Source organism: Anomaloglossus baeobatrachus, chromosome 9 (assembly GCF_048569485.1).
Source record: "Anomaloglossus baeobatrachus isolate aAnoBae1 chromosome 9, aAnoBae1.hap1, whole genome shotgun sequence".
In the NCBI taxonomy this organism is placed as follows: Eukaryota; Metazoa; Chordata; class Amphibia; order Anura; family Aromobatidae; genus Anomaloglossus; species Anomaloglossus baeobatrachus.
This window is the reverse complement of record NC_134361.1, coordinates 173,854,476-173,926,564: the sequence shown is the minus strand read 5'-3', so window position 1 is coordinate 173,926,564 and position 72,089 is coordinate 173,854,476. Positions and strand designations below refer to the sequence as shown.

The 72,089-nt window shown below is 46.9% G+C and overlaps 2 protein-coding genes across 3 annotated transcripts in view; both read left to right on the top strand.

The window, feature by feature from the left end:
- Positions 1–11,750, top strand: part of PIN4 (peptidylprolyl cis/trans isomerase, NIMA-interacting 4) — a 22,317-nt gene extending 10,567 nt beyond the window's left edge. The window contains exons 3-4 of the mRNA XM_075322802.1: positions 5,080–5,199; positions 11,573–11,750. Of these exons, the coding sequence (XP_075178917.1) occupies positions 5,080–5,199; positions 11,573–11,731 (279 nt within the window). The 3' untranslated portion in view covers positions 11,732–11,750. The remainder of the gene's footprint in view (positions 1–5,079; positions 5,200–11,572) is intronic.
- An 8,947-nt stretch (positions 11,751–20,697) lies between these two features.
- LOC142250616 (death domain-containing protein CRADD-like) lies at positions 20,698–43,161 on the top strand. 2 transcript variants are annotated; one of them, XM_075322800.1, is made up of 2 exons: positions 20,698–20,755; positions 42,226–43,161. In XM_075322800.1, exon 2 carries the CDS (start codon positions 42,227–42,229, stop codon positions 42,815–42,817), a length of 591 nt encoding a protein of 196 aa, XP_075178915.1. In that variant the 5' UTR covers positions 20,698–20,755; position 42,226; the 3' UTR covers positions 42,818–43,161. The 2 variants fall into 2 exon arrangements, with proteins under 2 accessions (XP_075178915.1, XP_075178916.1); XM_075322801.1 differs by lacking the exon at positions 20,698–20,755 and adding an exon at positions 20,775–20,853.
- The last annotated feature ends 28,928 nt before the right edge of the window (positions 43,162–72,089 follow it).

Here is a 72,089-nt window from a genome sequence, read left to right as displayed (position 1 = left end):
ACAGGATTGATGAGTGGCTGAGAGTGGTCGACCCCACAGAGACAGGATTGATGAGTGGCTGAGAGTGGTCGGCCCCACAGAGACAGGATTGATGAGTGGCTGAGAGTGGTTGGCCCCACAGATATAGAATTGATGAGTGGGTTAGAGTGGTCGACCCCACAGAGACAGGATTGATGAGTGGGTTAGAGTGGTCGACCCCACAGAGACAGGATTGATGAGTGGGTTAGAGTGGTCGACCCCACAGAGACAGGATTGATGAGTGGGTTAGAGTGATCGGCCCCACAGAGACAGGATTGTTGAGCTATCAATCGGCTCATTGGAGCCGGGAAAGCATAATTCACACAATTTTAACTTTGACAGAGTAGCTTTTTAATGATTAAATGAGAGTAATGAATCCAATCATGGAGAGCTAACGATAATCCCAAATCCCCTTTTGTTCAATGGTGCTCTCATCCACAGTGGACAAGACTGAGCCCCTTTAACATACTGTTAATGTGTAACAAGGAAGAGGTGACTAGGAAATCTGACACTCCCAAATGGCAGTGGTTAAGTATGGGGGGAATCAATCATGCTTTGAGGTTGTGTTGCAGCCAATGGCACGGGCAATATTTCATGAGTAGAGTAGTGGAGGGAAGAATGGATTCAATGAAATTTTAACAAATTCTTGATGCAAACCTACACCATCTGTAAAAAAAAAAAAAAAAAAGCTAAACAGGAAGCTTCTATAAATGGGTAATGATTATAGCTCAGTGGACTCATAGAAAACCGGGACTAGCGGGTCCCTGCTCTTTTTAAAAGAAAACCCGGATCCGGTCTGGAATCTGTCCCAATATAAGTCTATGGGGATCAGAATCGGGAGATTAATAATGGTGGTAGAAAGGGTAGAGGAATGTGAGTGCAAGCGGTGGGCCTACCAAGGCTCCGATATAGCTGTACACTGCTCCCAGGCCTCGCATTTACTTCCTGGCCGCTAATTACAGTCATAGGCGTAGTCAGACACACCCCCACCATGAGTGACAGCGTGTCAGCTGACTGCAGCCAATCACAGGCGCCAGGACAGCCAGTGGGCGGGGAAAGCAGTATAACTGAAGGATCCCATACACTCTAGCATCTACCATAAGCCTAGAATGTACGGGCTCATTCCAGGTTAGTGGGCGTGACTGGCTTGGTTAGTGGGCGTGGTGATGTTTCCTCCCGTCCACTGTAATCATGCAACAGGGGCTTCATTTACCCCCCTGCGCTCCCCTTATCTATGTGTCTCACCCCCACTTCTATTATAAACAACTCCATTCCCACGTGGAGTTAAAAAAAGAATGTTTAGTCTGGCTGGAAACATATCAAACGGCATTTTGAACACACCCTTATCATGTAATAGGGGGGGTGTTGAAATGACATCATATCTTGAAGGAGCCCATACACTTTAACATCTACCGTCGGTATCGTGGTATAAAATTAAATAAAAACATTGGTGCAGGGTCGGTATTCTGATATCAGCACAGATAACGGCTACAGGCCCAGCCCTGCGCTTATGTTGGCCGTGTATCAAAAGAAGAGGAACCGCATGCGGCTTTTTTTTTTTATTCTATTTAAATAAATAATTTTAAAAAATGACATGCTGTTCCCCCCCAATTTTGATACCCAGCCAAGATAAAGCCCAACAGCTGGGGGCTGGGATTCTCAGGCTGGGGAGACCCAGCCTAAAAATATCAGCGTCCAGCCGCCCGGAATTGTCGCATCCATTAGATGCAACAAGCCTGGTGCCTTTCCTGGCTCATCCTGATTGCCCTGGTGAGGTAGCAGTCGGGGTAATAAGAGGTTAATAACAACGCACAGCTGCTACTAAGCCCTAGATTTGTGATGGCAGTGTCTTTGAGACCCTCTTTAGTAATCTGTAAGTGAAAGCAAACAAACACAGAAAATATCCTTTATTTGGAATAAAATACAACAAAAACACCCTCTTTCACCACTTTATTAACCCCAACACAGCCCTAAGGTCCGACGTAATCCACACGAGGTTCCACGGTGATTCCAGCTCTATTACATCTAAATATCACAGCAAGTGGCCATAGAGCAGCATGACTGCCCGCTGTGAGTGCAGAATGAATGAGCTGCACAATGAGCATTGACGTTACTCATGTCATTTGCAATCACAGCTGGAGATTCTCACGGTCCTTCCACCTGTGATCGCAGGTAACCTGACCTCAGGTGAGGTCACTGAGTTCACAGACCTGCATTTCCTGGCAGACAACAGAAAAAAAAATTTCCCCAAGAGATGCAGATTTGGTGATGAAATTTTTACACCATATTCCTGCACCCAATCTACATCTTCTGGCAAAAAACAGGGTTTTTTAAGCATTTTTTTACATGGTTTTTGCCACAGTTTTCTGCCAGGAGGTGCACGTTTGGTGCTGAAATTGTCTGCACCAAATTTGCACCTCCTGGCAGAAAATAAAAATTTTTTTTTGAGTTTTTGGGGCAAGGGATGCAAATTTAGTGATGAAATTTGTACGCCATATTCCTGCACCCAATCTACACCTCCTCCTGGCAGAAAAAAAACTAGCAATGTGATGCGGTTTCAGCACCAAATTTGCATACCTTGGCCAAAAAAACGTTTTTTTTTTTTCTGCCAGGATGTGCAAATTTGGTGCTGAAGTCTGGTGCAGTTGACTTCAGCATGAAATGTGCACCTCCTGGCAGGATACTGCAGCACAAAAATGTGTAAAAAAAAAAAAGTTTTTGCCGGGAGGTATAGATTGGATGCAGGAATATGGTGTAAAATTTTCAGCACCACATCTACATCTCTTGGCAAAAAAAACCCAAACCCACCCCGTGGTCTTCTGCCAGGAGATGAAGGTGTCACCTGAGGTGAGGTAGCTGATTTTACTGAGGTCAGGTTACCTGCTGTTACTAATGGGGGCCCATGAGAATCTCCAGCTGTGACCGCAAGTAACCTGAGTGACATCATTGCGGTTGTTATGGTCTGTCTGCACTCGCAGCAGGTAGTCATGTTCTATTGCACTCGCTGTGAGATTCAGATGTTGTAGAGTTGAATCACCGTGGAGTCGTGTGGATTACTTCGGACCTGTAGGTGAGTTTGAGGGTGAATAAAGGGGTGAAAGAAGGTGTTTTTTGTCTTTTTATTCCAAATAAAGGATTTTTTCGGGGTCTGTGTTTATTTACTTTCACTTACAGATTAGTGATGCGGGTGTCATAGACACATCAGGGCAACGGGAAGAGCCGGTAAAATGCCGGGCGCCTGGGGCCTGATATTTTTAGGCTGGGTCTCCCAGGCTGAGAATACCAGCTCCCAGCTGGCTGTATCATGGCTGGGTATGAAAATTGGGGGTGAATGTCCCTCAGAGTCCTCTGATCTGAACATCATTACAAATTTGTGGCTAGACCTCAAAAGAGCAGTGAATGCAAGAGGAGCCAGGTATCTCACAGAACTGGAAGACTTTCCCAAGGAAGAATGGATAAACAGCTTCTTCTGTCCTGCACAGATCAGTATGGACAGAGAAGCAGGCACGTTTTAGCAAGCTATTCACTTGATAAAAATTGAATGTTTTAGTCTACAAATGTGGTATGTAATTCTCTTAGGGTATGTTCACATATCTTGTTTTTGCTGTGCGGCACAATCCGGCGATTTGCGGGAAAAACGCATCCGTTTTTTTTTTTTTTTTGCCGCCAGGTGAAGTTTTTCCTCCTAAACTTTTATTAGTGACGGATTGTGCCGCATGTACTCGCGTTTGATCCGTGTTTTTGCCGGATGCGGGAAAAAAATCGTCAGTCCGGTGGCTGCACAGGACGCAGAGAGGAACGTTTTTTTGCCAGCGGCAAAAAACTGCATAGCGCCGGGTGCGGCATGGTGCATAATGAAAGTCTATGCGCACCAGATACGGTGGCATGCGTCAAACGCCGGAAGCATGTACCGGACCTGGTTTTTACTTCTGAGCCATCCCAAAAGTGATATAAATTCATTGCTTGTCAGAAAATCAATCAATCACTCACTCACGCTCTCTCACTCACTGAATCACTCACTCACTCTCACCAATCACCGGCGCGGCGCTGCACGGCTGTCACAAAGCTCTGGCGGCTTCTGATTTGAAAATGCCAACCGTCCATTATTCAATCTCGTATTCACTGCTTCCCCCGCCCACCGGCGCCTATGATTGGTTGCAGTCAGACACGCCCCCACGCTGAGTGACAGCTGTTTTACTGCAACCAATCACAGCCGCGGGTGGGAGGGTCTATATTTGCAGTAAAATAAATCATTTAAAAAAACGGCGTGCGGTCCCCCCCCCAATTTTGATACCAGCCAAGATAAAGCCACACGGCTGAAGGCTGGTATTCTCATAATGGGGAGCTACACGTTATGGGGAGCCCCCCAGCCTAAAAATATCAGCCAGCAGCCGCCCGGAATTGCCACATCCATTAGATACGACAGTCCCGGGACTCTACCCGGCTCATCCCGAATTGCCCTGGTGCGGTGGCAATCGGGATAATAAGGGGTTAATCATGGCGGGCGTCTATGAGACACCCCCAATGATTAACCTGTAAGTGAAAGTAAATAAACACATACACCCAAAAAAAGACTTTATTTGGAATAAAAGACAAAAAAACACCCTCTTTCACCATTTTATTAAAATCTCCAAATACTCCTCCAGGTCCGACGTAATCCACAGAGGTCCCACGATGATTTCAGCTCTGCTACATGAAGCTGACAGGAGTGGCAGTAGAACACCGCCGCTCTCTATCAACTCCACGCAGCAACTGAAGTGAATCACGCTGTCAATGGTGACGTCACTGAGGTAGTGCCGGAGCGTGTGCGGTGATGATGGGGTCTCTCTCTTTCTCTCAGCATAAAAAAATAAATAAATAAAAACGGATCCGTTTTTTTACCGGATTCGTCGCATCAGTTTTTACACAATCTGAGACTGATCCGTTGCATCAGGCACAAACCGGATTGTGCCTGATTGGAAAAAATGGATGTGTGAACCTAGCCTTACCATTAATAGTGATACACTTTACAGAGATATGATCATGTTGAGCCAGGTAGAATAATGTGGTGGTGTTTTTCAGGTGAGACACATCCTGTGTGAGAAACACGGAAAAGTTATGGAGGCCATGGAGAAGCTGAAATCTGGAGTGCGATTTAGTGAGGTGGCTACCCAGTACAGCGAGGACAAAGCTAGACAAGGGGTAACCTGAATATATTACATTGATTATTTTTATCAAAATTTGTGCCTCTCTTAGTGATTTTCCTGCTTTTGTATTCCCCATAATCAGCACTAATTGTAGTGTATGAGGAGTAGAATGGCCATGGGGTGTGAGATTCTCAGTACCAGCTGTTAGTATGGCTGACAATAGAAGCTTGGGACTAGCTGTTGTGTCTACACACCAATGAGCTACGTGTATGGCATTACTGATGATGTACAGTACTGTGGAAATAGAAGGGTTTATAGTTTATTTTTCTTACTTAATAAAATGCAAATTGAATTTACAAAATTGAAATCTAAATCAACTCAATATTTGGTGTGACCGCCCCTTTTCCTTCAAAACACATCAAACCGACCAATGTGAACAAGATCCCGCAACAGCACTAGGACTGGACTTGCACTGCAGTTAGAGTGATTGCAAAGAATCGGCCCGAAAAGAGCCATGAAACAAGACCTGACCACGAACCAACCACTGTGACAAAGACGAGTGATGAAGCTGGTCGATTTTAATATCAGGCTCTGAGAGCCCACACGGACACAATCGTTAACGGAGCTACCAAACAAGATCTAACCAGGAACCAACCACTGTGACAAAGCCAAGTTATGAAGCTTGTCCACTTAATGACCCGCTTCTGTAACATTCACTGTATTTGACTCCGTGGGTGGTTTCTCAAAGACAAAATCATCATTACACCCATAGATGACTTCTCAGAGGCGTGTAATTTCCAAAGTGTGGTCACTTCAGGTGGTTACTGCTGTTCTGGCACTCAGAGGATATGTAAATGGAGTCCACAAACTATTTTATGAAAATCTTTGCTCCAAAAGTCAAATGGCGCTCCTTCCCTCCCGAGCCCTGCAGTGTGGCCAAACAGTACTGTACAATCACATGTGGGGTATTGCCACTTTCAAGAGAAATTGTGTAACGCATTATGGAGCATTTTTTACTTATCCACTTATGAACATTGGAAATCTGATGAGGGGTACAGTTTGTAAAATGAGGTCACTTGTGGGGGGTTTCTGCTGTTCTGGCACCTCAGGGGCTCTGCCAATGAACATGGCACACACAAACCATCCAGCAAAATCTGAAGTCCAATATGGCGCTCCTTCCATTCTCAGCTTTGTACTGTACCTCAAAAGTAGTTCTTGATTCTATGAAGGGTACTGACGCACTCAGGAAGAATTGCATGAAAAACTGTGTGGTCTATTTTTTTTCTAATTAGCCATTATAAAATTCATTGTCCAATGGTATAAACTTCAGTAACACACCTGTGGTGTCAATATGCTCGCTGCACCCCTAAATGAGTTCACTTAGGAATGTAGTTTGTAAAATGGGGTCACTTGTAGGGGATCTGTTTTTCCAGAATAGGGCTTTTCCAGTGCAACGTGGCACCCCAAACCATTCCAACTAAATCTGAACTTTAATATGGCACTCCTTCCCTTCTGAGCCCTGCCATGTGCCTAAACAGTTGATTTCCAACACATATGAGGTATAGGCATATTCAGGAGAAAAAGCACCATACAATTTGAATTTGATGTGTCTCCTGTTACTTTTGTGAAAATGCAAAATTTGTGGCTAAAGTAAGTTTGTGAAAAAAATTAAAATTTTATTTTTTTTTCCTTCCACATTGCTTTAGTTCCTGTCAAGCAGTTGAAGGGTTAATAAACTTTGATGTGGATTTGAGCACTTTAAGGGGTGCAGTTTTTAGAATGGGGTCACTTTTTGCTATTTTCTGTCACCTAGGCCTCTCAAAGTCACTTCAAATGTGATGTGGTCCCTAAAAAAAAATGGTTTTGTAAATTTTGTTCAAAAATGAAAAATTGCTTGTAAATATTAACTCTTCAAACTTCCTAACGAAAAAAAAAATGTTTAAAAAATTGTGCTGATGTAAAGTAGATATAAAAGCAGTAGCTAAATGTTATTTATTAACTATTTTGTGTGACATAATTTTCTGGTTTAAGTGCATAAAAATTCTAAGTGTTCCAGCGTTAACGTCATAAAGTGACACTGGTAAGAGTTGGAAAAAACAGGCTCGGGTCTGAAGGGGTTAAGCCCATAATAATTATCAGGGCTGTGTAGTTGGTAAGCCAAACCGCCAACTCCGACTCCCTCATACAGTTGAAACAAGAAGTTTCCACCCACTCTCTAAAAGACACCATAAGCATGTTTTAATGACACAATCTTACCAGCTTCCTCCAGCACCTTCACAAGGTCTTTTGCTTTTGTTCTTGGGTTGATATGCACATGTCTGGTCAAAGAACGTTCCTCTCTGGTACACAAGTGAAAAGTAAAAACCGGTCTTTTGAGCGCTAGTAATAGATCTATTATTCTTTCGTTTTCTTGGAATTAATAGAGCTTTATTTGTAACAGAATAATAAAATAAAGCTCTTGTTTTTACAACGCGTTTCAGCAAGATCCACTTGCTATCCTCAGGTGTCAAATCTTGCTGAAACGCGTTGTGAAAACAAGAGCTTTATTTTATTATTCTGTTACAAATAAAGCTCTATTAATTCCAAGAAAACGAATAATAGATCTATTACTAGCGCTCAAAAGACCGGCTTTTACTTTTCACATATGCTCACTCCCTAAAGGGATTCCGGTATAGAGCTGCAGAAAGCAATAGATCCCATTCATTCACTCTGATAACTCCAGCGGGAGGACACAGAGCCGCAAGAAGTTCCAGGAACCTCCAGCGGTCATCTCTCCAGGTCCACCCAGCCTAACATCAGATAACGCCAGCCGAGACAGCCCCTCATTCCCCAGAGGATTTACACATCCATCACCGAGGTTGTGCGAGGGCGCACAACCTGACAAGGTGAGTAGTTCTGTTAAACAAACATAAATTTCCTATCTCACGGGTGCTTCTCATATGCGCTATCATATATTTTACAGTCTCTGGTGCACAAAACCTACCGTATCTGCATCCTGAGCGGTATGATGGCTGGATATTCCCATCTTATTTGTACTTGCGTATAATTGTTTGTACAGATGAACGAGGCACTTTCAGGTATCTGAAATTTGCACCCAAGGATGAACCAGACTTGTGCAGGTACACAATTCTCTTCCTGAGGGCTTGGCTGATTCTCTTTTTCTCATGATGCTCCACAAATAAGCAGTGTGTTTCAGATGTGCATTAAAATACATCCACAGGGGTGTGTCTAATTAACTCAGATGTTGCCAATAAACCTATCAGAAGCTTCCAAAGACATGACATCATCATATGAGCTGTCGCATATGGTTTAAAGGCATAGTACTCTTAGTGTATGTAAACTTTTCACTTTCTATAATTTGATCACTATAATAGACCTAACTATTCAGTATGAGGAACCACCCAAATTATTCTATAACATCTCAACAGAAAAAAAGTGGTACTTGAATTTTTTTTTATTAAAGTATTACAATCAGATTAAACAAGCAAGAAGTCCATAAGGATGGCTTCACCGCACATAATTATAGTATAATAAGCAAACAAATAATGCCAATTCACTAACTGAGTCACATACAACTGAAAACGATAAGAGGGGGGGGTGGTTTTTTTTTTTTTATAATGAAAATATATATATTTTTTTTTAGAGTAAACTACACCGTGCATAGAGGGTAACTTAATTGCCAGTGCTGATCAGTGTATACAAGTACAATATACTACCGTATTTTTCGGACTATAAGACGCACCGGACCATAAGACGCACCCTGGTTTTAGAGAAGGAAAATAAAATTTTAAGCAAAAAATGTGGTCATGACACACTTATGGGGCGAGGATCTGCTGCTGACACACTATTATGGGGGTAATGTCCCCAAATTCTCTAGTAAGGTACCCCATCCTGGTAATGATTCTCCTGCCTTGTATATAATCCCCATCCTTATATTTATTTTTATATATATATATATATATATATATATATATATATATATATATATATATATATATGTGTGTATGTATGTGTGAGTGTGTGTCCCTCATCCTGCTATATGTGCCTCATCCTGCTATAGGTCTCTCATCCTGCTATAGGTCCCCCATCATCCTGCTATATGTCCCCCATCATCCTGCTATATGTCCCCCATCCTGCTCATATGTCCCCCATCATCCTCCTCATATGTCCCCCATCATCCTGCTCATATGTGCCCCATCATCCTGCTCATATGTGCCCCATCATCCTGCTCATATGTGCCCCATCATCCTGCTCATATGTGCCCCATTATCCTGCTCATATGTGCCCCATTATCCTGCTCATGTGCCCCATTATCCTGCTCATATTTGCCCCATCATCCTGCTCACATGTGCCCCATCATCCTGCTCACATGTGCCCCATCATCCTGCTCACATGTGCCCCATCATCCTGCTCACATGTTCCCCATCATCCTGCTCACATGTTCCCCATCATCCTGCTCACATGTTCCCCATCATCCTGCTCACATGTGCCCCATCATCCTGCTCACATGTGCCCCATCATCCTGCTCACATGTGCCCCATCATCCTGCTCACATGTGCCCCATCATCCTGCTCATATTTGCCCCATCATCCTGCTCACATGTGCCCCATCATCCTGCTCACATGTGCCCCATCATCCTGCTCACATTTGCCCCATCATCCTGCTCATATGTTCCCCATCATCCTGCTCACATGTTCCCCATCATCCTGCTCACATGTGCCCCATCATCCTGCTCACATGTGCCCCATCATCCTGCTCACATGTGCCCCATCATCCTGCTCACATGTGCCCCATCATCCTGCTCACATGTGCCCCATCATCCTGCTCACATGTGCCCCATCATCCTGCTCACATGTGCCCCATCATCCTGCTCACATGTGCCCGATCATCCTGCTCACATGTGCCCCATCATCCTGCTCACATGTGCCCCATCATCCTGCTCACATGTGCCCCATCATCCTGCTCACATTTGCCCCATCATCCTGCTCATATGTGCCCCATCATCCTGCGGAACACACACAAAAAAATAAAATAAACATTTATATTCACCTTTCCTCGCTCCACGCAGCGTCGCTCCTCCTCCGTCTGTGCCGGCAGCGCTGTGTGGAGCCGGCCACGCTCCCTACTGCACCGCGATCTCCTTCTGTCTGTGCCGGCGATGCTGTGTGGACACGTGCGCACAGCGATGACGTCATCGCTGTGAGCCCCATTAGTCTCTACACAGAGCGGCCGGCAATCAGGAGGACATCGCGGTGCTGCGGGGAACGGTGAGTAATGTGCACTGATTCACTGCACCCCGCGCTGATGATGATGCGCGGGGAGCAGTGAATACAGCCGCACATGATCACTCCTGGCTGTAGTTGCCAGGGGTGATCACGGCTGGCTGTTTACTTCGCGCGCGTCCCCGCTCATCACCCCACCCATCACCCCGCCCACCTGTCAGCGCTGAGAGATGGGCGGGAGGATGGGCGTGCATATGTAATGAGCGGGCCCACGTGGTCACGGCAGGCGCTGCTGCTGCCTGCTCGTGCCCCGATGACCCGCTCCACCGCAGCACCCTCATTCCCCGCAGCCATGCCCTACATTCAGACCATTAGACGCACCCCCCACTTTCCCCCAACATTTGGGGGAAAAAAAGTGCGTCTTATGGTCCGAAACATACGGTAAGTGCCTCTCAACTAGGATGAAAAACCCTGAACAATATCCACCCATGTATCCCCTCAGTTTAGCAGGTAACCAGGATGATACTACTGACCCATTAATTGTTAATGTGAAGCCACCCAGGTCCCAACGCACATTTCACCTCTTCATCTGCGGACTTATGACTTTTGACTTTGCAGAAAATAATAAAATGCCTTAAAACATTCTCTCATTATTCTGGCATTTGGCAAATATAAATAATTTTGGTTCCTAATTGACTTTAAAGGGAAAGGTGTATTCTGATTTCATGTCAAATAGTGAGAAAAACCTGCAGATGTGTGTATTTAGATAGTGGATGTAAAATTCTGGTTTCAACTGTACATGACTGATGCTTGTGATAAATTTCCTGTAGTAAAATGGTAACATCACTACTTATATCATGTAGCTGACGTGCAGCACAGATTCATCTCAACTAAAAGCCGAGATTCTTTGATCAGGAATAGAACAGACATTTATAGGACGTTTCATAACTTTCCCAAATTCTTATGAACCTATTTATCACATCCTGCATTGAACGGCTGTACCCAATTTATTATATATTTTAGGAGTCGGCCCATTTTATACTGACTCCTCCAATATGGACACTGACTGCAACTCCAATTCCGACTCCACAGCCCTGATGATTATATAACTATATCTTCACTATGTTTTGGTACACAGCAAAAATGCAAAAACTTGTGACACTGTCCAAATATTTCTGGGCCTAACTGTATCTTCATGCTTTACAGGGAGATTTGGGCTGGATGACAAGAGGCTCAATGGTTGGACCTTTCCAAGAAGCTGCTTTTGCTCTCCCTGTTAGCACTATGGACAAACCTGTTTACACTGATCCCCCTGTGAAGACCAAATTTGGATATCACATTATTTTGGTGGAAGGAAGGAAATAAAGACTATTAAAATAAATAAGCTTTGATGTTATTTTTCATACTTTAAGAATGCTTGTCGTCATTTATTAAATATGAAGTAAGTTATTACACAAGGAGTTTTTAACACTGCGGTTCCTATAAGAGTTCAAGGTAAGTTTCAGAAAATCCCTGTACAGTATTGAATGTCGGAAAATAAAAACCTTGAAGTGTTTGCATTTAGCTTACTTGTACCTGTTCTGTATATTCGCACCCGACACATGTATGTGAATTAATCAAGGCACGGGGCTGGAATGTCTTTTTTTTTTTTTTTTTAAGATTGGGTAAATATAGAAGATCTTTATTTTTTGACAAACACAATAACGAGGGTTTCTGATATTAACCCAAATTTCTAAGCCCAAAATGTTAAAGGGAACCTGTCGCCATATTTGTCCCCTATAAGCTGCGGCCACCACCAGTAAGCCCTTATATACAGCATTCTAGAATAGTGTATATTAGTGGCCGTTCGGTATAATATAAATAAGAGCTTTTATTATAGTCACCGGCAGGACGGTCCGATAGGCGTCGCTGGTCTTGTTCTGATGCCGCTTCTCTGTTTGAGATCGCCGAGATCGTCCTTCTTGCTTATAGAATCATAGAATGGTAGAGTTGGAAGGGACCTCAAGGGCCATCGGGTCCAACCCCCTGCGAGTGCAGGTTTTCCTAAATCATCGCAGCTATATGTTTATCCAGTTTCCGCTTGAAGATTTCCATTGATAGAGAGCGCACCACCTCCCGTGGTCGCCTGTTCCACTCCCTAACTGACCTCACTGTCAGAACGTTTTTCCTAATGTCTAATCTGAATCTCCTCCTTTTAAGTTTCATCCCGTTGCTTCTTGTACTTCCTTGTGCTAATGAGAATAGGGTAGTTCCCTCTGCAATGTGACGACCTTTCAAATATTTGTAGACCGCTATTAAGTCTCCTCTCAGCTTTCTCTTTTTCAAACTAAACATCCCTAGTTCTTTTAGCCAGTCTTCATATGACATGGTTAGCAGACCTTCTACCATCTTGGTTGCTCTTCTCTAGACTTGCTCCAGTATACCGATGTCTTTCTTGAATTGGAGCGCCCAGAGCTATACACAGTATTCCAGGTGGGGTCTGACCAGGGCAGAGTATAGGGGAATAATTACCTTGCTTGATCTAGATTCAATGCTTGTCTTGATACATTCCAGAATTCTGTTGGTCTTTTTAGCCGCAGCTCCGTATTGTTGGCTCATGTTGAATCTGGGATCCATTATTCTGCCCAAGTCCTTTTCCCAGCTGCTATCACCTTGTTTTATTCCTCCCATACTATATATGCTTTTAACATTTTTTACCCAGATGTAGGATTTGTCCCTGTTAAAAACCATCCTGTTCTCTTCAGCCCATTGTTGAAGTGCGTCTAGATCCTTTTGAATACGCTCTCTTTTTCCTCTCTTGCTTTGTGTGGATGACACCTCCTACGTCATTCTTACAGTGTCCACCATTATTCTCTTGTGCACTTGCACTTCTCTTTGCCCTGCTGTGGGCACATCAATGTAATGCATGGATATTTTTTGACCATTCCCCGCGCCTTCGCTTTACAGTTATTTGCTTTGCCCGCTACAGGGCAGAGATAAGTGCGCATGCGGAAGAGTGTGATAGAGGACCCTGTGTGGATGACTTGGGATGAGTCATTCACATGAAGCAGGGAAATAGGACAGCGATCACAAGAAGAGAGGAGCTGCCGGACCGAGACAAACGACGAACATTGGACCGGACTGCCCTGTAGGTGAGTATAATAAAAGGTCTATGTTATACAGCTTAGGCATTTATATACTGTATTCTAGAATGCCATAAATAAGGGCTTTCATGGTGGCTGCAGTTTATATGGGACAAATCTCTTGAATGGGTAGGAATGTATTTTTAAACCTTTACATCATCATGTACATCCAGCTCAATTAATTATATAAAAAGTATAATGGTGCACATTAAGCGTATCGGACAAATACCATGAGAGTAAGTTTATGTAGTGAGAAATAAATACATAACCCATAAATATAAAGTAGAAAAACACAAGTCAAATGTAGATACCCATCAAAGTTAATATTGGGATAAGGGGGGGGGGGGGGTGCCACCACTAATGAGCATACAAAAGCCTCAATTTAGTTTCATATTTTTCTTTCAGATTATGATGTCCAGCTCTTCATCGGGGGAATAGGAATGGCTAATGCACCCTATGTGTCGGGGTTTTATGTCCCTCAGGAACTAATTGCATTTTACAATTAGTTACGCCGGTCGCATCTGTGGTCAGCGCACGCACCACAGCCTCCTTGGGCGGCCAGGCACCAAAACATAACTGCCAAGTAACATTATAAACAATGCTTTCAAGCTTATGTAGTCCATCATCTTTCCTTAAAGAGGTGGTTCACCCAATTTCATTATTGGCCACATCGATACTTTGTTGAGAAACAAGGTTTCTCTCAAATACCTTGTGTTGCCAATAGTGCCTCTGAGCGGCGCTATTGTGCTCCATTCACCTCCTTCGCGTGACCCCCGGGCTCTGTGACCTTTGATGTCTGGTGATGTCACGTCAACTGAGGCGGGCCGCAGTCTTTCTTAGTGATTGGGTTGTGAGCGGCGTTTCACCGCTCGTCACAGCCCAGCATCTCCCTGCTCTGTCCTCCTTCACTGCAGAGCCCCGCAAGCAGGAGTGATGCTGGGCTGTGATGAGCGGTGAAACTCCGCTCACAGCCCAGTCACTCAGGAAGACTGGGGCCGGCTGCGGTGATGTCAGGTCAACAGGAAGTTGACGTGACATGACTGGATTCCAGAGGTCACGCGAAGGGGGTTACCTGCCATGGCACAAAGAAGGTAACCATATTAAGTGTACACAAAATTAAGAGAAATATTAAAGAAAAAATTAAAAACGAGATGAGAGTAGTGAGAATTATACAAATTTGGAATAAAACTTAATGCTTCGTTGAGTTCTCTTGGGACTAGTGTGTGTGGCAATCCATTTGGCCTCACATTGCGCCAATCTTCTCTTGAGATTGCCACCCCTGATACCGCCAAGTATGACAATTCCACGGATTTTTATTAATGAGGCATCACACCCATGGTGTAGCTTGAAATTACGTGGCAGGGTTTTCACCAAGGTTATATCGTCCACTGCCCAGGCCGCACCAATGTTCCTGATGTGCTCCCTGACTCTTGCATGGAGCTCACGGGAGGTGAGACCCACGTATATAAGGGGGCAGAGGTACGTCGCACAATAAGCCACATGTATTGCCACATGTAATGTGGTGTCTGATGTCATCAATTTTGCAGGCGAGGCAGTGGCTGCATGGGAAAAACCCATGAGTGGGTCTTCTGGATCCAAAGGGACTGCTTATATAAGGCACGTAATGACTCAGTGAGAATGTCTCAGATTCCTGGCACGCTTAGCTGTCATAAGGGGATTGCATGTTAACACCTTGGCAAGGGTCAACTCTGGCATATGTATCGGCCAATGTTTATTTAAAGGGAACCTATCACCACTTTTTTGGCGTGTAAGCTGTGGCCACCACCAACGGGCTCTTATATACAGCATTCTAACATGCTGTATATAAGAGTCCAGGCCGCTGTGAGAACATAAAAAACACTTTATAATACTTACCTAACGGTCGCTCGGTTGGCCAGATGGGTGCCTCTGTTCTCCGGTGCCGCCTCTTTCGGCCATCTTCGTCCTCCTCCTTCTCCAGCCGTGGCGTATGACGCGTCCAACGTCATCCACACTCGCCGGCATTCAGGTCCTGAGCAGGCGCACTTTGATCTGCCCTGAGCAGGGCAGATAAAAGTATTGTAGTGTGCCTGCGCAGGATCGGCGAGTGTGTAGGACGTAGACGCGTCATGCACCCAGGCTTCAGAAAGAGGACGAAGATGGGCATCGGACAACGGAGACGCCCATCTGGCTAACCGAGCAACCGTTAGGTGAGTATTTATAAAGTATTTTTTATGTTCTCACAGTGGCCTGGGCTGTTATATACAGCATGTTAGAAAGCTGTATATAAGAGCCCGGTGGTGGTGACAGCAGCTTATACACAAAAAAAGTGGTGACAGGTTCCCTTTAAAATTCACCTCATGATTTCCCACTCATAGTTGTACATGCCTAAAAATCATACATTGGGGTCGAGTCTCTCTCTTTTTGGTATATACCTCAATAGTTGTGTCATTGGGTGTTTTTAGCCCTCAGGTACCCTCACTTAATGGAATAATTACTATAGCCACGTTCTTGAAAGTGTTGCCTTAAATCTGCAGATTGTGTTGACCGGTCAGAATGGCGCGGATTGTAGAGGGGTTATGGGCAGATGAGGCATGCAGCAAGGCGTTGACAGATGTATCCTTTCAGAATACATCCATCAGAATGAATCAATCAGTATACACGGTGATATTGATATCTAATAAAATCTATTTTGCTGCTACTGTACTTATGTCAAATTGATATTGAATGTGTTGGAGTTTAGTTACCTCATAAAAGTATCGAGCTGCTCCACAGTGCCCTGCCAAAAAATTAGATCATCTATATAACGAAGCCAGCATAGCGCATGGGCGCTGGCCCCGTCACCAAAGACCAGCCTATCCCAGTAGCCCAGGAAAAGGTTGGTGTACCAGGACGCACAGGCCGTGCCCATCGCAGTGCCGCACCTCTGCAGGTAGAACACATCCTTAAAAACAAAAAAATTGTGGGTTAGGGCAAAGTGGAGCAGCTTTAAAATCAAATTACCCATCTCGCCACCCCAATCACATCTGCCTCTAGTCCATCTTCATGTTTGGTGCAAGTATATAGGCGCTCCACATCTGCTTTGACGACGAGCATATTGTCTTCCATAAAGATGCCATCAATCCTATTGAGGACATCCATCGTGTCCTTGACATATGAGGGCAAAGTTTCTACCAAAGGTTTCAAATAATGACCTATTAATTTACACCGGTTCACAAAGACCCTCAAGCCAAATACGATCGGACACCCTGGGGGATTGACAGCATCCTTATGGATCTTAGGAAGTAAATAAAGCATGGGCACCTGGGGGAATTTGAGGGACAGACCTTCCAGCATCTTTTTGTCAGGGTATGTACACACATCAGGTTTTTGCTATGCAGCACAATCTGGTGCTTTCTGAAAAACCGGATGCGGTGATAGCTGTCGCTGCATCCGTTTTTTTTTCCCCATAGACTTTCATTAGCGCTGTATTGTGCCGCATGGCCGTGCGTTCTCTCCGTTTTTTGCCGGATCCGGCGTAATGGTCTGATCCGGCGGCCGAAAAAATGCAGACCTAGACATTTTTTGTGTCATGAGAAAAATCGCATGCTGCCGGATCCAACGCGATGCAGTGTAATGTATAATGGCTGTCTATGGACGACGGGATACGGCAAAAACCGGATTACATGAACGGATCCGTTTTTTTAAACTGAGCATGCTCAAACTGGCACAACACAGCTATATAAAGCTATGTAGCTCCTCCATTGCAGAAAAAAAGATTAAAAATAGAAATATTAAACTTGTTCCAAAACCTTTGTATTTGGTGTGTCATTTTAAGGTAACTTTACATGATTGGGTTATTTCACAAAGGAAAGCCCCTATGGTACACTTTGGGGGTCTTTGTTTATAAAAACATGGTGTATACAAATGGGGAAAATCATTTTTTTATTTTAAATTAAGGTTTTTTTAAACCTTACATATGTGTTATATATGTAATAAAAGGGGCGATTGAGGGATTTAATCCCTTCACGACCAGCCGATTTTTCGCCATTCTTCTTCTGAGAGACATGACTTTTTTATTTTTCAGTCAATATGGTCATGTGAGGGCTCATTTTTTGCGGAACAAGCTGTACTTTTAAATGAAACCATAAGTTTTAACATATAGTGTACTGGAAAACGGCAAAAAAATTCCAAATGCAGAAAAATTGCAAAAAAAGGGCGATAGCACTATTGTTTTTGAGATTTTATTCACTGTGTTCACTATATAGTAAAACTGATGTGTACGTATGATGCCTCAGGTCAGTGTGAGTTCGTAGACACCAAACATGTATAAATTTAAAGTTAAAAAAAATCACCAAGAAAACGGATGCGGCAAAAAACGAACAGAAATCCGGATGCGCCGGATGAAAAAAACGGATGCACCTGATTTGTTTTTGCCGGATCCGGAAAAAAAAGGGTCCGACGCATCTGGTTTTTCACAAATTTTGCCGAATCCGTTGCGGGACACAAACGCCAGATTCTGCCTGACGGAAAAAAAACTGACGTGTGAACTTAGCCGTAATGACACTGAACCTATAAATTTGCTTGGAGAACCCAGGTTGGGATAATTTGGTCGCCTGGTTATAAAACTTGCTGTGCTCAGTCATTTTCCTAAGTTTGCTGCCATCTCCTCTCCGTGGGTGCCTGCTAAAAGTGGGGTGCTGCTGGCCGAGATAGTTGGCCCTGGAAGCTTCGAAGTCACAAAGATTCTAGTTCCTGGCAAACCAGAGGAAGGCAGGCATATAAGGTTAGGGTCCTAACAAAGGGGTTATACCTTGTCGTTGGCTGTTGGGCTCTCATAAATTGGCCAATTAGAGAGCCATGTACCTCATTTTTAATATAGTTTCTACAGTCGTAGTGCAGTTCCAATTTCATATATTCAATGTGTACATACTGTATTATAGCACTTTAAAGTGTTGCTGTATTGTTTTTTGTCACTGAGAAAAGGAGCAGAACGCTGGATAATGGGCTAGGCGGTGGTAGGTTAGTACATTTTCACCACACTGAGTATACCTATACTCACAAATTTAGTATAAACAAAAAATTTCACATGGATGTTAAACTAATCCCATAGACTTGTATTAGTAATCTGGATCTGTGACTCTGGTCGAAAATGGACGTCGACGTGGCATTTTTGTGGACACAGTGTGGAGAAAGGAAGGTCAGTGGGTGCTCTCGTCTGCGCAGAGATCTGGGCTGATCCCACTAAGGCTGGACTCACATGAGTGTGTGGCATCGGATGCGATATGCTAATGTCCCCCGGCTCAGGCTCTGCTGCGAGCGTGAGCCGAGTGTCATGCGACTGTAACCCGATCTTGCGATCGGGTCACAGCTGTGAAGCTGAGTGCGGGCGCTGCGGAGGAGAGGGAGGGGTTAATCCTCCCAACTGCTCGCACTCATAGAATAACATTGGTTCGAGTGTAATGTGAGAATTTCTCGCATTGCTCTCGTCCGTATTTGTCGCTCGTGTGAGCGTACCCTAAAGCTCACACTCCTTCCCCGTGGGCAGAACATTACTCAGACACCACATGGTGAAGGAACCACACATTGGTAAGACTTTATTGGGTCACCAACAGGCAAAATCATATTGTACATTTCCAGCAAGAACACAAGATGCTACAAGCAACAGAGCCTCACCCCTCCACTGGGGATTAGAACTTTCAGGACTTCCAGGGCCAACTATGCCAGACAGAAGCACCCCACTTTCGGCATGCACCCACTGAGAGGAGATTGCGGCAAGCATAGGAAGCCAACCGAGCACAGCAAAATGTGGAGCCAGGTGACTAAGTTGTCCGAACGTGAGTTCAACAAGCAAATTTGTGGGCTCAGCGTTGATCAGTGAAGCAGTTCTGTGATCCTCCAGCTGGAACTGTGGAGATCCTACAGTGAAGTTCTGTAAAGTGAATGTGCTCTTTTTATACCACACAGTTCTCATTTCAGAGTATTGTATCAGGATTGGAGGGCGATGGCTGTTCTATCATTGGTCACATGTTCAATTGACTGCATGATTTTCCTCTGATTGATGTAGTCAAAGGGGCTGAGGAAATCCACATTTGACAATATGGCTTCGGTCAGTCTGACATGAAACAATGGCAAACGTCTCTTGATTTACCAAAGGGAGTCAGGACAATAGGTCAGGCCAATTTAAGAACAGTTCAGCCCTCACAAAAGTGGCCAGACACAGATAAGGCTAGTTTCACACTTGCGTTGTACGGTATCCGTTGCATTGCGTTGTGTAACGGATGCAACGGATGTGTTGCATATAGTGGCACAACGGATGCAACGGATGCTGCAAAACGCAATTCGTTTTGATTTTTTTTTTTTTTACAGTTTTACCAGCCGCAGACTATTGTGAACGATCAGCTGATCGCTCCCAGTAGCCAGCCGCCGGGTGATCAGCTGATCGCTCCCTGCAGCTGGCCGCCGGGTGATCAGCTGATCGCTCCCAGTAGCCGGCCGCCGGGTGATCAGCTGATCGCTCCCTGCAGCCGGCCGCCGGGTGATCAGCTGAGCGCTGTCACTTGCCGGCGCCCGGGCATGCCGGCGGGCGGGCGCTCAGCTGAGCGCTGTCACTTGCCGGCGGCCGGGCATGCCAGCGGGCGGGCGCTCAGCTGAGCGCTGTCACTTGCCGGCGCCCGGGCATGCCGGCGCTCAGCTGAGCGCTGTGACTTGCCGGGGCATGCTGGCGGCCGGTCGCTCAGCTGAACGTTCGTCCACTGCGAGCCAAAATAAAGTTTCATTGAAAAAAAAAAAAGAGCATGCGCAGTGAAATCCAGAGGATTCCGCTGCTCAAAATTACGTTACATGCTGCGTTCCTCCCGCTGGGCGGAAGCAACGGAGCGTCGCCCAGTGGAAGCAACGCAGGTCCTTTTGGTACAATCCGTCACCCATACAAGTCTATGGGAAACAGCGGAATCCGTTAACGGATTCCGCTGTTTTCCAAAAGGGCGGATTGTAATGGAAGGAAATAAACGCAAGTGTGAAAGTACCCTAACTATGACATGTGAACAGCCCCATAGACTAAAATCAGTACGTGTTCTATCCGTTAAAATCGCGGATATAAAATATTTGCAGACAGTCAAGCTGGGCTGTGTCTGCGCTGCAGGCTGTGTGATCGGACGTGCTGGCGCTCAGGGAATCGGCTCGGCCGGTAATGACTGGCAGCTTTCTGCAGTCCGTCCTTCCAGCCCACAGTCCGCCCTCCGCCGCATACCACGTGACTACCGCCACAGACCAGGAACCCGAGGAAGAGAGCGGCCGCCAATCACAGGTGTGTCCGGGTGTAGGGCGGCGGGCTCAGCGCCGGTACAGTGCGGGGTCACAGCGCCCCCCGCCGGATAGCTGCAAGAGCCGTCCTCACTCCTGCTCGTAAGTTGTCGGTAATAGCGTGCACCAAACAGCCGGGCATTGTAGGCGCCGTTCCCAGCACGCTTCACCCCGGAATAATGCCAGGGCGGCGTCTGGGAACCGGTGCCTCAGAGCCAGGAAATCTCCCGGAAACTGCCGCGTCAGCTTCCCCAGGAGGGCTCTGGTTTGGGGGGATTTGGCAAGTGTGCTAGTCCGGATGTAGTGCACTTTTTGCCTTCTATCTAACTATATCAGTATAGCGGCTTATCTTATTACCCATAAAATAAAGAAAGGAGCAGCGTAAGTATGGAGCGAGTCTGCAGTTTTCGCCTACAGCCCTGATGACTGACGCACCTGACCTCTCCTCTGCAGCCTCCCCTGGATGACTGACACACCTGACCTCTCCTCTCTGCAGCCTCCCCTGGATGACTGACACACCTGACCTCTCCTCTGCAGCCTCCCCTGGATGACTGACACAGCTGACCTCTCCTTTCTGCAGCCTCCCCTGGATGACTGACACACCTGACCTCTCCTCTGCAGCCTCCCCTGGATGACTGACACAGCTGACCTCTCCTTTCTGCAGCCTCCCCTGGATGACTGACACACCTGACCTCTCCGCTGCAGCCTCCCCTGGATGACTGACACCCCTGACCTCTCCTCTGCAGCCTCCCCTGGATGACTGACACACCTGACCTCCTCTGCAGCCTCCCCTGGATACCTGACCTCTCTGCAGCCTCCCCTGGATGACTGACACACCTGATCTCTCCTCTGCAGCCTCCCCTGGATGACTGACACACCTGACCTCTCCTCTCTGCAGCCTCCCCTGGATGACTGACACACCTGACCTCTCCTCTGCAGCCTCCCCTGGATGACTGACACACCTGACCTCCTCTGCAGCCTCCCCTGGATGACTGACACAGCTGACCTCTCCTTTCTGCAGCCTCCCCTGGATGACTGACACACCTGATCTCTCCTCTGCAGCCTCCCCTGGATGACTGACACACCTGACCTCTCCTCTGCTGCCTCCCCTGGATGACTGACACACCTGACCTCTCCTCTCTGCAGCCTCCCCTGGATGACTGACACACCTGATCTCTCCTCTCCAGCCTCCCCTGGATGACTGACACATCTGACCTCTCCTCTTTGCAGCCTCCCCTGGATGACTGACACATCTGACCTCTTCTGTCTGCAGCCTCCCCTGGATGACTGACACATCTGACCTCTCCTCTCTGCAGCCTCCCCTGGATGACTGACACATCTGACCTCTCCTCTCTGCAGCCTCCCCTGGATGACTGACGCATCTGACCTCTCCTCTGCAGCCTCCCCTGGATGACTGACACATCTGACCTATCCTCTATAGCAAACCTGTCTCTTTGCCCGTCTGTCTCTTTGCCCGTGTGTCTCTTTGCCCGTCTGTCTCTTTACCCGTCTCTTTTTCTGTCTCTTTCCCTGTCTGTCTTTGTCCATCTCTTTGTCTCTTTCCCTGTCTGCCTGTCTCTGTCTCTTTCCTTGTCTGTCTCTATTTCTCTGTCAGTTTCCCCGTCTGTCTTTATCAAGGTCTGTCTTTTTCCCCCATCTGTCTTTGTCTGTCTCTTTCCCCATCTGTCTCTTTCCCAGTCTGTCTCTATCCAGGTCTGTCTCTTTCCCTGTCTGCCTCTCTCTTTCTTTGTCTCTGTCTCTTTCCCAGGTCTGTCTCTTTTCCCATCTGTCTCTTTTCTGTCTCTTTTCCCATCTGTCTCTTTTCTGTCTCTTTTCCCATCTGTCTCTTTTCTGTCTCTTTTCCCATCTGTCTCTTTTCTGTCTCTTTTCCCATCTGTCTCTTTTCTGTCTCTTTTCCCATCTGTCTCTTTTCTGTCTCTTTTCCCGTCTGTCTCTTGTCTGTCTCTTTCCCCGTCTGTCTCTTGTCTGTCTCTTTCCCCGTCTATCTCTTGTCTGTCTCTTTCCCCGTCTGTCTCTTGTCTGTCTCTTTCCCCGTCTGTCTCTTGTCTGTCTCTTTCCCCGTCTGTCTCTTGTCTGTCTCTTTCACAGTCTGTCTCTTGTCTGTCACTTTCACAGTCTGTCTCTTGTCTGTCTCTTTCACAGTCTGTCTCTTGTGTGTGTCTCTATCTCTGTCTCTTTCCCTGTCTGTCTCTCTGTCTGTCTGTCTTTCTCTATCTGTCTCCCCACCAACATCTCATTACCTCACACATAAGCGTCTTATACTAACAATGTCCTTTGTTCCTATAGATACCAATCATAGCTCCTATTAATAACCTGTAGTACCAGGCTCCATTCACTTTAATGGAGGCAGGTTCTTTGGAGAGTAACTGTAAAGTGCGGGGTTATATTTTCTTGTCAAAACTTATTCTATGACATTCCCTGAGTCACATGAGGCGTCTGTACAAAGTTTTGTAATTTTAAATGCGACGGTGCAGATACACACACACACACACACACACACACCTTTATATATTAGATCCGCTATTGGCTGATACCCTGGTAAGAATGAACATTATGCTATAGTCCAAAAGCAGTCAGCAGACTCATGGAGAATGCAGTGTGCTTAAGGCTACTTTCACACTTGCGTTGAACGGTATCCGTTGCATTGCGTTGTGTAACGGATGCAACGGATGTGTTGCATATAGTGACACAACGGATGCAACGGATGCTGCAAAACAACGCAATTCGTTTTGATTTTTTTTTTTTTTTCCCGGTTTTACCAGCGGCAGACTATAGTGAACGATCAGCTGATCGTTCCCTGCAGCCGGCCGCTGGGTGATCAGCTGATCGTTCCCTGCAGCCGGCCGCTGGGTGATCAGCTGATTGCTCCCAGTAGCCGGCCGCCGGGTGATCAGCTGATCGCTCCCGCCCGCCGGGTGATCAGCTGATCGCTCCCTGCAGCCGGCTGCCGGGTGATCAGCTGATCGCTCCCGGCCGCCGGGTGATCAGCTGATCGCTCCCGGCCGCCGGGTGATCAGCTGATCGCTCCCGGCCGCCGGGTGATCAGCTGATCGCTCCCGGCCGCCGGGTGATCAGCTGATCGCTCCCTGCAGCCGGCCGCCGGGTGATCAGCTGATCGCTCCCTGCAGCCGGCCGCCGGGTGATCAGCTGATCGCTCCCTGCAGCCGGCCGCCGGGTGATCAGCTGATCGCTCCCTGCAGCCGGCCGCCGGGTGATCAGCTGATCGCTCCCGGCCGCCGGGTGATCAGCTGATCGCTCCCTGCAGCCGGTCGCCGGGTGATCAGCTGATCGCTCCCTGCAGCCGGCTGCCGGGTGATCAGCTGATCGCTCCCGGCCGCCGGGTGATCAGCTGATCGCTCCCTGCAGCCGGCCGCCGGGTGATCAGCTGATCGCTGTCACTTGCCGGCGCCCGGGCATGCCGGCGGGCGGGCGCTCAGCTGAGCGCTGTGACTTGCCGGCGGCCGGGCATGCTGGTGGCCGGTCATTCAGCTGAGCGCTGTCGCTTGCCGACGGCCGGGCGCTCAGCTGAACGTTCGGCCACCGCGAGCCAAAATAAAGTTTGATTTAAAAAAAAAAAAAAAAAAAAAAAAGAGCATGCGCAGTGAAATCCAGAGGATTCCGCTGCTCAAAATAACGTTACATGCTGCGTTCCTCCCGCTGGGCGGAAGCAACGGAGCGTCGCCCAGCGGAAGCAACGCAGCTCCTTTTGGTACAATCCGTCAACCATACAAGTCTATGGGAAACAGCGGAATCCGTTAACGGATTCCGCTGTTTCCCAAAAGGGCGGATTGTAACGGAAGGAAAATAACGCAAGTGTGAAAGTACCCTTAGACACTCTCTGTCTGAGCCTTTTTTCTGTTTTTTGTTTTTCACTGTGTTGTTTTCCTATTTTCCAGTACATTGTATATTAAAATGAATGGTGTTACTCAAAACATCAATTCATGCTTCAAAAAAATAAACAAACGCTCATGTAGTTATATGGTGGAAGAAAATGTAAAAGTTATTACTCTTAAGGGTACTTTACACGCTGCGATATCGGTACCGCCCCCGTCTGTGTGTCACGGGCAAATTGCTGCCCGTGGCACACAACATCGCTAACACCTGTCACATGCACTTACCTTCCCTGTGACATCGCTGTTGCCGGCGAACCGCCTCCTTTGTAAGGGGGCGGTTCGTGCAACGTCACAGCGACGTCACACAGCAGCTGTCCAATAGAAGCGGAGGGGCGGAGATGAGCGGCTGGAACATCCCGCCCACTTCCTTCCTTCCTCATTGCTGGTGGACGCAGGTAAGGAGATGATCGTCGCTCCTGCGGTGTCACACACAGCGATGTGTGCTGCGTCAGGAACGACGAACAACATCGTTACTTGACAGACAACGATTTTTCATAAATAAACGACCTCCCACAGACAAACGATTTTTGCCACTTTTGCGATCGTTTAAGGTCGCTCCAGCCTGTCACACGCTGCAATGTCGCTAACGACCAGGGCTGTGGAGTCGGAGTCGGAGCTTATTTTGGTGGAGTCGGAGTCGGTATAAAATGCTCCGACTCCAAGATATTTGGATAGAACAAAATATATTTATTGGATACAACTTTAGAACACAAAAAACTAATAAATTGTAAATATGTAATACAATATGTAATATATATACACACACACATATATATATATACACACGCACACAAGATATATATGTAATCTACTGTATATTACATAGTGTATTACATATTTACAATTTATTACAGTTTTTTGTGTTCTAAAGTTGTATTCCAATAAATATATTTTATGTTCTATCCAAATATCTTGATTATTGTATCATAAAAATTATTAAATGTCTGATGTTCACATACACTTGTGCATGTACTACAATACATTTTTCACCTAACTATAAGCAATATATGGGGAGTCGGAGTTGGAGTCGGTGCAAGAGAAATTGAGGAGTCAGAGTCGAAGGTTTGGCTTACCGACTCCACAGCCCTGCTAACGACGCCGGATGTGCGTCACAAACACCGTGACCCCGACGATATACTGTTAGCGATGTCGCAGCGTGTAAATGGCCCTTTAGACGGAGAAAAGTAAGCATAAATATGGGCATGTCGGAAAGGAGAGAAAAACTTAATTCTTTCAATATTTAGTTTTCAAAATGTTGTTAATTACTTACATAGTAGGGCTTAATCTGCAGGTTTTTACAGATTAACCCTATTTCTGTCCCCTTTAAATGCAGCTGTCACAGTTTCACTATGGGGTACTTCTCACATAGCGAGATCGCTGCTGAGTCACAGGCTTTGTGATGTACCAGTGACCTCATCAGCGATCTCGCTGTGTGTGACACTAAGCAGCGACCTGGCCCCTGCTGTGAAATCGCTGATCATTACATACTGTTCTGGTTCATTTTTTGCTCGCTGGTCTCCTGCTGTGCAGCGCACACCGGCGTGTTTGACTGCGGGAGACCAATAAGCACCGACTCTGTGTAAGCAGCGTACGCTGGTAACCAGGGTAAATATCGGGTAACTAAGCATAGAGCTTTGCTTGGTTACCCGATATTTACCCTGGTTACCAGCGTACACCGCTACAGGCTGCCAGTGCTGGGCTATATACACACGGCACATACACTGACATACAGATGAACTTACATACAGCACACACACGTATATACTCACAGCACCTGCACTTATACACAAGTATATACATACAGCACATACACAAACCTGTATACACACAGCACAAACATGTATATACATATAGCACATAAACACACGTATATACTCATAGCACGTGCACTTACACACACACATGTTATATATATATATATATAATATATATTAGTGCCTACAAGTAGTATTCAACCCCCTGCAGATTTAGCAGGTTTGATAAGATGCAAATAAGTTAGAGGCTGCAAACTTCAAACAAGAGCAGGATTTATTAACAGATGCATAAATCTTACAAACCAACAAGTTATGTTGCTCAGTTAAATTTTAATAAATTTTCAACATAAAAGTGTGGGTCAATTATTATTCAACCCCTAGGTTTAATATTTTGTGGAATAACCCTTGTTTGCAATTACAGCTAATAATCGTCTTTTATAAGACCTGATCAGGCCGGCACAGGTCTCTGGAGTTATCTTGGCCCACTCCTCCATGCAGATCTTCTCCAAGTTATCTAGGTTCTTTGGGTGTCTCATGTGGACTTTAATCTTGAGCTCCTTCCACAAGTTTTCAATTGGGTTAAGGTCAGGAGACTGACTAGGCCACTGCAACACCTTGATTTTTTCCCTCTTGAACCAGGCCTTGGTTTTCTTGGCTGTGTGCTTTGGGTCATTGTCTTGTTGGAAGATGAAATGACGACCCATCTTAAGATCCTTGATGGAGGAGCGGAGGTTCTTGGCCAAAATCTCCAGGTAGGCCGTGCTATCCATCTTCCCATGGATGCGGACCAGATGGCCAGGCCCCTTGGCTGAGAAACAGCCCCACAGCATGATGCTGCCACTACCATGCTTGACTGTAGGGATGGTATTCTTGGGGTCGTATGCAGTGCCATCCAGTCTCCAAACGTCACGTGTGTGGTTGGCACCAAAGATCTCGATCTTGGTCTCATCAGACCAGAGAACCTTGAACCAGTGTGTCTCAGAGTCCTCCAAGTGATCATGAGCAAACTGTAGACGAGCCTTGACATGACGCTTTGAAAGTAAAGGTACCTTACGGGCTCGTCTGGAACGGAGACCATTGCGGTGGAGTACGTTACTTATGGTATTGACTGAAACCAATGTCCCCACTGCCATGAGATCTTCCCAGAGCTCCTTCCTTATTGTCCTTGGGTTAGCCTTGACTCTTCGGACAAGCCTGGCCTCGGCACGGGTGGAAACTTTCAAAGGCTGTCCAGGCCGTGGAAGGCTAACAGTAGTTCCATAAGCCTTCCACTTCCGGATGATGCTCCCAACAGTGGAGACAGGTAGGCCCAACTCCTTGGAAAGGGTTTTGTACCCCTTGCCAGCCTTGTGACCCTCCACGATCTTGTCTCTGATGGCCTTGGAATTTTCCTTTGTCTTTCCCGTGTTGACCAAGTATGAGTGCTGTTCACAAGTTTGGGGAGGGTCTTAATTAGCCAGAAAAGGCTGGAAAAAGAGATAATTAATCCAAACATGTGAAGCTCATTGTTCTTTGTGCCTGAAATACTTCTTAATACTTTAGGGGAACCAAACAGAATTCTGGTGGTTTGAGGGGTTAAATAATAAATGACCCTCTGAATAAACTTTTCACAATTTTAAAAAAAAAACAAATAAAGAAATAACATTCTTTTTTGCTGCAGTGCATTTCACACTTCCAGGCTGATCTACAGTCCAAATGTCACAATGCCAAGTTAATTCCGAATGTGTAAACCTGCTAAATCTGCAGGGGGTTGAATACTACTTGTAGGCACTGTATATATATATAGCACATTCACGCACACACTTATATGTACAGCACACACACAAACCTGTATACACACAGCACAAACATGTATATACACAGCACATATGCATGTGTATACAGACAGCACATACACATGTATACAGTGTGTCCACCCATATCCTGTCAACCGCCATTAACTTGAGAACGGCGGCAGCTATAGTATAGAAGTGGTGTCTAGGTATAGTAAAGTAGCCATGTGCTACGCAATGAAACCACTTATAGCGCCACCTGGTGGAAAACAACGGAGTTAGCATTTTTATCACGAAAACGGAACAAGATACAGAAAAAAAGTGAATTACAAAGTTGTAGGGCATCATCAATTCAATACGAATCGACATCTTGCATACAGAAATGCTATGATTAGAACGTGTAAAACTCACAAGACTGCGGACGTGAAACGATACCTCATGGAGACCTTCCTACAAGTCATTGGGTACGGTTGCTGCGTGGAGTGGCCTCCATGCTCACCTGACTTGACCCCATTGGACTTCTTTCTGTGAGGTCACATCAAACAGCAGGTGTATGCAACCCCTCCACCAACATTGCAGGACCTAAGATGACGTATCACAGATGCTTGTGCAAACGTGTCACCTACCATATTGCACAACGTGCAGCAAGATACAGTATGCTGTGCAGAGTCCAGATGTGCATTGCAGCAGACGGTGGCCACTTTGAGCATTAAAGTTAAATGAGCACCATATGCGTGACCAGCATTCAATGTTTTAGGGGGTCATGGGTTTCATATCATAGCATTTCTGTATGCAAGGTGTCGATTCGTATTGAATTGATGATGCCCTTCAATTTTTTAATTCACTTTTTTTCTCTATCTCGTTCCGTTTTCGAGATAAAAATGCTAATTCCGTTGTTTCCCACCAGGTGGCGCTATAGGTGGTTTTTTTGCGTAGCGCATGGCTACTTTACTGTACCTAGACACCACTTCTATGTCTATAGCTGCCACCGTTCTCAAGTTAATGGCGGTGGACAGGATATGGGTGGACACAGTATACACAGCACATACACACAGACAAGTGTATATATATATGCAGTACATAGGAAAACACTTATATACACACAGCACATAGAAACACATGTAGATACTCAGCACATATATATGTATATACACACTGCACATACACACCTGTATATTCACAGCACATACATGCACATGTATATACACAGCACATACACACAGACACAAGTATATACCCACAGTACATAGAAACACGTACAGTATATACACACAGCACATACACATGTATATTCACAGCACATACACATGTATATACACAGCACAGACACACGTATATACCTACAGTACATAGAAACACATACAGTATATGCACACAGCACATACACTTGCACACCACATTAGAGTACTTACCAGCTTGTCACTTCCTATTCCTATTATTTCCTAGTCCTCTAGGATCCCGCAGGGACCAGGACCTTTGCTGATAGCATGGTCATATGACTATGTCTCCAAAGGTTCTGTTGCCGTTTTAAGCCTGGAAACTACACTAAGGCTATGTGCGCACGTTGCGTACAGTTTACTGCAGAAATTTCTGCAGCGATCTGAAGAGCACATGTGCGCTTTAAATCGCTGCAGAAATGTCCGTAGTGAAAAAAAAAAAAAAGCCGATTCCATGCGCTCTGCATGCAGCTCCTGCCATAGACAGAGCAGGAGCTGCCGGCAAAGCGCACGGAAGAAGTGACATGTCACTTCTTTTTACGCAGCGCTTCGGCAGTAGCCGAAGCGCTGCGCTCTGAAACGCCACGTGCGCACGGCCCCTGCACAATCTCCATAGACTGTGCAGGGGACGCAGGACGCATGCAGTTACTCTGCGCTACAAAGCGCAGCGTAACTGCATGTATTTACGCAACGTGCGCACATAGCCTTATAATGCAGAATTTGTACTTTCAGTGCAGTTTCTGCTTGAAACGCTGGGGGCCCTTATAAGGACGAGGGACCTAGACACTGTGACCCCCCCCCCCCTTTTCCCTCCAATGCTGGACCTAGCTAGGTCCAATCACTGTTGATAAAGGCAGGTGCCGGCTATAACACATGGTTGATATTGAAATAGCAATATTACTTGTTATGGAGTGTGGCAGCGGCTTTATCATACAGAACAAGGGGGCACTTCGTCAAATGTTCCTGTGTATGGGAGACTCAGGAGACCGCTATATATATTGTGTGTGTGGGGTGTGTGAATTTAGGGCCCATTGCGCATCTCCATGAGCCGCCTGTTCTTCATATGACCTGGATGGTCCATAAATCAAACTAGAGAATGCTGCTATTTGTTTTATCATGGACCTTAGGTTGCGCTAATATAAAGGCTAACAGTTTCCGCGTACTGCTCATTTTCCACGTAAGCATAAAATATCACACTAAGCAATATATGAACCGTTGTATTAAGCTTAAATAATATGAAAGTTCTGCTTGTTTTCCTATAGCAAAAAAGGGCAACCAGTCCAGTTAGCCCAGGCCAACACATCTAATGCACAAACAGGATGCAGACAAGCCTCTCAACATGATGGACACTTCACAGGTGCAAGGTAAATTGCACACCAGTGGCGCGCATAGGGCACTGTTCACACTTGTATGCGCATGGTGTCCAGCCAGCAACCTATTACCACGCCCTTACTATTAGATTAGGCGGGTTACTCGGACACTACTCACTGCAGCACGCAAGGGACAGAAATTCCACTATGCACGGCCGTATTAAGAGGCCCGGCTGCACCCCGCATAGTCAAAGTGCAAAAAATACATATAAAATATATGTGAGGTATTAGTTTGTAAATTGGCCAATGTACGTAAGCCCACAATCCTCATCACGGATCCTCACGCTTGCGGGTCCCTACACTGATAAATATCAAAAATAGCAACAAAAAGAGGAGATAAAAACTCCCCCAAAAATGTATTATAAAATGTACTCACAGCAAAAAAGGGCAACCAGTCCAGTTAGCCCAGGCCAACACATCTAATGCACAAACAGGATGCAGACAAGCCTCTCAACATGATGGACACTTCACAGGTGCAAGGTAAATTGCACACCAGTGGCGCGCATAGGGCACTGTTCACACTTGTATGCGCATGGTGTCCAGCCAGCAACCTATTACCACGCCCTTACTATTAGATTAGGCGGGTTACTCGGACACTACTCACTGCAGCACGCAAGGGACAGAAATTCCACTATGCACGGCCGTATTAAGAGGCCCGGCTGCACCCCGCATAGTCAAAGTGCAAAAAATACATATAAAATATATGTGAGGTATTAGTTTGTAAATTGGCCAATGTACGTAAGCCCACAATCCTCATCACGGATCCTCACGCTTGCGGGTCCCTACACTGATAAATATCAAAAATAGCAACAAAAAGAGGAGATAAAAACTCCCCCAAAAATGTATTATAAAATGTACTCACAGCAAAAAAGGGCAACCAGTCCAGTTAGCCCAGGCCAACACATCTAATGCACAAACAGGATGCAGACAAGCCTCTCAACATGATGGACACTTCACAGGTGCAAGGTAAATTGCACACCAGTGGCGCGCATAGGGCACTGTTCACACTTGTATGCGCATGGTGTCCAGCCAGCAACCTATTACCACGCCCTTACTATTAGATTAGGCGGGTTACTCGGACACTACTCACTGCAGCACGCAAGGGACAGAAATTCCACTATGCACGGCCGTATTAAGAGGCCCGGCTGCACCCCGCATAGTCAAAGTGCAAAAAATACATATAAAATATATGTGAGGTATTAGTTTGTAAATTGGCCAATGTACGTAAGCCCACAATCCTCATCACGGATCCTCACGCTTGCGGGTCCCTACACTGATAAATATCAAAAATAGCAACAAAAAGAGGAGATAAAAACTCCCCCAAAAATGTATTATAAAATGTACTCACAGCAAAAAAGGGCAACCAGTCCAGTTAGCCCAGGCCAACACATCTAATGCACAAACAGGATGCAGACAAGCCTCTCAACATGATGGACACTTCACAGGTGCAAGGTAAATTGCACACCAGTGGCGCGCATAGGGCACTGTTCACACTTGTATGCGCATGGTGTCCAGCCAGCAACCTATTACCACGCCCTTACTATTAGATTAGGCGGGTTACTCGGACACTACTCACTGCAGCACGCAAGGGACAGAAATTCCACTATGCACGGCCGTATTAAGAGGCCCGGCTGCACCCCGCATAGTCAAAGTGCAAAAAATACATATAAAATATATGTGAGGTATTAGTTTGTAAATTGGCCAATGTACGTAAGCCCACAATCCTCATCACGGATCCTCACGCTTGCGGGTCCCTACACTGATAAATATCAAAAATAGCAACAAAAAGAGGAGATAAAAACTCCCCCAAAAATGTATTATAAAATGTACTCACAGCAAAAAAGGGCAACCAGTCCAGTTAGCCCAGGCCAACACATCTAATGCACAAACAGGATGCAGACAAGCCTCTCAACATGATGGACACTTCACAGGTGCAAGGTAAATTGCACACCAGTGGCGCGCATAGGGCACTGTTCACACTTGTATGCGCATGGTGTCCAGCCAGCAACCTATTACCACGCCCTTACTATTAGATTAGGCGGGTTACTCGGACACTACTCACTGCAGCACGCAAGGGACAGAAATTCCACTATGCACGGCCGTATTAAGAGGCCCGGCTGCACCCCGCATAGTCAAAGTGCAAAAAATACATATAAAATATATGTGAGGTATTAGTTTGTAAATTGGCCAATGTACGTAAGCCCACAATCCTCATCACGGATCCTCACGCTTGCGGGTCCCTACACTGATAAATATCAAAAATAGCAACAAAAAGAGGAGATAAAAACTCCCCCAAAAATGTATTATAAAATGTACTCACAGCAAAAAAGGGCAACCAGTCCAGTTAGCCCAGGCCAACACATCTAATGCACAAACAGGATGCAGACAAGCCTCTCAACATGATGGACACTTCACAGGTGCAAGGTAAATTGCACACCAGTGGCGCGCATAGGGCACTGTTCACACTTGTATGCGCATGGTGTCCAGCCAGCAACCTATTACCACGCCCTTACTATTAGATTAGGCGGGTTACTCGGACACTACTCACTGCAGCACGCAAGGGACAGAAATTCCACTATGCACGGCCGTATTAAGAGGCCCGGCTGCACCCCGCATAGTCAAAGTGCAAAAAATACATATAAAATATATGTGAGGTATTAGTTTGTAAATTGGCCAATGTACGTAAGCCCACAATCCTCATCACGGATCCTCACGCTTGCGGGTCCCTACACTGATAAATATCAAAAATAGCAACAAAAAGAGGAGATAAAAACTCCCCCAAAAATGTATTATAAAATGTACTCACAGCAAAAAAGGGCAACCAGTCCAGTTAGCCCAGGCCAACACATCTAATGCACAAACAGGATGCAGACAAGCCTCTCAACATGATGGACACTTCACAGGTGCAAGGTAAATTGCACACCAGTGGCGCGCATAGGGCACTGTTCACACTTGTATGCGCATGGTGTCCAGCCAGCAACCTATTACCACGCCCTTACTATTAGATTAGGCGGGTTACTCGGACACTACTCACTGCAGCACGCAAGGGACAGAAATTCCACTATGCACGGCCGTATTAAGAGGCCCGGCTGCACCCCGCATAGTCAAAGTGCAAAAAATACATATAAAATATATGTGAGGTATTAGTTTGTAAATTGGCCAATGTACGTAAGCCCACAATCCTCATCACGGATCCTCACGCTTGCGGGTCCCTACACTGATAAATATCAAAAATAGCAACAAAAAGAGGAGATAAAAACTCCCCCAAAAATGTATTATAAAATGTACTCACAGCAAAAAAGGGCAACCAGTCCAGTTAGCCCAGGCCAACACATCTAATGCACAAACAGGATGCAGACAAGCCTCTCAACATGATGGACACTTCACAGGTGCAAGGTAAATTGCACACCAGTGGCGCGCATAGGGCACTGTTCACACTTGTATGCGCATGGTGTCCAGCCAGCAACCTATTACCACGCCCTTACTATTAGATTAGGCGGGTTACTCGGACACTACTCACTGCAGCACGCAAGGGACAGAAATTCCACTATGCACGGCCGTATAAAGAGGCCCGGCTGCACCCCGCATAGTCAAAGTGCAAAAAATACATATAAAATATATGTGAGGTATTAGTTTGTAAATTGGCCAATGTACGTAAGCCCACAATCCTCATCACGGATCCTCACGCTTGCGGGTCCCTACACTGATAAATATCAAAAATAGCAACAAAAAGAGGAGATAAAAACTCCCCCAAAAATGTATTATAAAATGTACTCACAGCAAAAAAGGGCAACCAGTCCAGTTAGCCCAGGCCAACACATCTAATGCACAAACAGGATGCAGACAAGCCTCTCAACATGATGGACACTTCACAGGTGCAAGGTAAATTGCACACCAGTGGCGCGCATAGGGCACTGTTCACACTTGTATGCGCATGGTGTCCAGCCAGCAACCTATTACCACGCCCTTACTATTAGATTAGGCGGGTTACTCGGACACTACTCACTGCAGCACGCAAGGGACAGAAATTCCACTATGCACGGCCGTATTAAGAGGCCCGGCTGCACCCCGCATAGTCAAAGTGCAAAAAATACATATAAAATATATGTGAGGTATTAGTTTGTAAATTGGCCAATGTACGTAAGCCCACAATCCTCATCACGGATCCTCACGCTTGCGGGTCCCTACACTGATAAATATCAAAAATAGCAACAAAAAGAGGAGATAAAAACTCCCCCAAAAATGTATTATAAAATGTACTCACAGCAAAAAAGGGCAACCAGTCCAGTTAGCCCAGGCCAACACATCTAATGCACAAACAGGATGCAGACAAGCCTCTCAACATGATGGACACTTCACAGGTGCAAGGTAAATTGCACACCAGTGGCGCGCATAGGGCACTGTTCACACTTGTATGCGCATGGTGTCCAGCCAGCAACCTATTACCACGCCCTTACTATTAGATTAGGCGGGTTACTCGGACACTACTCACTGCAGCACGCAAGGGACAGAAATTCCACTATGCACGGCCGTATTAAGAGGCCCGGCTGCACCCCGCATAGTCAAAGTGCAAAAAATACATATAAAATATATGTGAGGTATTAGTTTGTAAATTGGCCAATGTACGTAAGCCCACAATCCTCATCACGGATCCTCACGCTTGCGGGTCCCTACACTGATAAATATCAAAAATAGCAACAAAAAGAGGAGATAAAAACTCCCCCAAAAATGTATTATAAAATGTACTCACAGCAAAAAAGGGCAACCAGTCCAGTTAGCCCAGGCCAACACATCTAATGCACAAACAGGATGCAGACAAGCCTCTCAACATGATGGACACTTCACAGGTGCAAGATAAATTGCACACCAGTGGCGCGCATAGGGCACTGTTCACACTTGTATGCGCATGGTGTCCAGCCAGCAACCTATTACCACGCCCTTACTATTAGATTAGGCGGGTTACTCGGACACTACTCACTGCAGCACGCAAGGGACAGAAATTCCACTATGCACGGCCGTATTAAGAGGCCCGGCTGCACCCCGCATAGTCAAAGTGCAAAAAATACATATAAAATATATGTGAGGTATTAGTTTGTAAATTGGCCAATGTACGTAAGCCCACAATCCTCATCACGGATCCTCACGCTTGCGGGTCCCTACACTGATAAATATCAAAAATAGCAACAAAAAGAGGAGATAAAAACTCCCCCAAAAATGTATTATAAAATGTACTCACAGCAAAAAAGGGCAACCAGTCCAGTTAGCCCAGGCCAACACATCTAATGCACAAACAGGATGCAGACAAGCCTCTCAACATGATGGACACTTCACAGGTGCAAGGTAAATTGCACACCAGTGGCGCGCATAGGGCACTGTTCACACTTGTATGCGCATGGTGTCCAGCCAGCAACCTATTACCACGCCCTTACTATTAGATTAGGCGGGTTACTCGGACACTACTCACTGCAGCACGCAAGGGACAGAAATTCCACTATGCACGGCCGTATAAAGAGGCCCGGCTGCACCCCGCATAGTCAAAGTGCAAAAAATACATATAAAATATATGTGAGGTATTAGTTTCTCCTCTTTTTGTTGCTATTTTTGATATTTATCAGTGTAGGGACCCGCAAGCGTGAGGATCCGTGATGAGGATTGTGGGCTTACGTACATTGGCCAATTTACAAACTAATACCTCACATATATTTTATATGTATTTTTTGCACTTTGACTATGCGGGGTGCAGCCGGGCCTCTTAATACGGCCGTGCATAGTGGAATTTCTGTCCCTTGCGTGCTGCAGTGAGTAGTGTCCGAGTAACCCGCCTAATCTAATAGTAAGGGCGTGGTAATAGGTTGCTGGCTGGACACCATGCGCATACAAGTGTGAACAGTGCCCTATGCGCGCCACTGGTGTGCAATTTACCTTGCACCTGTGAAGTGTCCATCATGTTGAGAGGCTTGTCTGCATCCTGTTTGTGCATTAGATGTGTTGGCCTGGGCTAACTGGACTGGTTGCCCTTTTTTGCTGTGAGTACATTTTATAATACATTTTTGGGGGAGTTTTTATCTCCTCTTTTTGTTGCTATTTTTGATATTTATCAGTGTAGGGACCCGCAAGCGTGAGGATCCGTGATGAGGATTGTGGGCTTACGTACATTGGCCAATTTACAAACTAATACCTCACATATATTTTATATGTATTTTTTGCACTTTGACTATGCGGGGTGCAGCCGGGCCTCTTAATACGGCCGTGCATAGTGGAATTTCTGTCCCTTGCGTGCTGCAGTGAGTAGTGTCCGAGTAACCCGCCTAATCTAATAGTAAGGGCGTGGTAATAGGTTGCTGGCTGGACACCATGCGCATACAAGTGTGAACAGTGCCCTATGCGCGCCACTGGTGTGCAATTTACCTTGCACCTGTGAAGTGTCCATCATGTTGAGAGGCTTGTCTGCATCCTGTTTGTGCATTAGATGTGTTGGCCTGGGCTAACTGGACTGGTTGCCCTTTTTTGCTGTGAGTACATTTTATAATACATTTTTGGGGGAGTTTTTATCTCCTCTTTTTGTTGCTATTTTTGATATTTATCAGTGTAGGGACCCGCAAGCGTGAGGATCCGTGATGAGGATTGTGGGCTTACGTACATTGGCCAATTTACAAACTAATACCTCACATATATTTTATATGTATTTTTTGCACTTTGACTATGCGGGGTGCAGCCGGGCCTCTTAATACGGCCGTGCATAGTGGAATTTCTGTCCCTTGCGTGCTGCAGTGAGTAGTGTCCGAGTAACCCGCCTAATCTAATAGTAAGGGCGTGGTAATAGGTTGCTGGCTGGACACCATGCGCATACAAGTGTGAACAGTGCCCTATGCGCGCCACTGGTGTGCAATTTACCTTGCACCTGTGAAGTGTCCATCATGTTGAGAGGCTTGTCTGCATCCTGTTTGTGCATTAGATGTGTTGGCCTGGGCTAACTGGACTGGTTGCCCTTTTTTGCTGTGAGTACATTTTATAATACATTTTTGGGGGAGTTTTTATCTCCTCTTTTTGTTGCTATTTTTGATATTTATCAGTGTAGGGACCCGCAAGCGTGAGGATCCGTGATGAGGATTGTGGGCTTACGTACATTGGCCAATTTACAAACTAATACCTCACATATATTTTATATGTATTTTTTGCACTTTGACTATGCGGGGTGCAGCCGGGCCTCTTAATACGGCCGTGCATAGTGGAATTTCTGTCCCTTGCGTGCTGCAGTGAGTAGTGTCCGAGTAACCCGCCTAATCTAATAGTAAGGGCGTGGTAATAGGTTGCTGGCTGGACACCATGCGCATACAAGTGTGAACAGTGCCCTATGCGCGCCACTGGTGTGCAATTTACCTTGCACCTGTGAAGTGTCCATCATGTTGAGAGGCTTGTCTGCATCCTGTTTGTGCATTAGATGTGTTGGCCTGGGCTAACTGGACTGGTTGCCCTTTTTTGCTGTGAGTACATTTTATAATACATTTTTGGGGGAGTTTTTATCTCCTCTTTTTGTTGCTATTTTTGATATTTATCAGTGTAGGGACCCGCAAGCGTGAGGATCCGTGATGAGGATTGTGGGCTTACGTACATTGGCCAATTTACAAACTAATACCTCACATATATTTTATATGTATTTTTTGCACTTTGACTATGCGGGGTGCAGCCGGGCCTCTTAATACGGCCGTGCATAGTGGAATTTCTGTCCCTTGCGTGCTGCAGTGAGTAGTGTCCGAGTAACCCGCCTAATCTAATAGTAAGGGCGTGGTAATAGGTTGCTGGCTGGACACCATGCGCATACAAGTGTGAACAGTGCCCTATGCGCGCCACTGGTGTGCAATTTACCTTGCACCTGTGAAGTGTCCATCATGTTGAGAGGCTTGTCTGCATCCTGTTTGTGCATTAGATGTGTTGGCCTGGGCTAACTGGACTGGTTGCCCTTTTTTGCTGTGAGTACATTTTATAATACATTTTTGGGGGAGTTTTTATCTCCTCTTTTTGTTGCTATTTTTGATATTTATCAGTGTAGGGACCCGCAAGCGTGAGGATCCGTGATGAGGATTGTGGGCTTACGTACATTGGCCAATTTACAAACTAATACCTCACATATATTTTATATGTATTTTTTGCACTTTGACTATGCGGGGTGCAGCCGGGCCTCTTAATACGGCCGTGCATAGTGGAATTTCTGTCCCTTGCGTGCTGCAGTGAGTAGTGTCCGAGTAACCCGCCTAATCTAATAGTAAGGGCGTGGTAATAGGTTGCTGGCTGGACACCATGCGCATACAAGTGTGAACAGTGCCCTATGCGCGCCACTGGTGTGCAATTTACCTTGCACCTGTGAAGTGTCCATCATGTTGAGAGGCTTGTCTGCATCCTGTTTGTGCATTAGATGTGTTGGCCTGGGCTAACTGGACTGGTTGCCCTTTTTTGCTGTGAGTACATTTTATAATACATTTTTGGGGGAGTTTTTATCTCCTCTTTTTGTTGCTATTTTTGATATTTATCAGTGTAGGGACCCGCAAGCGTGAGGATCCGTGATGAGGATTGTGGGCTTACGTACATTGGCCAATTTACAAACTAATACCTCACATATATTTTATATGTATTTTTTGCACTTTGACTATGCGGGGTGCAGCCGGGCCTCTTAATACGGCCGTGCATAGTGGAATTTCTGTCCCTTGCGTGCTGCAGTGAGTAGTGTCCGAGTAACCCGCCTAATCTAATAGTAAGGGCGTGGTAATAGGTTGCTGGCTGGACACCATGCGCATACAAGTGTGAACAGTGCCCTATGCGCGCCACTGGTGTGCAATTTACCTTGCACCTGTGAAGTGTCCATCATGTTGAGAGGCTTGTCTGCATCCTGTTTGTGCATTAGATGTGTTGGCCTGGGCTAACTGGACTGGTTGCCCTTTTTTGCTGTGAGTACATTTTATAATACATTTTTGGGGGAGTTTTTATCTCCTCTTTTTGTTGCTATTTTTGATATTTATCAGTGTAGGGACCCGCAAGCGTGAGGATCCGTGATGAGGATTGTGGGCTTACGTACATTGGCCAATTTACAAACTAATACCTCACATATATTTTATATGTATTTTTTGCACTTTGACTATGCGGGGTGCAGCCGGGCCTCTTAATACGGCCGTGCATAGTGGAATTTCTGTCCCTTGCGTGCTGCAGTGAGTAGTGTCCGAGTAACCCGCCTAATCTAATAGTAAGGGCGTGGTAATAGGTTGCTGGCTGGACACCATGCGCATACAAGTGTGAACAGTGCCCTATGCGCGCCACTGGTGTGCAATTTACCTTGCACCTGTGAAGTGTCCATCATGTTGAGAGGCTTGTCTGCATCCTGTTTGTGCATTAGATGTGTTGGCCTGGGCTAACTGGACTGGTTGCCCTTTTTTGCTGTGAGTACATTTTATAATACATTTTTGGGGGAGTTTTTATCTCCTCTTTTTGTTGCTATTTTTGATATTTATCAGTGTAGGGACCCGCAAGCGTGAGGATCCGTGATGAGGATTGTGGGCTTACGTACATTGGCCAATTTACAAACTAATACCTCACATATATTTTATATGTATTTTTTGCACTTTGACTATGCGGGGTGCAGCCGGGCCTCTTAATACGGCCGTGCATAGTGGAATTTCTGTCCCTTGCGTGCTGCAGTGAGTAGTGTCCGAGTAACCCGCCTAATCTAATAGTAAGGGCGTGGTAATAGGTTGCTGGCTGGACACCATGCGCATACAAGTGTGAACAGTGCCCTATGCGCGCCACTGGTGTGCAATTTACCTTGCACCTGTGAAGTGTCCATCATGTTGAGAGGCTTGTCTGCATCCTGTTTGTGCATTAGATGTGTTGGCCTGGGCTAACTGGACTGGTTGCCCTTTTTTGCTGTGAGTACATTTTATAATACATTTTTGGGGGAGTTTTTATCTCCTCTTTTTGTTGCTATTTTTGATATTTATCAGTGTAGGGACCCGCAAGCGTGAGGATCCGTGATGAGGATTGTGGGCTTACGTACATTGGCCAATTTACAAACTAATACCTCACATATATTTTATATGTATTTTTTGCACTTTGACTATGCGGGGTGCAGCCGGGCCTCTTAATACGGCCGTGCATAGTGGAATTTCTGTCCCTTGCGTGCTGCAGTGAGTAGTGTCCGAGTAACCCGCCTAATCTAATAGTAAGGGCGTGGTAATAGGTTGCTGGCTGGACACCATGCGCATACAAGTGTGAACAGTGCCCTATGCGCGCCACTGGTGTGCAATTTACCTTGCACCTGTGAAGTGTCCATCATGTTGAGAGGCTTGTCTGCATCCTGTTTGTGCATTAGATGTGTTGGCCTGGGCTAACTGGACTGGTTGCCCTTTTTTGCTGTGAGTACATTTTATAATACATTTTTGGGGGAGTTTTTATCTCCTCTTTTTGTTGCTATTTTTGATATTTATCAGTGTAGGGACCCGCAAGCGTGAGGATCCGTGATGAGGATTGTGGGCTTACGTACATTGGCCAATTTACAAACTAATACCTCACATATATTTTATATGTATTTTTTGCACTTTGACTATGCGGGGTGCAGCCGGGCCTCTTAATACGGCCGTGCATAGTGGAATTTCTGTCCCTTGCGTGCTGCAGTGAGTAGTGTCCGAGTAACCCGCCTAATCTAATAGTAAGGGCGTGGTAATAGGTTGCTGGCTGGACACCATGCGCATACAAGTGTGAACAGTGCCCTATGCGCGCCACTGGTGTGCAATTTACCTTGCACCTGTGAAGTGTCCATCATGTTGAGAGGCTTGTCTGCATCCTGTTTGTGCATTAGATGTGTTGGCCTGGGCTAACTGGACTGGTTGCCCTTTTTTGCTGTGAGTACATTTTATAATACATTTTTGGGGGAGTTTTTATCTCCTCTTTTTGTTGCTATTTTTGATATTTATCAGTGTAGGGACCCGCAAGCGTGAGGATCCGTGATGAGGATTGTGGGCTTACGTACATTGGCCAATTTACAAACTAATACCTCACATATATTTTATATGTATTTTTTGCACTTTGACTATGCGGGGTGCAGCCGGGCCTCTTAATACGGCCGTGCATAGTGGAATTTCTGTCCCTTGCGTGCTGCAGTGAGTAGTGTCCGAGTAACCCGCCTAATCTAATAGTAAGGGCGTGGTAATAGGTTGCTGGCTGGACACCATGCGCATACAAGTGTGAACAGTGCCCTATGCGCGCCACTGGTGTGCAATTTACCTTGCACCTGTGAAGTGTCCATCATGTTGAGAGGCTTGTCTGCATCCTGTTTGTGCATTAGATGTGTTGGCCTGGGCTAACTGGACTGGTTGCCCTTTTTTGCTGTGAGTACATTTTATAATACATTTTTGGGGGAGTTTTTATCTCCTCTTTTTGTTGCTATTTTTGTTTTCCTATAGGATGGATCCTAAACATCGGGACATTCTCCGAAGCCTGCGGCTTGATCTCTGCTCGGAGGGCATCGCTGAAGGCCTTGTGCCTCAGTATTTGTTTCAGGAGGGTGTTATCACCAGTGAGCAGCTGGAGGACATTACTTCGCAGGCCACCAGTCAGAGACGGGCCATGAAGCTTTTGGATGTTCTTCCTACTCGAGGACCCAAGGCATTTGAAGTTTTTTTGGCTTCCTTATCTGAATTTCCATGGATACATGATAAATTTGAGGAACTGTGCAAAGAAAGTCAGATAGGAAAGACATCAGATCTGCCTAATAACATCAAAGACATCTGCCCCAGTGATAAACAGCTCAGCCTTTTGGCAGATCATTTGGGTGCTGAATGGGAAAAAGTCCTTGGTTATCTAGGACTGGATCATGTGGACCTCTACAAATGTAAAGCACAACATCCTTACTGTGTGCACTCACAAGCAATGGAAGGGTTAATCAAATGGAAGCAGCAAAGTGGACGGAAAGCAACAATGCAGGGTCTGTGGGAAGCTTTACAAGCCGCAGACGTCCATCCTTCAGCACTGAATGCCATACTGAAATTATCCTGAGGATCCAGGCAGATCATTCCATTATCTACAGGGTTTCTATATATTTGGGAGTAAAGTTTGTTTTTACATTTTATTGCCCTATTAATTATAGGCAGATAGCTGGGGGTCCTCATTATGAGACCCCCACCAATCACTCAATCTCCCCTAATAGCTGCGCAGGTCAGGATACAGGACACACACAACCCAGGGTGCTGATTGAATAGAAATATTGTCCTACAAAGACTACGATTTCTACCAAATCCATACCCCGCACTATGCGCAATCAGTTAGGAGCGGTGCACGTTTAGGCTGGTTCCACACATCCGGCATTTCGCCGCTTTGCCGTCTCTGGCACACTCCAGTACAGTGCAATACAGTACAATGGAATCGCGGCAACCTCCGGTTACATGCTGTCATGTGACCGGAGCTTACCGTGATGCCATTGTACTGTATTGCACTGTACTGGAGTGTGACGGATCCGGCAAAGCAGCGAAATGCCGGATGTGTGGAACCAGGCTTAGGGAAAGGGGAGGTGTGAGTGATCAGTGGGGGGTCTCATGACCTGGAACCCCACTAATCTGGTTGTACTTATTAGGGCAATGAAGGGGGAAAAAACATGTAAAAGGTTTACCTACTCTTTAAGACAATCGGATGTCAATCAAAAGATCGCTGACCTTGGTGCTTGTTCTTAAATTGTAGTGACTATTTCCCCTATTTTAATTATTCCCTGAATCACAATGTATGTTTACATTATAAATCATGGTTATATGGCGCAGGCTCAGGATTTTGGCTGTCCATTGTCACCTGCTGTTTACAGCAGCAACCAAAGCCTTAATCACTGCTGTTTAACCATTTAGGTGCCACTGTCATTCTATGTTTTTAATAGGCTTTTGTACCCTTTCTAGCTCCCATCACACTCGCAGGGTGTCAGTTTAACATGGCAGTTGGAGCCATGTGAAGACCTTTGTCGCCATCTTTGTACTCTTTTGCAGCTGGGAACCTTAGCAGATATTTATGTTTACTATATTATTGCAATGTGTTGTGAGATGATTGCAGTATTAAAACCCTTAAGGGCTGAACAATTTTTCTTTTTTTTTTGTCCTCTCATTAAGGGTATTTTTTTTGCTGCAAACGTTGCAGTTTTCAAGGATGCCAGTCATTTAAAAATATGGCAAAGAAATTCCAGATGGGATGAAGTACAAAAAGCCATTTTACCACTTGTTTGAGGGTATTTACTGCGATCATTGTCCATTAAAAAAATTTTTGAGGGAAAAAAAAAAATCAAAAACGAAGAGCAAAAAGCAATATGTCCCAGTTCTGAAAGTGTTAGGCACATTGATCCTCTGCAGTTTTGCCCATATGGAATACCCAAAAAACCTGAAACCTTAACGAATTATGCTCTTAAATATGTATTTCACCGTAAATACATCATGTTTATAGTCTCATAATTTGTATTTCTGCATTTAGATCATTCCATTCTCCGGAATAAAACAAAATATTCAATGTTAGTTTTGTACATTTTTTTTTTTATATTTTTAAGCGGATCTTTTTTATTCAAGAAATTTTTTTGTTCACTTTCTTTACTGTACATACAATATCACCAAATTATTGGAAACGAAATTATGTATGAAATTCAAAAACATATAGAGTGTAATAAACCTCATTGTTTAAAGGTTGTCGTCTCCGGGCCACGAAGCCGGGCAGGGCCAAACATGACATCGGTATTGTGCCAATTGTGGTCACTTTTTCTGTTTCCTCACCTTAATTTTTGGAAATGTGGTGACCCCAAGTAGGGTCTTTAAGTTTGCTTTTGTCTGTAGTGCCAGTGTTCTGGGGTCATTTGGACTATACCTGGCATTTATGCATGTCTTGATTCTTAAAATTTTAATTTCGGGCCACAACCCATGTGACATAAAATACAAAAAAAGACAGTTTGCACTCTGATAATGCTAAAGTGTGGAAACCATGATTGTGTGATACTTTAGCATTATCAAAGTGCAAACTGTCTTTTTTTTTGTATTTTATGTCATGTTCAGTTATGCACCTGTTCACACTTAAGTTTGGTGAGTGCAGTCAGTCTTTTTTGTTTATATTAAGAGGGTCATACCTTCTGACCGTGCACCCCTCCCCCAGTTGCCACAGGTAATCCCCTTATCCTATATAGCAGGTTCCTATTTGCCCATACACAGGAGGTTTTTAACCCAGAGAGAGGCTTCAGCATAGTGTAGGTACTCAGTTACGAGATATGCCGTGAATGGGCAACTGGGCAGATATACAAATGGCCATTTATATATGCTAAATATCTAATTTTTCGTAGATTTTCCTTAGCAGTAATGCAGGTCCATGTTCACACATTCATGGTTTCCATACTTCAGCATTATCAGTGTAAACTGTCTTTTTGTATTTTATGTCATGTTCAGTTATGCACCTGTTCACACCTCAGTTTGGTGAGTGCCGTCAGTCTTTTTTGTCTATATTGCTCTGCTGTCTGCATGAAAGTTTTTGGAATCTGGAGGCTCCAAGATGGGTGTCCGAGTTGGGTCTTTAGTGGCATGACTGTGGGAGCACAAGCCCTACACCTGTCTGTCATCCACCTCCCATATGTTCTTCCTTCTCTGCCATCATTGTGAAGAATGAGTCAGAACAGTCAAAAAATGAATAAATTTGAACCGGCACATGCGCAACCAACATGCATTACTGTGGTAATCTCCCTGCAGTAAAATGCAGACTACCATGCCTACCCAACCATCGCCGACCAAATCAACCGTATCTGCTGCTACTTTCTCCTGTGATCAACACTTCATGAGCCGAGTAGTTAGGTGTCTCACTCAAAGTTGTCATTAATGAGATTTCACCAACAATTTACGACTACCAAAATTCTGTGATCTTTACACAACATTCTTCATTACTAGACAGTTGTGTAATGCATGTCTTCACTGTGTTAAAATAAATGCCGGCCCACAGCCTTTGTGCTCCATGGAACATAACTCCCTGGTGTCTTAAAGCCTTGTGGGGAGGGGGCAATTGATGGTATTGTACTCAATGTAAAGTATATAATATTTATCCATATATATTTAGATAATGACCACCACCCAGTGGTAAAAAGTAGTATCACCACATCAGTATCACAGACAGCTTCTAATAGAAATTCTGTCCCCTTAATTAACACCTTCACGACCGGCTGATTTTTTCGCTTTCTATTTTTTTTTTTCGCCATTCTTTTTCTGAGAGACGTAACTTTTATTTTTCAGTCAATATGGTCATGTGAGGGCTCATTTTTTGCGGAACGAGCTGTACTTTTAAATGAAACCATCAGTTTTACCATATAGTGTACTGGAAAACGGCAAACAAATTCCAAATGCAGAAAAATTGCAAAAAAAGTGCGATAGCACTTTGGTTTTTGAGATATTTTATTCACTGTGTTCACTATATGGTAAAACTGATGTGTGGGTGTGATGCCTCAGGTCAGTGCGAGTTCGTAGACACCAAACATGCATAGGTTTACTTTTATATAAGGGGTTAAAAAAATCGGACGTTTGTCCGAAAAAGTGGCGCACGTTTTACGCCATATTCCGTGACCCGTAGCGTTCTCATTTTTCGGGATCTATGGCTCAGTGACGGCTTATTTTTTGCGTCTCGAGCTGACGTTTTTAACGGTACCATTTTTGCGCAGATGCTACGTTTTGATCGCCTCATTGCATTTTGCGCAAAAGTTGTGGCGACAAAAAACCCTCGTTTTGGCGTTTGGAATTTTTTTGCCGCTACGCCGTATACTGACCAGATTAATTGATTTTATATTGTGATAGATCGGGCGTTTCTGAACGCGGCGATACCAAAAGTGTGTATATTTTTTATTTTTTTAACCCTTTAATTTTCAATGGGGCGAATGGGGGGTGATTTGAACTTTTAGGTTTTTTTGTTTTTTTTAAATTTTTTAAAACTTTTTTTTTAACTTTGTTTTTTTTATTTTACTAGTCCCCCTAGGGGGCTATTGCGATCAGCAATCCGATCGCTCTGCAGTATCTGCTGATCACAGCTACACAGCTGTAAACAGCAGATACGCTCTCTTTTTCACTGTGCAGCGGGCACAGCGAAAGTGAAAGCAAGTCATGTGTAGTACAGGAGTCATCACATGACCCTGTGCTACCATGACAACTATCGGAAGTCACGTGATCGCGTCACGTGACTTCCGGTATCGGGCGGTAAGTAAAAGTGTACCGCGATCGCGCTTATAATGGCGCTGTCACGTATTGACAGTGCCATTTAAGGGGTTAATTGGCACGAGCAGATAACGATTCTGCTCGTGCCTAGCAGGCACACATCTCAGCTGTGAAAATCAGCTGAGATGTGCGCCGATCGCGGCATGCTGCCACCGGAGGACCGCGGGCAGTAACATTGACATTTAGGACGTAATTTTACTGCCCGTGGTCATTAAGGGTTAATAGGCAAACTTACTAAGTGTTTGGTATCTGCCGGATCATGCCGCCCCAACACGTGTTTCGTGTCTACTTTCTCAGGAGGCACACGTTGGGGAGGAAGGGGCCGGTATTTATGTGAGGAAACGCCAATCAGCGGTGAAAATAGGTAATTGTGTGTGGAATTGTCAGAATTGACTCTCGGCTCATGGCCCGGGACCCAAGCGTCTCACTGTTGTTAAGCAACGGCGCAGGTGCAGTGCCTCCCAAATTGCCACTTTCCGAGAATCCAGGGCTTAAACGCCGGGCATGCGCACTCCTCAAACTACAATACATAGATGAATCCAAATGCTTTAGTATGAGATTTTAGAAAAGCAAAACAAATGATATTGATATAATAGTGAAGTAAACTACTAAGGTGTTACATGACAATGTATGTATTATATCCATTCAGATTAAATTTGCCGGTGCTAATTGTTTTTGCTCCATGTGAAGATGTCCTGATGCTTGTCCTCCGGCCTTTAGGCCTTTTGCCTTTTCCTGTAAGTTGTGTTTTGCTTTTTTCCGCTCCTTTTTGGATTCTCCAGGTATGATTTCTACAGCGTTTTTTTCCATTCCTTTGCATCGGTTTTGTTTCCATGTCATCCTTAGTCTGCAGATATGCCTGATAAGTATTTTTGTTTTTTCTTCCTGAGATTTAATTAGTTCTCATGCATCTTTCTGTCCTTTTGTTTGCAGTTTATGGGAACTGTGCAATCTCAGTGGTTTTTCCTTGTGAGTGTTTTTTTTCTCTTAGTCTGGGCTTGTGTAAAGGCTGAATTTGAACTGAAGGCCATTTCTGCTTAATTTAAGTCTTTTTCTAAATCTGTGTTTGAGAATATTCCCTTTTGTTTCTTGCATGTGAAGAAGAGCTCTTCCTGCACTATTTTTGGAGGATGATTTATTCCCAGCAAGAAAGGTAGTTTTGCTCCCCGTCTGATCTGGAGTTTGTATTTTTGTATCTCATGTGTTTTTTGTAGTATAGATATTTTCTATTATATTTGCATTTTCTATTTAAATGTATTTGCACAAGAGTTCCTGATATAGTGGGAGGAAACATAGTGTGATCTTTTAAGGGAATTTTTGATTAACAAGTGTTGGTGTTTTTCAGGGTTTTTACTGGCTGCAACCAGCAATCTATCCTATAGTTTCGTATAATAATAATATTTATTCATTTCTATAGCGCTATTAATTCCATAGCGCTTTACATACATTGACAACACTGTTCCTGTTGGGGCTCACAATCTAAATTCCCTATCGGTATCTAGCTAGCAGGGCCTCACTTTGCTTAATTATATATCTACCATATGTGTGTTGTTTTTTTCTTACATCACCGTTGTTATATGTTGGGGGCTTTTGACTTTCCTTTGGGGCTGCTCTGAGGCAAGTCAGGATTCCTCATTCCATCTTTAAGGTTAGTTAGTTTTCCGACGGTGACGAGGCATCTAGGTTTGTTAGGAACGCTCCACTGCTACTTTTAGTTGTGTTTGTGTAGTCAGTGGATTGCAGCCAGCCTAGTTTCCAACTACTCTTGTGCATTATCTTCCACTATTTTTGATGGGATTTTTGTAAGATCTTTTGCAGTCTCCTGACCATAAGAGATCATTGGGCCAAATCACCAAATTTCCCCCTTTGCCTGCCCCTTTTAAACACCACATCTTTCCAGGATTGCATTTCTTTTAAGGCTCTTCTCTCATCAACATTAATATGTTTCACAGCATTTTTTCTCTTAAGTTTCTCCAAATCCGATGAAACCATTTTAAAAAATATATCGAAGGTAGGACAAATATTCAAAGGTGGAAATATATTAAATTTATTATATAGATGAGTTGGAAAATCACTTACAATATCCAGAGGTTCTTCATCCATCAATGACTCCAAAATGGCAACTATCCATTGTTCTTCCTCTGTATTCAAACTGATTTCCCCATTAGAATTGGTATGAAACTTTTTCAGGAGTATTTTTCGAGCAAATAAGTGAACATCTTTTATTTATGTAAATATATCTAGAGAGTTGTCAGGAGAGAAGGTAAGACCCTTTTCCAATATTACAATGTGAACTGGAGTCAATATATGGGAAGATAAATTAATTAGCTTAGATTGTGGTCTCCGTCTATTCATGTTTGATCCATTTGGGGCTCCTTGGAACTTCCTTTTTCCTCCCAATCTGGTATTCCTCATACTTCCACTTTCCAAGGTATGGTTAAGGTCACTATTAGAGGTTAAACTCTCTGAATAGGATGAGATGGACGAACTGGAAAGGCTTTAAGTCAACTTTCATTCATGGAAATCAGTTTTCCGTTGTTGCCAACTAAATATTTTCTGTGTCTCATAATCATTGAGATCCCTCAAATATTTTTTTCTTTTTAATTGCACTAATGTCCTATTCCCATGATTCCAAGTCTTTATCAAAGTCACCATAAAATTTATCCAACTCATCTCGGGGGACCTCAGGTCCCATTAGATTTTTGTAACAGATCAATTTTTTGCCCAATTTGATTAATAATTAATCATTTTTCTCATTAATAATTTGAATAAAAGGACAGGGAACAAGCTGAATAGTAATGATAATAATAATCTACACACTGCATGTTGGCAATTGTTATTGCCCTTAGAAAAATTGAAAAACACCAGCTGGTTATAGCCACGTATTATTGGTGGCCTGAAAAAAAAAATGTTCGTGCAGTATCTACACTGTTATGGTCAGGAGACCACTGCAAATGATTTTACAAAAATCCAATAAGAGGTAGAAAATAATGCACAAGAGTAGTTGGAAGCTTAGCTGGCTGCAATCCACTGACTACACTATACAACTAGAAGTAGCAGTGGAGCGTTCCCAACCAACCTAGATGCCTCGTCACCGCCGGAGAACTAACTAACCTCAAAGATGGAATGAGGAATCCTGACTTGCCTCAGAGAAGCCTAAAAAGGATATTAAAGCCCCAACATATAAAAACGGTGATGTAGGGAAAAAGACAGCACACAGATGGTTAGTATGGGGTTAAGCAAAGTGAGACCTTGCCAGCTAGATACAAAAAGGACAGAAAAAATTACTGATTGCAGCCAGTGAAAACCCTGAAAAAATACAAACACCTGATGATGAAAAATGCCTTAAGACCACAAGATCTTCCTCCCACTATATTAGGAACTCTTGTGCAAATACGAACTCCTAATCAGACTGGGAGTAAAACTCCCTTCTTCCTGGGAATAAATCGTCCTCAAAAAAATAGTGCAGAAAGAACGCCCTTTCCCATGCAAGAAACAAAAGAGAATCTTCTCAAACAATAAACCAGTAACAGACTTCACAGGTTAAGCAGAAACGCCATAAGTACATAAGTACAATTCAGCCTAAACCAAGCATAGACTAAGAGAAAAAACCCTCACAAGGAAAAATCACTGAGATTACACAATTCCCATTAATCGCAAACAAAAAGACAGAAAAATGAATGAGAATAAATTAATCTCAGGAAGAAAAAACAAAATACTTATCAGGCATAGTTGCAGACTCAGGATGACATAGGAACTAAACTGATGCAAAGGAACGAAAAAATTGCTGTAGAAATCATTCCTGGAGAATCCAAAAAGGAGCAGGAAAAAGCAAAAAACAATCCTACATGGAAAGGCAAAAAAAGCCTAAAGGCAGGAGGACAAATTTCAGGACATCTTTTCCTGGAGCAGAAACAATTATCACCGGCAGAGGTTAGACAGAAAATGCCTTCCTATGTTCCCCCAGACTGGCCTTCATTGGCTTTCATGGAACAGCAATCATCCTCCACACCTGTCTAAGCGACAGATGCCGAATCAGACTCACCACCAGCACTAGCCACCAGAGGGAGCCAAGAAACACTCCCAGGAACCGCACCATCCCTGATGACATTCATAACACTACACACTGCATCTTGCCATATGAAATTGCCTTTAGAAAATTGTAAAAACAGTGCTCTGGATATTACTTTAACGTGGCCAGGGGCTGTAGTCGTGGTCGAGGGTTGCAGTCCTCAGCTCGCCCCGGTACGCTACAGACACGGGGGCAGAGACTTTAAAATATGTCTGCAAATGTTGGATAGAGGTTACTGCCAGTGTTGTTGGAATCAGAGGACTACGCCTGCCACTGGACCACTAATGCATTTGTTGATTTTTTTTAAAAAAAATACCGGCCCACAGCCTACGTATTTCACGGACCGTAACTCCCTGGGGTTTGCAAGCCCTTTGGGGAGGGGGCAATCCCCTATGGGGCTGGGGCAATTGATGGTGCTGTACTGCTGTTTGGGTAGGCAGAGACTACAAGACGTGTCTCCGATTGTTGGGTAGAGGTTACTACCAGTGTTCTGAGCTGTCACTGGCCCACTAATGCATATCTTGATTTTCCCACCTCCAAATAAAAAATGGTCCATAGCCTATGTGTTTGGTGAACTGTAACTCCCTGGTGTTTTAAGGCCCTGTGGGGAGGGGGCAATCAATGCTACTTTATTACTCTGCTGTGTTCCTGAAAGGTTTTTGAATCTTGAGGCTCTAAGGGTATGTGCGCACGTTGCTTTTTACCTGCTTTTTTGCTGCTTTTTCTTCTGCGCTGTTTAATGCCAAAATGGATGTGTTCTTCTATTCAAGCAAAGTCTATGGGAATTTGGGTTTCTTGTTCACACTATGTTGTTCAAAATGCTGCCTTTTTGAGGCAGAACTTTGGTCAAAAACTCAACTTTTCAAAGAAGCAACATGTCAATTGTTTTTGCCATTTGGGTTTTGCACTGCAAAGCTGAGTTTTTGACCAAAGTTCTGCCACAAAAAGGCAGCATTTTGAACAACATAGTGTGAACAAGAAACTCAAATTCCCATAGACTTTGCTTGAATAGAAGAACACATCCATTTTGGCATTAAACAGCGCAGAAGAAAAAGCAGCAAAAAAGCAGGTAAAAAGCAGGTAAAAAGCAACGTGCGCACATACCCTTAGATGGGTCTCCAAGTTGTTTTGTTTTTTTCTCTGCAGTGTCATGGGTATGGGAGCATCAACCCTACACCTGTCTGTCATTCACCTCAATATAATCTTCCTCATCTGCCAACATTATGAAACACGAGAAAGTAGAGTCAAAAATTCAATAAATGTTACTACTACATGCATGAATCGGCACATGTACAAACGACATGCATTAGTGTGGTGATGTGACTGCATTAAAATTCAGACTACCATGCCTACCCAACCGCCGCCGACCAAATCAACCACATCCATTGCCTCTTCCTCCTGCGATCAACAGCTCATTAGTCATGTAGTTGGGTGTCCAACTCGACATCGTCATTAATGAGGTTTCACCAAGGATTTAGGATTACCAAAAAACTGTCATCTTTACACAACATTCTTCATTAGTGGACAATAGTGTGATGCATCATGTCTTTACTGTTTTACAATAAAGAGTGGCCCACAACCTGTGTTGCATGGACCGTAACTCCCTAGTGTTTTCAAGCCCTATGGGGAGGGGGCAATTCATGGTATTAAACTGCTTTTTATAAAGGCAGACACTAGAAAATGGGTCTCCAAGTGTTGTGGAGAGGTTACTGCCAGTGTTCTCGCCTGCCACATGCCCAATAATGCATATCTTGATTTAAAATAAATAAAAAAAAAAAAAAAAAATGGCCCACAGCCTATGTGTTTGGTGGACTGTAACTCCCTATGGGGAGAAGGGTATTCCCTATGGGGCTGGGGCATTTGATGGTACTGAACTGCTGTTTCTAAAGGCAGAGACTCCAAAATGTGTCTCCAAATGTTGTGGAGAGGTTACTGCCAGTGTTATTGGAAACAGGCATACTCCTGCCAGTGGCCCACTAATGCATGTCTTGATTTTTTTATTTTATGGACCCTAGCTCCCTGGTGTTTTAAAGGCCTATTGGGAGGGGGAAATGCCCTATGGGGCAAGGGTAATTGCCTTCCAAAATAGCAGTACAATACCATCAGAGACTAAAAGATGTGTCTCCAAATGTTGTGTAGAGGTTACTGCCACTGTTCTTGGAAAGAGAAGCCTACACCTGCCACTGGCCCACTAACGCATGTCTTAATTTAGAAAAAAAAACAAAAAATGGCCCACAGCCTGTGTTGCATGGACTGTAACTCCCTGGTGTTTTAAAGCCCTATGGGGAGGGGGGCAATTGACGTTATTGTACCACTGTGTCCCTGGAAGGATTTTTAATGTCCAGACTACTAGATAGGTCTACAAGTTGTGTCTTGTCTGTACTGCTAGGGGTATGGGAGCCCCAGCCCTACACCTTTCTCTCATCCACTTCTAGATTTCTTCTGTCTATTGCCTAGGAAGCTAATGGCTAGGCTAAAACAGTGGTGCTGGACTGTAAAATGTATTTTTGCTGTTTTGGAAGCCTTTCAACCCCCCTAAAGGTGTTTTCTGTGCCTTAAGTTTGGCCTTCCATTGAATCCAATGCGGTTTGATAAAGGTTCGAAGTTCGGTACGGGTTCAGTTTGATAAAGGTTTGTAAGTGCGCCCCATGTTCGATTCGGTTCTGCGAACTGAACCGTGGGGGTTTCGCTCATATCTACTTGCGGAGATTGACAAAGCAATCTGACTGCCAGTGAGGAGTCTTATAGCTGCAGTGCTCTTCTCTGGGAAATATTTGCATGCACACAGCTGACTCTGAGCCTCTTAGTAGTTAGTCGCCCACAACTATCACTCTTCTTTTCTTCCTAGTCACACTATGTTTTGATGCTCCTGAGTGTCTCTGTGTGACTTTTGTTTCTTCTTTTGTTGGAATCGTCGGCTAATGTAGATGACTTAGAACGTGTCATCCACACTAGATTCAGAAGGAGGACAAAGATGGCTGAAAGAGGAGGCACAGGACCCAGAGAATGGAGACGCCCATCTGACCCATCCAGGGGTGGGATTCAGCCGGTTCTGGAGAACCGGTTGTTAAAATAGCAGCCGGTTCCCCGAACCGGCAAGAAACAGATGCGGCGATCCGGTTCCCTGTATTCATTTGTGTTAGTGTCTCTTTAAGACTCTAACACAAATGAATCCCTGTACCTCCGCGCCGCACTTCCTGGTTCAGTGGAGCCTGTCTGCTCACTGACCCGGCGTGCAGAGACGCTGACGCTGCAGAGATGGCACGGCAGCGTGGGGAGGTCGCTCCTCCCACTGCAGTCTGTCAGTGTGTGCACAGTGCCGCGGAGGATGGAAGACAGAGGAGAGCCTGCTTGTGCTTGGAGCCGGTAAGCGCTCAGAGCCGAAGATGCAGGGGAGCAGGGAGAGGAGCCGCATTAAGATGGGAACTATATGGGGAGAGGGGCCATATGGGACAGGATCTGCAAGGGAGAAGGAGCATATGGGATGGGATCTGCAGGGGAGAAGGAGCATATGGGATGAGATCTGCAGGGGAGAAGGAGCATATGAGATGAGATCTGCAGGGGAGAAGGAGCATATGAGATGAGATCTGCAGGGGAAAAGAGGCCATAATGGGATGAGATCTGCAGGGGAAAAGAGGCCATAATGGGATGGGATCAGCAGGGGAAAGAAGCCATTGTTGCGGGCGGAGGAGGGGACGCTGCGCTCTCCCACTGCTCGGGTCCGGCCGCTGCTGCTGCGGCTGCTGCTTGGTGGTGGCTCGAGCGGTGGGCCGGATCCCGGGGACTCGAGCGGCGCTCCTCGCCCGTGAGTGAAAAGGGGATTTGATTGGTTGTGGGGGTTTTGATTATGGATATTGTCCGTGACGCCACCCACGGTTGTGGTGATTTTGGTGACACCACCGATGCTCTAGACGGGGAGCCCGGGAGCGGTGACTGGGAGCAGCCTTGTTGTTAGTTCTCCCCTCCGTGGCTAGGGGGTTGGTTGTCCCGGGGCCGGTGATGGGGGTAGGGATGGATGGCAGGTGGGTTACGGAGCCTGGCAAGGTGCAGAGTCGCAGGGGGCAGTGCTGTGCCGCACGGCACGGTGGTACTCACTCAGCCCAATGATGCACACAGAGTCTCTGCTGAAACAAACGGCTGGATGGACGGGTCCCACAGGCGGCTGCGGTGTTTTTCCCCTGACCCCAGGTTGGTAATGTAAGTCCTTTCCTGCACCTTCTGTACGCTCCTCCTGCGCTCCGGTTTCCAGCTGGCTCCCCGGTTCGGTACCGGTGGGCCACCGCCCAGCCCCGGCTACCTACGGTTCCACCAACTGTCTGCCCGGCTCCCTGCAGACGGCCACTACCGTCTGCCTCACTCTCTACACGAGGGACCTAAGCTCCAACCTAGGCCCCTGTCTGCGTCTGCCTCACTGCAGACCTCCTCTCTCTTCCTCTCCTAGACTTGTCTGGACCTGCTTCCTGCCTCAGGCCAGCTAGACTCTTCGGTGGGCGTGCCTATCTGCTTGACTCCGCCCACCTAGTGTGTCTGTCTGAACCCGAGGGAAGGAATCAGGTTTCACTGGGGATGTCTGTTGTGAACTGCTGGGGGTGGGTGTGTGTGTGTGTTGTTACCTGTGGCCCCTGGCTTGTCCAGGTCGACACATTCCCCCTTAGTTAAATGCAGACCGTCCGCGGGCTGCCTGTCCATCACCGGTTTTATTTTTCTCTTTCAACTGTAAAAGATTTAAAACATTAAACACAAGCATTACTTTGCAAACTTCCCACAACGGGAGGCATATCAAACATTAAAACACTTTTAATAATAACAATGGAACGTGTCCTTCAGTCACCCACCCAAACAACCTGGCCCTGATGCTGCCCCTAAGAAGTGGGCAGCACCCCTTGACCCCAGTCCAGAACCAGGCTGTCCAGATAGTTAACGGGATGGGTGCTTCACTGCCGTTGCGGCCGGGCGGACTGCCGGAGCCGTCGTCATCTCCGTCGCGGCCGGGCGGACTGCCGGGGCCGTCGTCATCGGTGGTGCGGCTGGGATGGAAGCCGGGACCGGTGGCAGGGCGGTGACGATGGTAAGGCCTGGGCCCTCCCTCACAGACGCTGCGAGCTCCGCTACCGGTGACAGGGGTAACAGGTCGGTCGGGGCGTTGGCCGCGGGCACGGGCACCGAGGTTTCAGCGGTGCCGGCCGGACGGGACATCTCGTGCAGAGGTGTTCCAGGAACCAAACACTGGCAGAGTCCTGACGTCCCTGCTTCCACAGCCGCGGTTCACATGCGGCCGGACGCCATCCCGTCCCCCTTAGTCTCTTTTTAGCACTTCCTTCTTCAGGGGGCGGGGCTCCACTTTCGCGCCTTTCCTGCTCGGGGAAGACGCTCGAGCGGGAAATTTTTCGCGCCCAAGATGGCGGCTTCGCAAATTTTTCGGCCGGACACCTCCGGCGGTCACACAAGGCGCACTTCCACCAGTCGGTAGAACGGTAGGATCCTGTTCGTGACGCCAAGTTGTCGCGGGCGGAGGAGGGGACGCTGCGCTCTCCCACTGCTCGGGTCCGGCCGCCGCTGCTGCGGCTGCTGCTGCTCGGTGGTGGCTCGAGCAGTGGGCCGGATCCCGGGGACTCGAGCGGCGCTCCTCGCCCGTGAGTGAAAAGGGGGTTGATTGGTTGTGGGGGTTTTGATTATGGATATTGTCCGTGACGCCACCCACGGTTGTGGTGATTTTGGTGACACCACCGCTGCTCTAGACGGGGATCCCGGGAGCGGTGACTGGGAGCAGCCTTGTTGTTAGTTCTCCCCTCCGTGGGTAGGGGGTTGGTTGTCCCGGGGCCCGGTGATGGGGGTAGGGATGGATGGCAGGCGGGTTACGGAGCCTGGCAAGGTGCAGAGTCGCAGGGGGCAGTGCTGTGCCGCACGGCACGGTGGTACTCACTCAGCCCAATGATGCACACAGAGTCTCTGCTGAAACAAACGGCTGGATGGACGGGTCCCACAGGCGGCTGCGGTGTTTTTCCCCTGACCCCAGGTTGGTAATGTAAGTCCTTTCCTGCACCTTCTGTACGCTCCTCCTGCGCTCCGATTTCCAGCTGGCTCCCCGGTTTGGTACCGGTGGGCCACCGCCCAGCCCCGGCTACCTACGGTTCCACCAACTGTCTGCCCGGCTCCCTGCAGACGGCCACTACCGTCTGCCTCACTCTCTACACGAGGGACCCAAGCTCCAACCTAGGCCCCTGTCTGCGTCTGCCTCACTGCAGACCTCCTCTCTCTTCCTCTCCTAGACTTGTCTGGACCTGCTTCCTGCCTCAGACCAGCTAGACTCTTCGGTGGGTGTGCCTATATGCTTGACTCCGCCCACCTAGTGTGTCTGTCTGAACCCGAGGGAAGGAATCACTGGGAATGTCTGTTGTGAACTGGGGATATCTGCGGATGTCTGTTGTGAACTGCTGGGGGTGGGGGTGTGTTGTTACCTGTGGCCCCTGGCTTGTCCAGGGCGACACACCATAATGGGATGAGATCTGCAGGGAAAAGAGGCCATAATGGGATGGGATCTGCAGGGGAAAAGAGGCCATAATGGGATGGGATCTGCAGGGGAAAAGAGGCCATAATGGGATGGGATCTGCAGGGGAAAAGAGGCCATAATGGGATGGGATCTGCAGGGGGAAAAGAGGCCATAATGGGATGGGATATGCAGGAGAAAAGAGGCCATAATGGGACGGGATCTGCAGGGGGAAAGAGGCCATAATGGGATGGGATCTGCAGGGGGAAAGAGGCCATAATGAGATGGGATCTGCAGGGGGAAAGAGGCCATAATGGGATGGGATCTGCAGAGGGAAAGGGGCCATAATGGGATGGGATCTGCAGGGGGAAAGAGGCCATAATGGGATGGGATCTGCAGGGGAAAAGAGGCCATAATGGGATGGGATATGCAGAGGAAAAGAGGCCATAATGGGACGGGATCTGCAGGGGGAAAGAGGCCATAATGGGACGGGATCTGCAGGGGGAAAGAGGCCATAATGAGATGGGATCTGCAGGGGGAAAGAGGCCATAATGGGATGGGATCTGCAGGGGGAAAGAGGCCATAATGGGATGGGATATGCAGGGGAAAAGAGGCCATAATGGGACGGGATCTGCAGGGGGAAAGAGGCCATAATGAGATGGGATCTGCAGGGGGAAAGAGGCCATAATGAGATGGGATCTGCAGGGGGAAAGAGGCCATAATGGGATGGGATCTGCAGAGGGAAAGGGGCCATAATGGGATGGGATCTGCAGGGGGAAAGAGGCCATAATGGGATAGGATCTGCAGGGGAAAGAGGCCATAATGGGATGGGATCTGCAGGGGGAAAGGGGCCATAATGGGATGGGATCTGTAGGGGGAAAGAGGCCATAATGGGATGGGATCTGTAGGGGGAAAGAGGCCATAATGGGATGGGATCTGCAGGGGGGAAGAGACCACATGGGATGGGACCTGTATGGGGAAGGTCGTCCGTTCCAATTTTAGCAGGGCTCCTTTAGTAATAATTTTTAAAAACTGTAGAAAAACCATTTAATACAATATGACTGACAGTGACTGGAACAACTGGTGCTGGACAGGAGAGTGAAGGTAGAGGAAGGGAAGGAGATTTTACTATTTTTTAATTGAGGAAAGTGCGTGAAAATGGGTGTGGCTAACAAAAATGGATGTGGTTACAGAATGGGTGTGGTTTTCAAATGGGCGGAGTTTACAGAGAACCTGGATTACATGGGATGAGATCTGCTGGGGAAAGAGGCCATGATGGGATCTGCAGGGGAAAGAGGCTATAATGGGATGGGATCTGCTGGGGAAAGAGGCCATAATGGGATGGGATCTACAGGAGAAAGAGGCCATAATGAGATGGGATCTGCAGGGGAAAGAGGCCATAATGGGATGGGATCTGCTGGGGAAAGAGGCCATGATGGGATCTGCAGGGGAAAGAAACCATGATGGGATCTGCAGGGGAAAGAGGCCATAATGGGATGGGATCTACAGGAGAAAGAGGCTATAATAGGATCGGATCTGCAGGGGAAAGAGGCCATAATGGGATGGCATCTGCAGGGTAAAGAGGCCATAATGGGATGGGATCTACAAGAGAAAGAGGCCATAATGGGATGGGATCTGCAGGGGAAAGAGGCCATAATGGGATGGGATCTGCATTAGAAAAGCAGCCACATGGGATGAGATCTGTATGGGGAAGGTCGTCCGTTCCAATTTTAGGAGGGCTCCTTTAGTAATAATTTTTAAAAATTGTAGAAAAAACATTTAATACAATATGACTGACAGTGACTGGAACAACTGGTGCTGGACAGGAGAGTGATTGTAGAGGAAGGGAAGAAGGGGAAAGAGATTTTACTTTAAATTACTTGGATTTTTTGGTTGAGGAAAGTGCGTGAAAATGGGTGTGGCTAACAAAATGGGTGTGGTTACAGAATGGGTGTGGTTTTCAAATGGGCGGAGTTTACAGAGAACCTGTTGTTAAAAATTTGAATCCCACCCCTGGACCCATCTGCTCCGAGCCGACCATTAGGTAAGTATTATTAACATCCGGTGACAGGTTTCCTTTTAGGAGACTCTTCTTTCTTAACAGAATACACTGGAAATATGCAGATGAGGTTTCTTGGTGCTCCAATCACTGGTTTTGCGATGTTCCTGTTTTGGGACTTGTGAGGGAAAAGGGAATTGCCGTGTTTTTCAGAAAACAACAAGGGCACCTCTATAGAAACCCTGTTGCAGTCTGAGTCTGATGGGTTTCTCCTTTGTGTGCTGGTTGGTGATGAAGATAAGGCCAACCACCCTGAGACCAACATACCCGAGATGAGGGTGTCCGAAGGGACTTTGGAACCAGCCAACTCAGTGTCACGCTGGTTTCTTTCCAACGAAACTCGTCCTCATTAAATCGGACGTTTTTTCCTTTTAGCACCTGAGGGGTTAATGCTTCTTTTGCAAGTTTGCTTAGGGGCATTCTCTTAGGTGCTCTAAGTTATTAATTAGGCTGGACCTTTAAAAGGTTCCAGAACCATTCACACAGGGCTGGTTATTTTCTCTCCACAGTTGATAGAGACAGCCTGTGTGTTTGGTCGTGTTCTATCCTTATTTCTGTAGCCTTCTGCAAACAAGGTGTAGTATGCAGAAGCGACGTTATTTTTTGTGCTGTTCCCTGGAGTTGTCCCGTTGAACACGTAGGCGGTCTCTAGGACAGGGACAAGGACAGGTCGGAGGGTCACGCCTCGTTACCTTCAAGTGTACCTGTGGCTTGAGGGCAAGTCAGGGTTCTCTAGCTTACAGGGTCAGAGAAGCCCTTGTCCCTGGGTAGCGGTCCTTACACGTGGCATTCAGGGTTTTGATACTTAAAAGGGACATTTGATAATGTAAACGTTTCAATGGGGTTGCTCAAGAGCCGGGGGCCGACAACAGATATCCATATTTTGTCATAAATTAGAAATTATTATATAGTGTCAGCAAGCTGAGAGATGAGGTTAGAACAGTTGTTGGCATCAGGACCTTATAGACTCAGGGTGTTAGACATTGCCCATATTCATGTCTTTGGTTGTTGTTCTGTCCCCGCTTAAGGCGACTGAAGGTAGGTAATTGGGCAGTGGTGTGACGAGTCTTACCTTTGTTTCCACTAGGTGAGGCAGACAGGCCCAGAGGGCTCTGGAGTCGATGCATTCAAATGTACACATGCTGAGATGAACAACGGTGGTTTATTTTCCTCCATTAATGAAAACATGCAGCAGTACAGAGGTCCAAGTGGCTGGTACTGAGGTAGTCTTGAGATGATTGCCCCTGGAGCCGCTACTGGTCAATAACTTTGCCTTTCAGAAGACCAAAGGAGAGGGATGTGATCCTCACACGTGCGCTGACTAAACATGGATGCCAGGATGTGCCATCACATATAGGACTGATGAAAACACTCCCACAGGCTGGACTAAAAAGGAACCAGGGGAACAGAAGTGCCTGACCAGTAGGTGGCAGCAGGAGGCAAGTGCCACGACCCAGGCCCTTGGGATACTCGGTTCCGGGTGGTGGATAATGGGGATCACCGTCACAGGTGGCCGTGCCCAGTTCCGTGACCTGGGGGCGCTCTGTAACAGGGTTATTTTGTATGTCACTCGTGACGCCACTGGCGGGTTGCGGTAATAAGATGTCCCGCCGTTGCTGTGGTTTTAGGGACAGATGGTATAGCAGCAAGTGTGTTTGCGCTGTCCGCCAGTAGGGGCTTAAGTCCCATGTAGGTGTGCTTCGCCTTGTGCTAGGCCAGTAATAGACACGACACAGTTCTTGCAGATTAACAGGTATTTACTCACTGGATGTTGCATGTGCAGTTTGGCATGGCTGGTCAACCGACTTTCCTTGTCCCGGTGCTGGTTTGAGACCTAGTTGAGCCCTCCGTGCACATGCAGAGCTGATGGTCCCCTTGCCTGAAGCTGTTGGTGACCTGCGGCGCTCTGCTCCTTTGTTTTTTCCGGGCCCAGTATGACAGGCCTCGCAGTCCCTTGTGGGGTAGGCTACTTCTCTGTGCCCTCTCCCGGGTCCTAAATATGAGGCTGTGTCACTGAGCCTATGGGTAGTGTTGTACCCTGGAAGTCACCACACACGGCTGGATCAGCAGACCGCCTGGAGCTGTTGTCTACTCTGGGGTCCAGTACCCCGTCGTTGTTAGTACCAAGGATCTTCTGTCTACCCTCAGGCTACTATCTCCTAGTCGCCCTTTGGGGTCTCCTCACAATCCTTACACCCCTCTCACTCACTGACTCCTTTCAACTGTCCTTTTTCCTCTGCCTACTCTGCCTAGCAACCCCTATTGCTTCCCACAAGCCATGCTCCTTCCCCAGGCTAACAGCTAAGGGATTGGTTCTCACATCTGCCGACTCTTAACCCTCCACATGCTGCGCCCAGTTCTCAGGGAATGTGCCCCTACCGGCAGGGCTGTATTTTGCCTTCGTGCTGCCCTAGGCACTTTAAGTGGTCGTGCCCCTTAGTGACAACGTAACACTACGAGTTTTCGCACACGACATCTGTTTAAGGCAGATCTACTCTGTAAAACACTTGAAAAAGTATCAATGAGAAATGAAGGGCACTAACCCCCTCCCCCAATGGGGATCACCACAGGCACATCAAAACATAGCATGAGTATAAAATATTCCCACCACACCATCCCCACTTATATACTGTGACTGTCACACTGCCCCTAATAATCTACACACTGCCCTCCCTTATAAATTATACCCACCACACCTTCCTCAATTATGAAATATGATCTGCACATTGACCTCATATCATGCTTCCCCCTCCTCACAATGTCCCATGCATGCTGCCCCCTCCTCACAATGTCCCATGCATGCTGCCCCCTCCTCACAATGTCCCATGCATGCTGCCCCCTCCTCACAATGTCCCATGCATGCTGCCCCCTCCTCACAATGTCCCATGCATGCTGCCCCCTCCTCACAATGTCCCATGCATGCTGCCCCCTCCTCCCAATGTCCCATGCATGCTGCCCCCCTCCTCCCAATGTCCCATGCATGCTGCCCCCTCCTCCCAATGTCCCATGCATACTGCCCCCTCCTCACAATATCCCATGCATGCTGCCCCCTCCTCACAATGTCCCATGCATGCTGCCCCTTCCTCACAGTGTCCCATGCATGCTGCTCCCTCCTCACAATGTCCCATGCATTCTGCCCCCTCCTCCCAATGTCCCATGCATGCTGCCCCCTCCTCCCAATGTCCCATGCATGCTGCCCCCTCCTCACAGTGTCCCATCCATGCTGCCCCCTCCTCACAGTGTCCCATACATGCTGCTCCCTCCTCACAATGTCCCATGCATGCTGTCCGCCCTCACAATGTCCCATGCATGCTCCTCCCTCCTCACAATGTCCCATGCATGCTGCTCCCTCCTCACAGTTTCCCATGCATGCTGTTCCCTCCTCACAATGTCCCATGCATGCTGCCCCTCTCCATGAGCTCCTAATGCTGCCTTCCTCTTTTCCATAATGACACCTTCATGCTGCCCCATTCATCGTACTAAGACCACCACACTAACGCTTATGCTGAGACACCCCTCCCACACACACACACACACTACCCCACTCTTGATATTGACTCCCCTACATTGCTCCACTCCATACTGATCCCACACATGCTGCCCCTTCTCCATAATGAGCTCCCAATGCTGCCCCCCTCTCATTCTGAGTCCTTACACTCCCCCCCATCGATTTTGTCATTGCACTATCCCTCAACCCTTGTCGTCTGTCTCTAGGATTGGCCCCTCTCTCCCATTCCCCCAGCAGCAGCCGCTCTCTCCCCCCAGCATCAGCCTCTCTCCCCCCAGCCTCCCCCAGCTTCAGCCTCTCTCCCCCCAGCCTCCCCCAGCTTCAGCCTCTCTCCCCCAGCTTCCCCCAGCATCAGCCTCTCTCACCCAGCTTCCCCCAGCATCAGCCTCTCTCCCCCAGCATCAGCCTCTCTGGCCCCAACATCAGCCTCTCTCCTCCCAGCCTCCCCCAGCATCAGCCTCCACCCTCCCAGCCTCCCCCAGCATCAGCCTCCCCCCTCCCAGCCTCTCCCAGTATCAGCCTCCCCCAGCATCAGCCTCTCTCCTCCCAGCCTCCCCCAGCATCAGCCTCCCCCAGCATCAGCCTCTCTTCTCCCAGCCTCCCCCAGCATCAGCCTCTCTTCTCCAAGTCTCCCCCAGCATCAGCCTCTCTCCTCTCAGCCTCCCCCAGCATCAGCCTCCCCCAGCATCAGCCTCTCTCCTCCCAGCCTCCCCCAGCATCAGCCTCCCTCAGCATCAGCCTCCCTCCTCCCAGCCTCCCCCAGCATCAGCGTCCCCCCTCCCAGCCTCCCCCAGCATCAGCCTCCCCCCACCTAGCCTCCCCCAACATCAGCCTCTCTCCTCCCAGCCTCCCCCAGCATCAGCCTCCCTCAGCATCAGCCTCTCTCCTCCGAGCCTCCCGCAGCATCAGATTCTCCCAGCATCAGCCTCCCCCAGCATCAGCCTCTCTCCTCCCAGCATCAGCCTCTCTCCTCCCAGCCTCCCTCAGCATCAGCCTCCCTCAGCATCAGCCTCCCTCCTCCCAGCCTCCCCCAGCATCAGCCTCTCTCCTCCCAGCCTCCCCCAGCATCAGCCTCCCTCCTCCGAGCCTCCCCCAGCATCAGCCTCCCCCAGCATCAGCCTCTCTCCTCCCAGCCTCCCCCAGCATCAGCCTCCCTCAGCATCAGGCTCTCTCCTCCGAGCCTCCCGCAGCATCAGTCTCTCCCAGCATCAGCCTCCCTCAGCATCAGCCTCTTTCCTCCCAGCCTCCGCCAGCATCAGCCTCTCTCCTCCCAGCCTCTCCCAGCATCAGCCTTTCTCCTCCCAGCCTCCCCCAGCATCAGCCTCCCTCCTCCCAGCCTCCCCCAGCATCAGCTTCTCTCCTCCCAAACTCTCCCAGTATCAGCCTCCCCCAGCATCAGCCTCTCTCCTCCCAGCCTCCCCCAGCATCAGCCTCCCTCAGCATCAGCCTTCCTCCTCCCAGCCTCCCCAGCATCAGCCTCCCCCCTCCTAGCCTCACCCAGCATCAGCCTCTCTCCTCCCAGCCTCCCCCAGCATCAGCCTCCCCCAGCATCAGCCTCTCTCCTCCGAGCCTCCCGAAGCATCAGCCTCTCCCAGCATCAGCCTCCCTCAGCATCAGCCTCTTTCCTCCCAGTCTCCCCCAGCATCAGCCTCTCTCCTCCCAGCCTCTCCCAGCATCAGCCTCTCTCCCCCAGCATCAGCCTCCCCCAGCATCAGCCTCCCTCAGCATCAGCCTCCCTCCTCCCAGCCTCCCCCAGCATCAGCCTCTCTCCTCCCAGCCTCCCTCAGCATCAGCCTCCCTCCTCCCAGCCTCCCCCAGCATCAGCCTCCCTCCTCCCAGCCTCCCCCAGCATCAGCCTTCCCCAGCACCAGCCTCCCCCAGCATCAGCCTCTCTCCTCCCAGCCTCCCCCAGCATCAGCCTCCCTCCTCCCAGCCTCCCCCAGCATCAGCCTCCCCCCTCCTAGCTGCCCCCAGCATCAGCCTCTCTCCTCCCAGCCTCTCCCAGCATCAGCCTCCCTCAGCATCAGCCTCTCTCCTCCGAGCCTCCCGCAGCATCAGCCTCTCCCAGCATCAGCCTCCCTCAGCATCAGCCTCTTCCCTCCCAGCCTCCCCCAGCATCAGCCTCCCTCCTCCAAGTCTCCCCCAGCATCAGCCTCCCTCCTCCCAGCCTCCCCTAGCATCAGCCTCCCCCAGCACCAGCCTCCCCCATCATCAGCCTCTCTCCTCCCAGCCTCTCCCAGCATCAGCCTCTCTCCTCCCAAACTCTCCCAGCATCAGCCTCCCCCAGCATCAGCCTCTCTCCTCCCAGCCTCCCCCAGCATCAGCCTTCCTCCTCCCAACCTCCCCCAGCATCAGCCTCCCTCCTCCCAGCCTCCCTCAGCATCAGCCTCCCTCCTCCCAGCCTCCCCCAGCATCAGCCTCCCTCCTCCCAGCCTCCCCCAGCATCAGCCTCCCCCAGCATCAGCCTGTCTCCTCCCAGCCTCCCCCAGCATCAGCCTCCCTCAGCATCAGCCTCCCTCCTCCCAGCCTCCCCCAGCATCAGCCTCCCCCCTCCCAGCTTCCCCCAGCATCAGCCTCCTTCCTCCCAGCCTCCCCCAGTATCAGCCTGCCTCCTCCCAGCCTCCCCCAGCACCAGCCTCCCTCCTCCCTCAGCATCAGCCTCCCCCAGCATCAGCCTCTCTCCTCCCAGCCTCCCCCAGCATCAGCCTCCCCCAGCATCAGCCTGTCTCCTCCCAGCCTCCCCCAGCATCAGCCTCCCTCAGCATCAGCCTCCCTCCTCCCAGCCTCCCCCAGCATCAGCCTCCCCCCTCCCAGCCTCCCCCAGCATCAGCCTCCTTCCTCCCAGCCTCCCCCAGTATCAGCCTGCCTCCTCCCAGCCTCCCCCAGCACCAGCCTCCCTCCTCCCTCAGCATCAGCCTCCCCCAGCATCAGCCTCTCTCCTCCCAGCCTCCCCCAGCATCAGCCTCCCCCAGCATCAGCCTCTCTCCTCCCAGCCTCCCCCAGCATCAGCCTCCCTCCTCCCAGCCTCCCCCAGCGTCAGCCTCCCCCCTCCCAGCCTTCCGCAACATCAGCCTCCCCCAGCATCAGACTCTCTCCTCCCAGCCTCCCCCAGTATCAGCTTCTCTTCCCCCAAGTCTCCCCCAGTATCAGCCTCTCTCCTCCCACCCCATACGCAGATCTCCAGTCTGCATTAGAGACACCCCCACGCTCCTTATGAATCTTCAGCTCTCCGAGCACTTACCTGCTCCAGGGCCCGCCGTCATCTTCCTGGCTCACGTGAGTATCCTCTTCTGACACCGGCTTCCATCGCGGCGTCCTCTGCGGCGTCCTGCTGTGAGCTCTGCATGTGAAATCCACACAGCATTGGACGCAGCACAGAGGAAGGAGCTGATTGGCGCGCCTGTGACCCCGGAAGTGCAGGCCCTGGCAGTTCCAGGGTCAATCGGCTCTCTGTGCCCGGCCGCCGCAGTTTGTCTGCATTCGCGTCTTAATTGACGCGGATACAAATAAATAAAGGTGCGCCTCTCCCCTCTCCCCCCTCCGAAAATACAGCGGATTTAATGAATGTGTAAAAAATAAAAAATATTTATTTTTTTTTTACTGCTAGAAGGTGCCGCCCCCCCTGCATCCTGCCGCCCCAGGCACGGGACCACGGGTGCCTAATGGTAAATACGGCCCTGCGTACCGGTGTGTGGGTTGTCAGCAGAGGGCGTTCCAGAAAGCCTTAGGATCCTGCAGACCACTGGGGTAGCATACCCCAGGGGGCTGCACAAGCATCAAACGTAAATAACATAAGACATAGATAACAGTGGATATGAACATTAAATGTAACAGTTTTAAAGAAAACAGGTAAGAACAGCACAGTGGTCATCTGGGGTAAACAACATACAGAAATGCATCCTCCAGAGGTTCTACAGGACCAGCTGTCACCAAAAGATTTTGAACTATGTTAGGTCCTGTCCCACCTGCCAGCTAACTGCTTTAGTTGCTCACTTCTGTAGCCCCTTAGTGCCCTTACCCAACCTCGGAAGCCGCTGGTGTATACACCCGTAAAATGCCAGCTACAGCGCGTGAGCGCTGCGGACAGCCACCAAACTGGAGCACAGAGCCTACAATACTTATAAATACAGCATTCTTCATCACTGAACTGAATCAACTTCAAAGGTATGCTACACCACATAGAGTATGAGGTATAACTCACCTCAAATATATTTGATAGAGAATACATATTGTGGCGCAGTACCCTCCTAGATTTTAACCAATATGGATAGAATGTAAAATGTAAAGTAGACAAAATTAATTTGCTAGATGATAGGGGTTATGATACAATGCTCCCATGTATTTTACCAATGTATAACGATATATTATACTCAGCAGGGGTCATTGTTATATGTCTCAGCGATTGCAAAATAATTTTCATATACAGGGGAACCTTGGATTAAGAGTAACTTGGTTTGAGAGCGTTTTGCAAGACAAGCAAAGCTTTATACAAATTTGTAACTTAGTTTAAGAGCAATGATTTGCAAAAGAGCAAATACTCACTGTGCACTCTTCCGGATCCGTCCTTTCACCGCGCTCTGACCTGCTCTGGAGGTCACTTTCTGTACTGTATACAGTATACCATTGTACAGTATATACTATATAGCAGGTCTATCAATTTGCATTTGTGGATACAGTATTTTACTTTCTTTCTGCTAACCAGTATAGCACATTGCTTGTACTATAACCTAAATGCCTGTGCAGTATTTCTCCTACCCCACATCTGGCTTACTTCTGCCCTTATTTTGGGGAGAATAGGTTTGGGGGTGTTTTTTTTTTTGTGTATTGTACTAGAATAAAGGTTGTCAAATTTATACATAATTTTCTCTCTATAGTACCTCCCACACAGCAGCAATTTCATTGTACGCTAACATGCAGTTTAATTTGTTTTTATGCTTTTTACTGTACAGTATTTTTTATTAGTGACTAATAATTTTATATGAATACAGTGCATTATTTTGTATTACTGTAATAAGTTTGTACAAATACAGTAAATATTTTTGGGTTGTGGAACGAATTGTCAGTGTTTCAATTATTTCCTATGGTAAAATTCGCTTTGATATAAGAGTAACTTGGTTTAAGAGCTCACTCCCGGGACCAATTTTGCTCGTAATCCAAGTTTCCACTGTATACTGTAGCGTACAGATATATCAACCCCCATATCAATCAATATACACATTATAGCTTAAGTTAAATCACGTACCAACACACCAACAACATATCTCAAAGTAACAGAAAGCAACATGGGCAAATACAATATTATACAATGAATGGAGTGCTTGAGAGGAGTACTGAGGCATGATGTCATCCATGCCTCAAAATATTCATTTAGATGGCTTCACACTGTAAAAATCCCTTAATTTTTAATCCAGATGGGTCACAGACGTGAAAGACCCTAAAATGTCTTGGAAGAGTTCTGAGGGATGAGACATCCATAAATTGTTTGGCATTGATAATATTACGAACGTGCTCCCTTGTTCTAATTCTGAGCTGCCTAGACGTGAGCCCAATATACACTTTTAGGCAGGGGCATGTAGCGTGATATGTGCTACTACAAGATATATATATTAGAATCTTGAAGTGCTATTTACCGCCTACAAAGTCAAAATCAGTGTCCCTAATTATGTTTTAAGGCCACTTTACACGCTCAGATATCAGTATCGATATCGTTAGCGAGCGTACCCGCCCCCGTCGGTTGTGCGTCATGGGCAAATCGCTGCCCGTGGCGCACAACATCGCTAACACCCGTCACACGTACTTACCTTCCCTGCCACATCGCTCTGGCCGGCGATCCGCCTCCTTTCTAAGGGGGCGGTTCATGCGGCGTCACAGCAACGTCACACGGCAGCCGTCCAATAGCAGAGGACGGGCGGAGATGAGCGGCCGGAACATGCCACCAATGTCCTTCCTTCCACATTGCCGGTGGACGCAGGTAAGGAGATGTTCGTCGTTCCTGCGGTGTCACACATAGCGATGTGTGGTGCCGCAGGAACGACGAACAACATCGTACCTGCGGCAGCAACGATATTAAGGAAATGAACGTGTCAACGAGCAACGATTTTTCACGTTTTTGCGCTCGTTGATCGTCACTCATTGGTGTCACACGCTGCGATGTTGCTAACGGCGCCGGATGTGCATCACTAACAACGTGACCCCGACGATATATTGTTAGCGATGTTGCAGCGTGTAAAGTACCCTTTAATCTCTACAGGCCAAGCAATCGCAGCACGGGAAACAGCCACCCCTCATTTGGTTTCCCTGTGGTGAATGGATTTATTGTTTTGGCCCTGTAGTGGATATCAACCAGTATATCTTTCAGATTTTTAACTTCGCAAGGTGTCATCAGGGAGAGGTCCGAAACATAATTGCCCAAAACATTGTCGGTTTTTAAAATCGCCAAATGTTTTCACAAAGAATCCCTGATTGAATTCCATTGACCGTTAAATGTGGAGATAAACCTAACCTCCTTATCCTGGCTTTTAGGGACAGTGTGTTTAAAGTTGCGAGGAGCAGTGTGGGGGGGGATATTAAATAGAGGGGCAGTGGTTTATGGGGGGATATTATTCAGAGGGCCAGTGTGTCGGGGGATATTATACAAAAGGGTAATGTGTGTGGGGCAATATTATACAGAGGGTCAGTGTGTGGGAGGATATTGTAAAAAGGGGAACCTTGTGTGGGGATAGTATACATAGGGGCAGCATATGTGAGGGATATTATACAGATATTATACAGTAAGTGTGTGTATGGGGGCATATTAAACAGAGGGTCAGTGTGTGGGGGAATATTACACAGAGGGACAGTGTGTGTGGGGGATAGTATATAGAGGGGCAGCATACGGGAGGGATATTATACAGAGGAGCATTGTGTGTGGGGAATATTATACAGAGGGGCAGTATGAGGGGGGATATTATACAGAGGAGCAGTTTGTGTGGGAGGATATTATACATAGAGACAATATGTGTGAGAGAAATACAGTGGGGTAGTGTGTGGGGGGATATTATACATAGGTGCAGTGTGGGAGAGATATTATGGAGATATTATGGTGTAGAGGGTGTATTATGGATAGGGGTGGTTTTCTGAGGTAAATACTTTATTTTGTGGAACAACTTCAAGGGTGCTAACACTTTTAGCCATGACCACGTGTGTGTGTATGTGTATATATATTTATTTTTCCAAGAGTGGCGAGGAGACTGGAATGTTTAAGGGGAGCAGGGTGGAGCCTGGCAAAAGTCTCAAGGGAGTCCGAAGATGTTGCCAGTATGGGGACCTGAAATTTCTAGTGGCAGCCCTGCATGTCCATATAATACATGTCATCACATACATGTCTATATAACACCCTGGCATCACATACGTGGCTATATAATGCCCTGCCATCACATACATAGCCATCTAACGCCCCACCATCACATACATGTTCATATGATGCCCCGCCATCATATACATGTCTATATAATGCCCTGCCATCACATACATGCCTATATAACGCCCTGGCATCACATATGTGTCTATATAATGCAGTCATCACATAAGTGTCCATATAATGCCCCGCCATCACCTACATGTTTATACAGTTAGGTCCAGAAATATTTGGACAGTGACACAATTTTCGCGAGTTGGGCTCTGCATGCCACCACATTGGATTTGAAATGAAATCTCTACAACAGAATTCAAGTGCAGATTGTAACGTTTAATTTGAAGGTTTGAACAAAAATATCTGATAGAAATTGTAGGAATTGTACACATTTCTTTACAAACACTCCACATTTTAGGAGGTCAAAAGTAATTGGACAAATAAACCAATCCCAAACAAAATATTTTTATTTTCAATATTTTGTTGCGAATCCTTTGGAGGCAGTCACTGCCTTAAGTCTGGAACCCATGGACATCACCAAACGCTGGGTTTCCTCCTTCTTAATGCTTTGCCAGGCCTTTACAGCCGGAGCCTTCAGGTCTTGCTTGTTTGTGGGTCTTTCCGTCTTAAGTCTGGATTTGAGCAAATGAAATGCATGCTCAATTGGGTTAAGATCTGGTGATTGACTTGGCCATTGCAGAATGTTCCACTTTTTTGCACTCATGAACTCCTGGGTAGCTTTGGCTGTATGCTTGCGGTCATTGTCCATCTGTACTATGAAGCGCCGTCCGATCAACTTTGCGGCATTTGGCTGAATCTGGGCTGAAAGTATATCCCGGTACACTTCAGAATTCATCCGGCTACTCTTGTCTGCTGTTATGTCATCAAGAAACACAAGTGACCCAGTGCCATTGAAAGCCATTGAAAGCCATGCATGCCCATGCCATCACGTTGCCTCCACCATGTTTTACAGAGGATGTGGTGTGCCTTGGATCATGTGCCGTTCCCTTTCTTCTCCAAACATTTTTCTTCCCATCATTCTGGTACAGGTTGATCTTTGTCTCATCTGTCCATAGAATACTTTTCCAGAACTGAGCTGGCTTCATGAGGTGTTTTTCAGCAAATTTAACTCTGGCCTGTCTATTTTTGGAATTGATGAATGGTTTGCATCTAGATGTGAACCCTTTGTATTTACTTTCATGGAGTCTTCTCTTTACTGTTGACTTAGAGACAGATACACCTACTTCACTGAGAGTGTTCTGGACTTCAGTTGATGTTGTGAACGGGTTCTTCTTCACCAAAGAAAGTATACGGCGATCATCCACCACTGTTGTCATCCGTGGACGCCCAGGACTTTTTGAGTTCCCAAGCTCACCAGTCAATTCCTTTTTTCTCAGAATGTACCCGACTGTTGATTTTGCTACTCCAAGCATGTCTACTATCACTCTGATGGATTTTTTCTTTTTTTCAGCCTCAGGATGTTCTGCTTCACCTCAATTGAGAGTTCCTTAGACCGCATGTTGTCTGGTCACAGCAACAGCTTCCAAATGCAAAACC

Bases quoted from the DNA above. Each gene is read 5' to 3' on its own strand.
- LOC142250616 (XM_075322800.1), top strand. From the start codon at position 42,227: ATGGATCCTAAACATCGGGACATTCTCCGAAGCCTGCGGCTTGATCTC.